Below are 72,089 nucleotides of genomic sequence, written 5' to 3'. Positions count from 1 at the left end.
TCTACTCAGCTCGTAATTTGAAAATCAGAATCATCCAGTAGCATAATATATTGCATTAGCTAAAATAGTAATAACTTTTCTAAGTCGGATTTGTTCTCTCATGACAAGGAAGCGGATGTACACGAGACGCTCGTATAAAACCGCAAAGTCTCGTGGTTATTAAAAATAAGTTTGCATTTAGAATCTTAATTAATCTGATGTTATCATGAGTATGGAATATATTCCGATTTGAATCATCTTTTGACTTATACATTTTTTTGTGTGTGCCAATCTCGGCTTCTTATAGTGTGTACAAATCTTTTATTTACCAAAGGTCATTCAACATTATGCACAATCCGGGCTTCTTTAATTTCTTATAAAAAATATATCCTTTGACATGTTTTTCCAGGATACAAACATGCACAAAGACGATGAACTGTTGTCAAAACTATGTTACTCTATGATATGAGTTGGTATTGTTTCGCTCAGTGCATTTTACAATATTGCAAGTGGTTTAGGTACTGACATTTGTTTTTACGTCCCAGCGAATCATTTACAAAACCGCTTACACTCTGCAAAGTAGATTTAAAACCACTGTGTAATAATTTGTTCGTAGATGATTATTGACGTTTGTGTTTCTGCAGTCCTGCTTTATCCTGGGTCTGGAAACTTCAACGAATTACGTTCCCTTTATTTTATAATAGAATGGAAGGCAATTGCGATCAACACTGACTGAATGATGTGGTTAAATTTCGAATTAACAAGACAATAGCCCGTATTTTATGTCTTCGCAAAATTAAAAAAAAAATTTTTTTAGTGATCTGTTCATCAGTTTATCTATTATTTTCTTTTTTCTTTCTACACGTTACACTGCTAACGTAATTTTGCTTCCTTTATTCATTAGCGCCATGACTTTCTTATTAGTATTATACTTATTAGCATAATGCCATTATTCCACTAGTAAGCTGTTATACATTTGTTAATATCTACTGGTGACATCATTTCACTAGCAACCCTTCATACTTTTGTTATTATCTAATTATACTTCTCTATACATATCAGTTTATCTATGGATTATTTTTGTTAGCATTATTTGCATCTGAAATGTTGTTGTTGTTGTTTTAACGCCATTTTTCAGCACACGATAGGCTATACATGGCGGCCAGTATTAATGGCGGAGGAAGAACCCGGGAAAACCCGGAAAGAACCACCGACCCATGAGAAGCTACTGGCAAGATTTCTCACATACCCACATTAGCCGAATCCGAGACTCGAACCCACGCAGACAGAGGTGAGATAGCAATGATCCGTAACGGAGAGCGCTTTAGACCACTCAGCCAATCAGGGCCCCGCATCTAAAATGTAGAGAGAAATTACTGAAATACAATCTTGGTTTTTTATGCATTGTCCTATATTATCTGTTTTGACTTTTTCTGTTCAGCAGTTGATTTGGCTGTTCCTAATTTGCACTTGATTAGCAATACTGATCTTAAGCAATATCTGTTGTAGAATAAAACAACTGCTATTACATTCTGTAGCGTCAGTCAGCGAGTGACTTTGGAACATGTGATAGCCAACAAGTATTTATCCGCCTATATGACGCATTACTGGCGGCGGAGACCAACGGTGTTTGGCACTATGGGCGCCGGGACCCTGCTAGCAACTAATACATTTACTTCGACTTAACGTTTTATGCGTATGGTAATTAAAAAGCCCTCTTCCCTTGACCAATGGCATTAAATTCTCCAGAACACTCACCATTTTAGTGTTAATTACAGTCAGAATAGATCACATGTGTATCCATCAATTATTGACCTTATATATTTTAAATTGCTGACGCATGCGTGCAAGCGAAACTCCAGATCAAATAGTGCAAAGCATGGTTGGTATCAGTCACTAGTAATGTCCAAAAATAAAAAGGCGGAGAGCTACTTGTTGGACAGTATATATGAATTATATTCATTTGATAAAGGAGACTGGTAATGGTTCTTCATTTTATTTGTTCAAGTGGAATATTTGCAGCTGATATAACATACGAAAGATAGATAAACCTTGATGACCCAGTGATCCATTTAAATCGAACCTTGATGACCCAGTGATCCATTTAAATCGAACCTTGATGACCCAGTGATCCATTTAAATCGAACATTAGAGTAGGTAACTGAAGCGTGTTATGTTATATCTTATCGTTTTTATGAAAACTGGACATTCTTTGTCTGAAATGGAGCCAAATATTTATTTCTTATATATATATATATATATATATATATATATATATATATATATATATATATATATATATATATGTTCATGATCTCGTGTCTTCATTATATTTAATGTTTAATGCATTGTGTTTACGGTTGTAGAATAAAATATTTCATTTTTTACATTTTGTTTTCATATATCACCAATTAGACCTAAATTATGTTTGTACGTTTCTCTCACAATGTTCATGAATTTAATATAATTTCGCTTGAGTACCCTCGCTAGACTAAAATTTCTTGCAGTTCACGTAATAATGTGCCTTTTGATATCAGCCTTAAACGAATATTGCATTCGTGTTATCTGAAAGAAATGGTAGAATATAGTTGGCTTTGGTTTCTATTGCAAAAGGAAACGCTAAACGAGCAAGTTTAAGAAAATTAAAAAATAATTTGTTTCCAATGAAAACAAAGTGATCATTTAAGAGGAACTTACAGTATTGTGAATTAAATGTCAAATAATCCTAAATGATCTATCACAAGTCTTAAAGTATAGATTGTGCCGAATGAATTACAGTTTTGCTGATGTACCAATAGTCTTGAATGTGCCGATATACAAAGTCTTGAATGTTTTGGAAAAAGCCTTGAATTATCCCAACATAGTGTTTTGCCCAAACGCTAATGAGCACTTTGTAAATCCGACAAATAAATTTTAATAAATGATTCCTCTCAAATTATATCTGAACAAAAATAATAAAATACTTGGACAGACAGAAATTAAAGGAGAAATGAATAATCTCATAGACATTCATATTTTGACTTATGTCTTTATACCTTTTTCTGAAACAAACTCAATTAATATAATGGAAAATTACTTCAAGCTGTAAACATGTTCCCTTCTAGAACCTTAGGTCGGTTCTAGAAGCGATCACGTTTACAGCTTGAATTAATTTTCCACTATATTAATTATTAGAAGGTCATAATCTTAAACTCCAACCCATGCAAACATTTATTTATAACTTATAAACAAGACTCACCAAAACGCTGTACTCAGTCATGGACAAAGGTCTAAAACATAAATAAATGATACATCATCTCATAAAGAGTCATAAAAAAATAAAGATTATTTTTTATGTTAGTCAAATATAAATATGATACTATAATAAAAAAAATATTACACCGTAAATTTCTTAATTATGTCACAGAATATGCATAAAGCAATATAGGAATAATATATACATGAAGGAGCATCTCCAATTAGATTATTATTTTCACTGATTTGCCTACTGTCAATGTTGTATTACTGCAACATCAAACACTATATCACCAATCTCGGATATTTTTTTCAGTATTTAATGAAAGTAAGGTAGTTGTGTCCACTTAATACAGTAATAGGAGAGGGAGCTGAACTAATAATATACACTTCGAAGCCAATATCAAAGCCAAACATTCTTTCTCGATGTTTTAAATTTTTGGAAAAATAACACACTGAATGTTCCACACAATTTTTGTCTTTTTGAATCCATCCTCCAACCATGACATCACTTGCATCAACATTGAGTTTAAATGCTCGTCTTAATACTGGGGCTGAAAGAACTGGTACATTTGTAAGCATGGATTTAAATTTTTCGAAATCCTCCATTCATTCGTCAGACCAATGAAACCTATGTTGCTTACTCAAATATTTATCAGGGATTGAGCTATTATATAAATATTTGAGCTAAATTTCCGATAATATCTAGCCATACCCAAAAATGGCATCAGTTGCTTTTTAACTGATATGCACGTGGATTGCAGAAATAGCCTTGATCATAACCTCTACAGGAGGATTGTCTTATCCGTGTCCTATAATATGTCCTAAAATGTAACACAAGCACGGCAAAACTTGCTTTTACTAAATTAACTGTCATATTTAGTCCAGATTTTCTTTCCAGGTGTTGTAGAGGCTGACGTAATCGATGTAAGCGTCACGATGATCTAGACCAGATGTTTTCATGTTCATTAAACTCTGGAAGGTTCGCAGAGATTTTTTCATACGGAAGGACATCACTTGATATTGATAAGTCCGTCTGGTGTTGCAAATGCCGAAATTTCCTTTGCTTGTTCCGTTAGTGGAATTTGCCAGAATCCTTTCAAAAGGTCGAATATGGGGTCTTATTTTTCATTTCGAATTTTGTCAATGCGGTCATCAATTTATGGCACTGGTAACATTGCTGGCTTTCCGGTAGTCAGTACACATACGGAATATATTATCAGGTTTCGGCACAAGATTGCATGGTGAACTCCACTTACTTTTAATTGGTTCTCGGAAATCATTCTCCAGGAAATAATGAATTTCTTTTCTCAAACATTCCTGCTTGAGATGGTTTTCGTCCTGTAATGATGCTGTTTCACGGTGTAGAATCTACAAGCTCAACGTCATGGTAGATTTTATTTGTTCGTTGTGGAACATCCGGAAACAAGTGTTCATATTTACATATTAGCTGTTTTAGTTCTCTCGTATCTTGTGGTTACAGGTGTGAATGTTTCTGGTCCAGATTGTGCAATACCTCTGAATTTCTTAAATCTAAAGATTGTTTACACCAAAACAACTACAATCAGATTGAATTCCATCGCTTAAATCCTTGTTTCGTGCGACAGGTACAACTAAATTGACTGAATAATTAACTGTCCTATCTCGACCAAATCACTCGTTTAACCTATTATTATGACAAAGTTGTTTATGTTTCCTTCTCCTAGGAGTATTAATAATGTAATTTATATCACGTACTTTCTTGCAATTGTATAAGGACCACAATGCTTAGCCGGAACAGCATTTTAAGGCATGAGCAAGAGAATCAGATCTCTGTGACCAGGCAGAAATTGTTTTTCCTTCGAAGTTCTGTCATCTCTTAATTTCATTTTTGACAGAGAAGATTGAAGATTAATTCTTTCTCCTTCATAAGACTGTGACAATTTATGTTTGAAATCAGGAACATAGTGAAGAAGATTAAAATTGGAATGATTATTTGAAAGTGGTTTCTCTATTAATAATTTCATCGGTCCACATAACGTATGTCCAAAAGCTTGTTTAAAAGGAATAAAATTTAATAATTATTGAACTGCTTCCCTAACACCAAGCAGCAGCAAATGAAAATCATCATCCCAATACTTTCCTGCAACAAAGCAATATGGCTAAATCATATTCTCAAAGTCTGATGAAATCTTTCCAAAGCCCATTGACTTTCAGAGTGATAAATAGAAGATTTAAATTGTGTGATACCTAATTCATGCATAACTAGTTGGAAATTTCCAAGCATAAAATTTTACCTTTGATTAGACTGAATAGATTTAGGAAAGCCAAACAAATGTAAGAAGCAAACTTGATGAAAACTTTTACTATGACTTTAGTTTTAATATTCTTCAGAGCAATTGCTCTGAAAACTTCAACAAATCCACATCCACCTCCATGAGTAAGAACATGTTCACTAGAAGACTTCTTGTCTAAAGGCAAAGTACCTGATATTAAAGGAATCTTACAAGTCGCTTAATATTTTAATTGAGATAGGTTTGGAAGAATCACCAATAAGTGACATGGAATCTTTGTACATTAAAGGTACATGTTTATCCATAATAGAATCAGGTCCGGTTAAATAAAATCATTTCCGTTTTCTCTTTACTCTGTTACTTTTATAAATCAGGAATAACGTGTCTTTTCTTATTAACATAAGTTTACGTAGAAAGAGATAGGATTTATGCCCAGTCTGATTCCTAAAAGTTGTGCTAGATTCAGATTTAGTGGGTTCGTATCAGACTGAGATGAATTTCCTTTACCAGAAAGGCTGCTGAGAGGAAGTCTTATTGACAAATTAAATTTTGTCAGTGAAGGAATAATCATCAGCTTTTAGATCAGAATTTTCCAAATTTTCTTCCTCTCGCTCATCAAGATAGGCCTTGATGTGACCATGAATGCAATTCTTGAAGTCTTCAACTAATATAAGCAGTTGGAGGTTATCATACTCTTCATCAACTTTCGTGGCTAAACACCACATATCAAACTCTTCAAGATACATACCTTAACCATATCATAATCATCACTTTGGTGTGCCGATAATTAAATGTTGACTACACTATATTTGCCAACAAGTACACTTTGTATGTCTAAGTCCAATGCTCTCTTGACCATTTCAAATTTCCAGCAATTTTCTCAAAATGAGGAAAGTATTAACATATTTCTTGTTCATTAAAAGGGGTTACTAACTTAATATTTCTGCTAACATAAAAAGGTGAACTCTAAAAAGGTGAACTTTGTGTAAATTTGGTACGATGTATCTGTTCCGCATACCAGTTTTAACTCTTTTTAATTTCAATTGCATTTCCTTTCTTCTTCTTGTTCTTCTTCTTCTTCTTCTTCTTCTTCTGCTGCTGCTTGTTTTTCCGCTTCTTCTTTTTTTTCTCTGCCGCAGCCTCTACTTTTCCTTTTCCTCTCTCTGAATTTATATTTCTTTCTCTTCTCACTGCATTTGCATTTCCCTTTCTTCTTTTTCTCTCTGCTTATCCTTTTCTTCTTCCTGCAAGTCATTTTTCTTCTCTCCGTCTAATTTTGGAGTTCCACCATTTTTTCTGAATTTTTCGTAACTCTGTTTTTTTCATTTCTTCTTTTTTAAAACTGCAATTCTTTTAAGTTTCTTTCTAGACTAGATAGAGACTTACTAATCTAACCCAAAGTACTCTTTTCAAAACCCTATTTGTTTCCATCAAATACTGACCTAAAACATTATTTATCTTTAGCTCGTTAAAGAATCTTTCCATTCAGAAAGATAATGTCTGGCAATGTCAAGAAACTCGTCCGTTTTCAAATATTCTAACCCTTGCTGAAAACGTTTGCACTTTAGATAATAGTGTGAACGCCTCTTGATTCACTAAAGATTTCTCAAATATCTGAAATTAAAAATCTTTACCAGGGACAGAGAAAATTCTGAAAACGGTAAAAAACTAAATTTAAAAGACAATTTTTGAATATATCTGATTTTGACTTTTGAAAATTCATTCCTCCAATTTATATTATGACTCTTATGTGTTAAGCCAAAAAATGGTAAGCCAGCAAGTTTAGTAATATTCAACAAATAGTTTATTTCCCTAGAATATGAAGTCAAAATTTGAAACGAACTTACAATAATGTGAACTAAATCCTAAATAATCCGAAAAGGTTTCTGACAAATCCAAAAGTATAGAGTATTCCAATTGAATTACAGGGGTGCTCCCGATGAATTCCAAGCTTGATTGCGCTGATGTGCCATTAGTCTTGAATGTTATGATATACCAGTAGCGTTGATGTATCTTTGAAAGAGTCCTCAATTAACCTAAAATCGTATTTTAAGTCAGCATTAATGAGCACTTTATAATTCCAAATGACTATGTTTTGAACAACTGTTTCCTTTTCAATTATATATGAGTACAGCAGTAAATACTTATGAATAATTGTGTTAATATCAACCTGATATACATCCCTTCGTTACTTTTGTCGTAATAGCATTTTCTGAACAATTCAAAACTCTTAATGGAACATTTCGACAATCTGTCAACAAGTTCGCTTCTAAAACCTTTTAAGGTCATAACCAAGTGTACGGCTTGAACTCAAACCCACGCAAAGACTAATTTAAAGCTTACAAGCAAGATAAAAATCAGAATCGTATTACTAGTCTTAATAACAAAATGTATATACAAATAGAGTTCTGCTCTGTACGAGTATGCATATACCACCAGAGTTATGCTCTGTACAAGTACGCATATACCACCAGAGTTTGCTCTCTACGAGTATGCATATGTCACCGGTTATGCTCTGTTCGAGTATGCATATATCTCCAGAGTTATGCTCTGTACGAGTATGCATATACCACCAGAGTTATGCTCTGTACAAGTATGCCTGTACCACCAGAGTAATGCTCTGTAAGATTATGCATATATCACCATAATTATACTCTATACGCAGCAATTCATAGCGAAACATATTTTGCGTAATACAAAAGTAACTATTGCTGTAAATATATGAACATTATGAATTTGTAAGTTGCCGACAATATCCATTACAAAACGACATCAGCATATTTCAAACTCAACAACTTTAAAGCAAAACCACCAATCCAGGTGTATATTCTGAGCCATTTCCTAAATGTAAGTATTACCCAAATCTCATAAAACCACTCTTTGACTTTGCAGCAAATATGGTCCAGAAAAGCCGTAGAATATTCAAAGCTCTCTTCAGACGTCAAATTTGAGGCCTGTACCTGTAAGTGTATTCAAGATATTTCAGTTTGTATTCATTGCCTCACAACTGTGTAGTGTCAAACAGACGTCTCTAACACTTCTGTACTACTAATAAACTCTCATGAAGATAAAAATGGATGAACAACAAAGCATACATATGTAGTCAACATGAATCCTCTTCAGCCAGCGAAGACGATTACCCATGAAATGTGTGCAACATAGTAAGCTAACGTTAAATTTCTTCATGTAAATGGGTCCTTTCCTCTAATTATAGTTGCTCAGTTCTTGCTCAGCAAATGTGTGCCAGATGCCAAGTAAGGTTTTAGAAAATTCAAACCTCTATGGTTATTTCAAAGTTTCTTAGATCTGTATCTGCATACGTATTCAAGCTGTTCGAGTTTGAATTCATCCCTTCAAAACGATGTAGTTTAGTAGAGATCTCCGACATTTTGGTACTATTATGACACTCTGTTGAAGAATTTAAAATTAAAATTTAAACCAAGCATACAAGTGCGGTGAATATGTGATCAGCATTAGTCAGAAACTACCCTTAACTTCAAAATGTGTGCAGAATAGTAAGGTGTTATACATTGATTATCTATTCTTGAATTTTACAGATTGTTCTGAATCTCGACTTAGGTAATGTTACCAGCTTAGATATAATCGGTAGCAAAGAGAATATTCTTCACATTTGTGCTGTCTGTTTATCGTTTTATATAAATTCTTAAATGGGCATTTGAAACTAATTTGGTTTACCAAATTTAGAGAAGACTTTAAATCACATGTCCATTAAAATAAACTTGGTTAAAAAACTTACAGCAGGAGGCATTATGATGTTTGACTTTGTCTATCGCCTAGTGTGCTCAACCAAATATAAGCACAAATACCAATTTTGTTATGATTATATTTCTAAGTGCAATTGTTAATATCAACGTTCTTCCTTCTGATGTCTTATTACTGCACCAGACTGCATATACATTGTCAAATAGATGGCTATGCATCACAGAGCTGATGTTAGTATTAGATCCAAGGGCAGTGCCATCTACCGACGATTCAAATGATATCAAATACTGAAATTTGTTAAGGAAGACAGAAGCGTCAAAAACATTATAGCACCAAGATCAACCAAATTTAATATTATTGTTATCGATCTATTAGCCAATCATTAGACCAGGTAGTTAAAATTCAAAAATAATGATAAATTTGCATAAACAGTTTTATACATTTCAAAGTGCTTGAACCAAGATATTTAGGAAAAACATCAATCAAAATCATCATAATGATAGATTTGTAAGGCCTAATGAAACTGAATTTTCTCCAATGAAAATTATCTCTGAAAATTTCTAGCAATCCATTTATATCTGTATAGAGACCTACATCGAATGTTTAAATTTTTAGAGTCAAATAGTCTAAAATGGCATTCATTTCACTTGAAACTTCCTGCAGAGGAATTACGACAATATACATTCAAGTATAGGTAAATCTTCCTATCCATTTTTGTTTCATGAATATTCATACATGAATATTAAAATCCATTTCTGTGTTTGGGGAGTTTGTGTAGTTAATTATATTCTAGTGATTCTTGCACTTAATGCTAAAGAATATTCATTAATACTAGTTCTGAATGCAAAATGTGACCGTCTCCTAGAGCAGTGGTTCCCAAAATGGGGGGGGGTACCGTCCCCTTGGGGGCGGTGGGATTACAGAGGGGGGAGGCGCTAATGCTGAATAATGCTTTATACGGGGTAAGGGGGGTTCTGAAGATAAACATAGGGGAGGTGGTCCTATAAAGTTTGGGAACCACTGTTCTTGAGGATCCGTTATTCTAAAACTATTTGCATCTTTTCTTAATCTCTCTACCATTTTATCTAATTTGTCAATACGTCATTGTATCAGACCGTGTCATATCTAACTCTCGATTAATGTATCCCTTGTATCTCTCCTTGATTCTTCGATTTAGCCGTAAATTATCTTTAAGAGTTACTAAGACTTAATCATTTAGCACTTTAAACTTGCCACCTAAGTTTGATGATAGATCAAAGGTGGGTCGTACTTACAGATAAAACATATTTTCATTTCTCCTTATTTTGGTTTCTTTTCATCTATGCATTAAGATGTTTCTGTGAAATAATTTATTTTAATGTCACATGTATTTGCATTAGCAGTCACTACATCTTCCAGATTCAAAAAAGCCACTTTAAAGTCATTAAATGACTTTGTAATCTCTGTCTCAGCCTGTTTCTTCTCATTGCTCTAATTTATATGCAGTTGTTAGGATTGTAGATTATTTTAAATTTTAGGATGTATCTCTTTTTAATTCTTCCATGTCTGTCAGTATGGCATATATCTCACCGTTGATTTTTTGTTCCATGAGCTGTACGTATCATTGATTTTTTTTGTATTTCTTGGTTACCAGCTCTTGTAAAGCATTTAATATAGTATTTGTCACGTGACCCCTACGGTATTATTACTAACACTGGAGAAGGAAGGACAATTAAAAGATTAAATCGCTCCGAGTCCCCAGTCAGCTAAGCCGACGGTCTAGGTGTCTAAAATATACAAATAATAAGGTGAAAGGTATAACAATTTAATAAACTATATCACGGTATTCAAAAATTACAGGACGATTTTTCAATGCAATTGCTTCCAATCAATACAAGACATATCAAATTGCCAGTTATTTCATCACGCATATTTAAAGTTGAGAGTGTTTCCCTTCCGTGTCCCTTTTATAGTACTAATCTGCAACTTCCATCTTGTCCCGTCCGTTACTTCCGGTACCCTTGTTTCCGTTCTCTGGCCTTGCGTCTTCGCACTTCAGCCTGTTCTAATGGCTCTACTCCTTCGCACAACTGCCTATCCTCCTGGCCCTGCTCCTTCGCACAACTGACTATTCTCCCATGCTCTCCACGTCTTCTCCTCTCTCTGATCTTCGGATGGCGTCCTATGCCACCCGGAAAGCTTCCTGTAGATTAGAAGGAACGTACAATTTTGTCTCCTTGCTTGATCACACGAAATTAACACACTCTCACAGACCTTTCATCAGCATAATGGAAATTAAATCATTAGGTCAACTCATGCATTCACATCTGAATATTCCATACACGCTTGTTCTATAATAAAGATTATAGCAACAACATTAATATCACGACTTGTGATACATACACACATATCCCTAATTCTCGATATAGTAAACTATGAACATCAACAATATTCCTGCGCATTTCAATCCGTCAGAATATAAACAATGCATACAAATATAAAAATGCCTAATTATAGTGCACAATGCCATCAAGGCCTAACGCTGCATAATCCACAACTATATTTTCAAATACAAACAAGTACAAGTTCTAAGAGTACTCACTATTAAAATCAATTATGCACCACGATGCAACATCAAAGCATATTACATCATCCACTTCGATTCTATCCTGACAACTATATACAATAATCTTGAATATATTATGCTCATTTGTTTTTCTCCGTTAACTTTACATTGGCAGAATCTTTCAGTATTTCATGATATTGCAGTCACGTGCACTTCTAATTGCACTAACGTGTGCCAAATAATGTATTAGGAACTACTTTGTAAACAAATCATATACACTCACTAAGTAGGCACTTTACATTTTGGTAGATTAAATTTGTTTCTGAATGACCTAAAGCAGATGTTTCGTGGACTGTCACATACCAGCTGCTTAGTCACATTCCACGTTAACTTTCTTGATACAATGTTGTGGATATAAGCTAGCAATAGACGCCAGATTTCGTAAAATTGCTGAGTCCCTACAAACATGCAAGTGACAAGGCATAAACTGTCTTCTTTAGCTGGCAATAAGAATGGAGAAAAAAAATATTATACATACAATTTTACATCCTGAATTTCCTCAAAATGTACTTTCTTAGTTCTGCAAATCCGAATTACATGAACCATGTCATGGGTTCACAAGCTTGATTACACATTTCGAAATTCTACTGTAGTTTCGACTATATTCCACGTGCAATTACATTCTTCTTACTGCGCTGAAAATGAAATGAACATATTCCATAGCGTCTTTTTGATAATTGCAATTTAAAGACTTCATATTTGTCCCACATTATGATTTCAAACATTCAATGACAGAACAGAAACACACTTGCAGATGTCAACACGCTGCTCCCTAGCTACTGAAGTTGGCACAGATAAATTCAGTCATAATCACGAAATTTCGTAGAATCGACAAAGATACCCAAATCTATTCATTCCGGATAAAATGGAAAAATTTATCCAATGCGCAATCATTCACAATATGAATCGAAATTTCAATTTTAAGTAGACTAAAACGCTATTTTCTTTCGAAAGTTATGTCTAGTGCTCGACTAAGTTTAAATTTATCTGGACAGAGTTATGTTTACATTAATAATGTTGTTGTTGTGTACTGATGAAAATGTGCATGTGTATTTAGTTTGGAGTACGGCATATATTCAGTTATTTTGTTTCTTGTAGTGCATTTTTGTTTACATAATTAAGCCTTAGGTAGAATAGGAAAATGAGCATATAAAAAGGTTACTGCATTTGGACGGGAAAATATGAGCTCATTTTGTCGGATGTATACATTGCACTCCCAAGTTCGTGCAGAATTTCCATCCGAAACACTCGTTCATATTTTCCCATACAAATGCAGCAGCCTATTAATATTAATAATTCGCTATACGCTACATTACGACATGTTGATAATTAAGCTATACACAGAAGATTAAATTTCCACTAAATAAAATTGCACATAATAATGTATAAATCATACAACACATAGGAAAGTAAGTAAGGCAGATTTGGGCGAATATATCTTACATAAGAAGCCTTTGTTCCAAATCTCGTCCGAATTTCCTAGAACCCCTTTCCCTGCTCTTTTTTTACGAGTGCCATATTTACTCTCGGATTACGTGATGTTTCTTTATTTACTTCCAAAATTGTACTGACTTTCCAAAATGAAAGTAACAGGATAATGTCTGGCTGCGTGAGAAATCCGCCCAAAATATGAATATGTTCTGATTGGATACCGGTGGTTTCTTTGAAAACTGTCTGGGGTAGTAGCACTGATATGTTATAATGTCTGGTTTTCCGGTCTCCAACCCTAAACTGACCTGCGACATTAATGTCTGATTGCAAAACGAACAGAGTTTCTTAGCACCGCGGCAAGGTTCTCTTTCAATTAACAGCGAACTTGACCGTGACGCAATGGCTAAGGCACGGACAGGTAGTTTCTTTGTTTCAGAATCGGTCTAAAGTCGTAATATTATATAACACGTATTGACATTACCCAAAGTACCTTGAATTACGAACTCTATCAGAAGACATTTGTAAACATCAAGCAGGGATTGTTATCAAATTTTCTCACACCGTGACAGTATTGAATCGTCTGGTATTATTTTTTCTGTAGTTCAAATTTTTTTTTATCCTTTTTCGCCTTCATTTGAGCAATGTTCTATAGCTGTCAATTTATTCCTTGTCATTTTTTTCCTGTTTTAATATCATTTTAACTGTTATCCTCCAAGGTCTAACCTTTTGAATGACAGTTCACTTATGAAAATAGCTTTCGGTTGTAGCATTAAATATATGTATAAAAGCTAATATATTGACAACACGATTAGTATTCCCATTTAGGTCAGCACTTCTTTTACACAGCATCGTCATTATTTCCCCTTTAACAGAAGTATTACCAGACCGCTAAGAGAAATTTCTTCATTCATGTTAGTAATTCTACTTACTTAAATTCTGTTTGATGAAATACAAAAGTCACATTGATACCTTGAAATTGATCTATTTTCTTTCATCATTTTTATTGCAGACATTAACCTATTGAATTTTGTTGTTGGTATTGTTTGGCAATTATTTGCATGCACCATTTAAACATATGAAATCAAACATTTTTAACAGGAAATCACGATTGTTAATACCAATGAATGCCGTTTAAATAATGTTCGGAGTTATAGGTATGGCTTTGAGGAAAACAATAACAAACTGTATTCGATTCGGAAGATGTCTGCATGGATCTGTGACGAATAAATCTATGTAAAACTAAAATATTTCTGTTACTTTTGGTAATGCGTAATTGTTACGTGGAGTTACTAAAATTGTGTGATTGTGTTCCAAGCATTGTTGTTAACAGCAGCAATTTCATTGAATTTATTCATGTACATTTCAAGACTATAAAATCATTCTAGAATTAAAACACTATTTGTTTCCTTCCTATCGTTGATGCAGTAGAATACATTTTCGCATTACACACACACACACACACACACATATATATATATATATATATATATATATATATATATATATATATATATATATATATATATATATATATATATATATATATATATATATATATATATATACGTGTTTAGTAACACAAGAAATAGTAAGAACAATAAGCTTTGAAAAATTTAAGAACTCATTTATTTCCCTGGAAAAACACTAAAAATACAAAAAAAGGAACTTACGGTTTTAAGACTCAAATCTTAAAATAATCCAAGAATAATTCATGAATTAAATTTTCGAAGACCTAGTAATGAAATTTTCTAATGAATTCAAGTTCGAGTCCCGACGAAGAATCCAAGATAGAAGGCGATGATGTATACTGTATCCTTTGTGGTGTTGTAATGTCTACAGTTATGTGTTATTTACAAACAATAATTCGGTGTTTGAATTTCCCGATAAAATTTAATGAAATGTCTTTGTCCAAGAATTCTGTATGAGCACTCATATATTTCTAGGAAAATGAATTAATCATTTAGAATCCAACCAATTCGAAAAAGCATTAAAATATAACTCCAACTGATACTACAGATACTTTCCAGTGTAAAGTAAAAGCCACGACTGACGAAATATCTCTAAACAATGATTATAAAGTAACTCGATACGCAAAATTAATTCCCGGATGAGGGTCAACTTTCCAGAACCTTCGAGTATTTACGTATAAAAGCACGTAGTTCCAGTATGACCTTGACAAAAACAAATCATTTTACTCTAAGAATAAGATAAAAATAAAAAGTTGTTTACTTGTCTAAGTGATTTCTGAAATCAAGGTCGCGAAATGGGTCAGCTTTAGGTGTTTACAACGGAAGAGTCAAGGTCAAACTATTTTCTGAAAATAAATATCAGTTCCTAGTAAACAAAACTACATTATTTTGACACGTAATGAAATTAAAAATAACAAGATTTTAAAACTTACAATAAATTTAAATCAACTATAAATTAAATCAAATATACTTAACAATACCTATATATATATTGCAAGCAAGTCGCCCTTCCAACGTGATAATGCATTCAATTTAAATAGCTTCAATTTAAATAATTTGCTGTCAAGCAAGCAACACTTAAAGCTACCGTCAGCACAAATCTCCTTAGCAACACAAAATGGAACAGCGAATTTTGTTATGTCGTTAGGCTTTACAAGAGGATCAAATATTCTGAATCAACCAAATATGAATGTTCCTGAGAATATGTAAATGCAGACATTTAAAAAGGCAACACTAACAAAGAATCAGCCGATATCAATATATGCTAATAGTGATTTGGTATAAGAAGCTTATATTAATATTGTAAGCGAAATACTATTTTGCCAACGGAACTATTGACGTAAAAAGTATTTTGATAAAATAACTTAGGAATAGGTTATTCACAGGAAGGAAATCTAAGGAAGATTATATAATCCACATGAAAGTAAGAATTGTGAAAATACGTGGAGTCTATTAATGTGGTAAATTTTAAAATAATGTAAGTGAAATCAGATATTGAAATGTATGACTATCACATAACCAGAGCAGTAGAGAGTGATCACGGGCTCTGGGGTAAGAAACACCCGAGCCTTTCCTAGTTTTAGTTCAAACAAAATGTTTCTTTATAAAATTAGAAAGTGTTTTTCTACCTGGGCCCTCTTATGGGCCCGGGCCTCTGGGATATATTCCTGGTTGCTCCCCCCCCCCCTTGTCTGCCCTGCAGATAACTATATCACAGTGCAAAAGATAGAAAGCATAGCTACATTACAAGAAACTGCACATTAATACAAGTCAAAAGACACGCACCGCTGGGTGTTTAACTGATATACAAAATGACTTTAACGTTGACTCAAAAGATTAAGAAACAACTAAGGGAAAGGTTCAAACAAACTGTTTAACGAAAATATGTATTTTGTTACAGCAGTGATACCAACAGATCTTGGCATGACAGTACAAACTTTAATAAAATGTTCTTTACGAGGAGGCGGAAGAACAAGTACTGATAGTGGTGATGGTAACTGTAATGCAGATACATTTTGTTGGAAATTTAAAAAATGAGCAGTTGCATTATCTGGTATAATTGGTAGTGTAATAAGGTGGCTGTTTGCATTGCCTTGATTTTTTTTATTTTCTTCGTAATACTTTTTCCTATCTTTTGCAATAATTAGCCCGTTCTTTGCATTTTTTGTAAATTCTTTGTATTGTGTGACTAAAGAATAAAAAGATAAGGCTTTGAGAAATCTATTTTTCACTGAATCATCTATTTAGAAACGCAAATTACGCCAGCTGCTTCGACCACTGTTATAATTATAAACGCCTGCTTGGTTTGGTTTGTGGTCGAGATTATTAAAGCTATGACCTTTAGGCCTTGACGTCCTTATACCCTTTTTCTTCTCTGTCTGTCTTTTGACGAATTGTTACAGGCTGTTTATCATCTGCTGGGATTCTCTTTTTCTTCACCTTCGGTACTGATAGCAGCAATTGTTATTGCAATGCATCTGATGACTGTTGTAAATAGTTGTTGTAACCTCCTATGGTACCCATTTTCATGGCCACATCACTTGGTAAAATAACTGTTAACCTCATTACAAAGATCATAGTTTAGTCTAACTTTTGAATCTGAATATATTATTGTTGTCTTATTGTAATGTTTTCATGCGAGTTATATCCTTGTTCAAGCAAAATTAAATCTTAAATAATTTTGTTTCTAGTATCACAGATTTGGTCGTCCATTTTAATCTTGACCGCATACAATACAAATCATATAAAACCTTTGATTCAGTCTAGATATTCCGATTCCTGTCAGTCGTTTGCTATCTGGTCTAGATATTCCGTTTCCTGTCAGTCGTTTGCTATCTGGTCTAGATATTCCGATTCCTGTCAGTCGTTTGCTATCTGGTCTAGATATTCCGTTTCCTGTCAGTCGTTTGCTATCTGGTCTTAAGCAGTCATTAACATTTTATTTATTTCCACGGAAGAAAATTCTTCCCATTTTTAAACTGTTCAGTATTTAATCACATTAACAGATGTGGGCCCTTCTAATCCACGATGTGCAGTATGATCTTCTTAAGAGTCATTATCAGTCAAATAAGATTTTTTTTCTCCATACATATACTCCAATATTTATATCTCCAGTCTTAATTTGGAGAAATAGTACACTATTTGTAGACTGTTAAATTGCTTTGAAATTTATTTCACTGTTGGGTGAATTAACAGATTTTTCTTCAGGAAGTGGTATTTAATATTATGACTAGTTTTCCTTTTTGAAAATAGACATGAAACCTATAGGTGCATTGTACTAGCTCATGTTTAATTTTATCTGATAAATGCCAATAAAATATTTCGCAAACCAGATGGTACTACTCACATTTCCGATTTAATTGATTTTGTCACAGTGTCATATGCACCTGTGGTACGCATGTGTTCATTTAAGAATTCATTTTGATCACGTGGTAACATTATGACCAATGGAAATGTTACTTTATTTTACCAGCTACTGGTATTGCAATTATTATCTCGTCATAGACAAATTTTATGAATCACAAATGTGTAATGGTCACTATGTAAAATAACTATTTCATTTGAAACGAATTTTCATCATTAAATTTGATATGTTACTTTGAATATCTTTTGTTAGCAAATTAAATGCGTGAAACTCAGTTATCGGAAAAGAGTAACGTTTGTTAGATTGCTAAATCATTTAGAACGTCATTTACTTTTACAACGTTTCAATTTGAATTTTATGTTGTAAATGTTATGAATTGAACAGTAGAAAATAATGACTGTCATACGTTCATAATTAAATACATGTTCTAATTAATAGATTAAACCTGGTGATTATCTTTATTAAAAAAGAGTTATCAACGAAACTCCACCTCACTCTGTCCTTTTGTGACGGAAAGTCTTAGGGATTTACATAGTAAGGATTGTAACCTGACAGCTAGTATTTTAAAGGATCACTTGTTTAAAACGTTTATGGTAATGTTCTGAGCTAAGAAGAAACAGATAGCACCCATTTGTGTAGTTGTTAGTTTTATAACGCTAAACAAAGACTGGGCAGTGGACATTGGATTCATTGGTGTTTTATAATCTAGTTTTATCTCGTGGGATGGGTGGCATGTGTTGATTTTTTAACAAAGAAAATGTGGCGTATTCTAGCTCAAGCTGGACGCTCACGCTCAAAATCAAAAAAATGTTTGGGTAGTATAGTGTTGGTTTAAAAAAAAAAACGTTTTACTAAAGGAGGTGGGTAGTACGGTGTAGTTTTCTGAAAACGAAAACAAAGCGTTTGTGAAAGTGTCATATGAACCTAGAAAAACAATAGCTCTCCCACTAGCCATCCACATACACACACGCACACGCACAATTACCCATACATGCATGCACACAAACATACATATATACATACGTACGTGCGTGTGTGCCTGCGTACATACATGCACGCATGCATGCATGCATGCATACATACATACATACATACATACATACATACATACATACATACATACATATATAGAATGGTTACAAAGAGAGACTCTCTTTTTCCATAGTTGTGTAAGGCAGCTTTAAATCGATTTAAGCACTGAGAATGACCTTCATAAGATCTGGAAGCGACTCATGACTCATAGCTTGTACCAGACCTTGCAGACGACCATATATCTTAGTTAGATGTTATTATTGTTGCAATGACAAATTCTCCGTATCGTCTCTAACTTTATTTTTAAAGATTAATCAAAAAGTTCAAATTTATTCCTAGAAACAGTCTTTCAAGGTAATACAATATTTCCATTGACCCCAGGTGCGATGAGTCATCAGCCTGTTTGCAGAAGCAGAATCGGGATTTCTGCTTTCTGGTGGCCAAATAATAGACTCTGTGATTGTGATTGATCGTCTGGAGCCGATGAGATCTTCCTGCATATTGCCACAGTTTCAAATTGATGTTATGGCTTTTTCTTTTCACTCTAAGAGTATCAAACTAAAACTAAAATCCTTTGAAGCACATTATCTTTGGTTAATATAAAAACAAAGACAAGCTCATTTACGTGCGTGTAATTTTTCATTGGCGAGTTTTCGTTTTTATTGTATGTTTTCAGGCCCAGATTTTGGACAGACACAAGCCACAATGTTTCTCTCTCCTGGCATAGTGAAGGCGAAGATTACAAACAACATTGCGAGAAGAAGAACGTATAATATATTATAACACTGATGAATTTTGTTTCCTGTTTATCACTGGTCAATATCAAAACAGATATAAATATTAACCAACACAGAGCAGTAGTGAGTCATATACTGACAAGTCCTTCAGACACAAGAGTTAACGGAATGTAAATTAAATGCAAGATTTTCCTTCAAATGATATATTATCGGCAAATAATAACCCAATGTTCGGCTGAGAAGAATATTTTTCCCGTCCAACTCCACGATTGAAACACTTAAGAAATACATAAAACCAGCCTGAAATTATCAGGTATGCTTCAAATTCATATCCTTGAAGACAATATATTATGGAACTATCTTCACTTTTGAAGAAACCTATGAATCCATGTGTGTTGCCTATCACTAAATAATAAAATATCCACCTTCTATAAAATTAAAATTACTAAATAAAAATTAAAATTGCTAAATAAAAATTAAAATTACTAAATAAATCGCAGTCAACAATTATATTCACATGCATATTTACATACAGCAAGATATCATGACGTCTTATATTGAAACACCGTCTGCAAACAACAAGGAAACGCATGAAAAAATTAATGGAAGAATTGGGGATAAATTCGCAAATGCAGTTAATCCATATGTTTTACTGTGGGTGTGGATTATATTAAAATTCGCCGACACTCAGCTATATTTATATGTTTCTTGAGCATTTATTCATCAGTTCATATTTTCTTTCATTCCATCATCGAGACAGGGAAGCTTATCATACCTGATTGTTTGTGTTACATTTGTTAAGCCTAAACACAATCAATCTCGGCACAGTTATTGACTATATAACTAAGTTTGTTTACAGGGCATAATTTTCCAATTCAATCTCAGTTCGTGAAGATTTAGATGCATAAGATTCATATAAACTGATTGCTTGTACAGGGAAAGGATATAAAAATATAGGAATGCAGATTTAAATTATATTTTAAGTTAAAACAATTAAGATAACTCGCTGGTGGGAACTTATAAAGTAGCTTTCTCTGGTATATGTTTTGAAATGAAATGCTACAATTAAATATCACGTAAGATTTTTTTTGCATCACACCAAATATTTAGTGTGTTTTTGGCACTCTGATAGAAAAGTGCATAGAACTATTTCGTGTGATAAAGAAAATAATGAGGATAACGTAGACATCAGTTTAAATGATGAATGGTTGTTTAACTTGTGTGATTTGGAAAATATTCATTTTACAGTTACAAAAATTCCAACTTGATTTTTCAGAAGTAAGTTTTGTTTTCATTTCAATCCGGAAGTGTAAAGTGCGAAAATGAACCAAAAATGTAATTAGATTCTCTTTTCAAATACAGTTGTGCTAATATTTGATGAATCCATGTAAGACAAGAACAGATTTAAGTTACTAATACAATATATGAGAACCAAATTTTGACAATCCATGGTTTTGGGTTCCATCCTTTTGTTGGTTTGTGTCTCTTTCTCCAATATCATTTGTAGAAAGATATGAGCACTGTTTTTGCATCAGATGTTTTAAAAAATATCATTTTCTTTTGAACTGTTAGTTACCAAGCTGATATTGGTGCATATTCACATAAATGTTCTAATTTAGATTACAGTTATCTTCGTGTGACAGACGCCGTTTTACTGTACTCGTATATAATTTTGATCGTAACAATGAAATGAACAAACGATACGCACTAATCGCAAGAAAAGTACTGCTAACGTTTATATCAACTGCCGTTATTAAAACGTATCCATTGCACATGTACAGTGTCAATTGACGTACACTCCATATGACGCATCGCTATTAGCAAAGAACATCCAATTGCATCTCTATCACTATTTAAATATATTTTAAATATTTATAGGGTACAATATCCATACAATTTACCTATTTCACAGTCAGTACCAACAAATATATTTTGTAAGTGACGGTAGTGTAAAATCTTTATGGATTAAAGTAAAAGTCAGTTGAAATATGTATCAAAATCTAAGTCATGGTCCTATATTTTTTAGTAAGAAAAAAGTGGCTTCATTCTTTATGTACCTTCAGCATGTGTTGCATTATGTTGTTTTGACAATTTAAGTGGAAAAGAAAGCTGATAATCGTCCTTCTGAATGTACGGGCACAAACTAAATTCTCTAAAGGCTTTGATATATGGTCACAAGCATCATAGACAATCTCAAATAGTCCTGACTCTTGTTCCAAATGAGCCTCTGCTACATGAGCCGAACGATTGGTTTATACACAGCAGAACATGTTATACGTTGCAACCGCTTTTAATCAGACCGCTATAGAAAGCAACAAATGTTGGCGTTTTAGGGAGATAGCTGTTGCAGCGAAAATGAATACTCGACTGGATAAGAAAAGTTATTGCTTAAGGGCGTTTGAACTGCCTATACTTATTGATAAATGCGGGTCATTGCTTACCACTATTCCTTGTCAAAAGAGGCCAAAATAATCATCCATTATCAGAAATGAGTCATAGAATCTTGTGCCCTTGAGACGCAATTGTTTTTGCAAGCAGCTCCATGGTCGAGACGTTTCGTTGTCAAATAAACATAAGCAATAAATCAAATTTTATTGATTGTCAGGGATACTTTTTTCTTCAAGGAGGCTATGAAAAGTAAACTTAACACAGTACAAGACATACACATACGATTAATTTACCAATGTAAAGCTGATTCCAAATACTTCTCTGCGTTGGGAAGAAAATAATGATACTTGTATCATAGCGTCAGGTCGCATCATACATTTAGAGTTAAGCCTTCTTGATTCATGGAGACTTTTTTGTAAACCTTTCCATGCTTGAAAAATGTTCCTATATTGATTATCACTTTAAGCGAATCAGTAACGTGCAAACATTCTTGATAAATTGGGGAAAAAAGGAAAAGTAATCTCACTCTAAAACATGAAATTTCATCAAATTAAATGATGAACATTATCATTGCTTTATTTTTCTTTTCCTTTATTTTGTGTTCTTCATTTATTCATCTTTATTATAGAAATTATGTTTGGTGAGTATGATAAAAGGAATGTTTGGAAGACATTAGCAGCATGTGCTAATTTTCAGAAAGCAATTAGCGCCTTCGAGCTAAACAAAACAAATTAAGAAGGTCAAGGCCAATATCCTCAGTGAAGAGGCATAACAGTTCATTAAACATGTTAAATGTGAATTTCAAAAATACATGCAATGTAAGATAAATTTACTTTATCAATCAATCACGTTTATCTTGTTATGACGACATATTTTATCATCCCTACGTCATTGTTTTGTACGCATTCGTGTAACATAAATATTAAACAATGTTTAGATTGAGACAGAGTTAATTGAAGAAAACAAAGTATTAAAAACGTGATCAGCTGTTATAGAATATCCAGCTGTTGTCTAATGTGATATCATATCGATGCCGTATGATGTCATGTGGAAAAGATTGATCAGACCTTGACAATTAATAAATACATAATACTTTTATAACATGGCAATTATCATTACGTACACTTTGAGCAAATGTCACACTGATAGATGTACTTATTTACTGATTTGTCATCATGCTTGTGTCAGATTTGTCATCATGTTTGTGTCAGATTTGTCATCATGATTATGTCAGATTTGTCATCATTTTTGTGTCAGATTTGTCATCATGCTTGTGTCAGATTTGTCATCATGGTTGTTTCAGATTTGTCATCATGCATGTGTCCGATTTCCCATCACGCTCGTGTCACATTTGTCATCATATTTGTTCAGATTTGTAATCATACCCATTGCAGATGTGTCATTATGCTTGTGTCACATTTGTCATCATACTTGTGTCACATTTTCATTATGCATGTGCCAAATTTATTTGTCATCAGTCTTGTGTCAGATTCGTCATCATGCTTGTTGCAGATTTGACATCATGCTGGCGTCACATTTGTAATCATGCGTATTGCAGATTTGTCATCATGCTTGTGTCAGATTTGTCATCATGCTTGTGTCAGATTTGTAATCATACCTATTGCAGAATTGTCATCATGCTTGTGTCCGATTTGTCATCATGCTTGTGTCAGATTTTTCATCATCCTTGCCTCAAATTTTTCATCATGCTTGTGTCAGTTTTGTAATCATGCCTATTTCAGATTTGTCATCATGCATGTGTCTGATTTGTAATCATGCCTATTGCAGATTTGTCATCATGCATGTGTCTGATTTGTAATCATGCCTATTGCAGATTTGTCATCATGATTGTGTCATATTTTTCATCATGCTTTTGTCAGATTTGTAATCATACCTATTGCAGATTTGTCATCATGCATGTGTCAGATTGTCATCATGATAGTGTCGGATTTACCATGATGCTTGCGTCAGATTTTCATCATGCTTTTGTCAGATTTGTCAACATTATTGCGTCAGATTTTCATCATGCTTTTGTCAGACCTGTCAACATGCTTGCGTCAGATTTGTCAACATGCTTGCGTCAGATTGTTATCATGCTTGTGTCAGATTTGTCATCATGCTTGCATCAGATTTGTCACCATGCTTTTGTCAGATTTGTCAACATGATTGCGTCAGATTTTCATCATGCTTTTGTCAGACCTGTCAACATGCTTGCGTCAGATTTGTCAACATGCTTGCGTCAGATTGTTATCATGCTTGTGTCAGATTTGTCATAATGCTTGCATCAGATTTGTCACCATGCTTGTGTCAGATGTATCATCATGCTTATGCCAGAGTTGTCATCATGCTTGTGTCAGATTTGTCATCATGCTTGCATCAGATTTATCACCATTCTTGTGTCAGATTTATCATCATGCTTATGCCAGATTTGTCATCATGCTTGTGTCAGATTTGTCATCAGGCTTCTATAAAGAATATCAGCTGTTTATTTATGCACTTGGCCGTTAAATAGAAACCAAATCCTTTTTATTAACTCAAGCGTCAGTCTCTTCGCATAAGGAACTTAAACGTAGAAATCATCCCACATATTTCATGGAGTTTAGTTTTCAACCGTTACCATTTCAATAAATATGCGATAATGTTCATCCAGAACACATTTGTCAAGAGTTGTAGTCATTCCCAAACAGGAACTTCGTATCTCTCAATATACGGTTGTTATTTGTAGAGGATTTTGGTTTGTTTGTTGGTGGTGATTACATGGTATGCACAAAAAGAAGGCAAGAAATTACCACATGTAAGTATATAATAAAATAGCCTTCCTAATGTCCACAAGATTTATCACACTTGCTGACCTTTAAGTCGATGATCTTAAACTGAAATTACGACGACTCAAGATATCACAAATTATTGCAGCATGGTTAATGAAAACTTTGTCGCAACAGAGAGCAGACACTTATTTAAAAGACTGTTGAATATGGCTTTATCATTTTAAAGCTAATAAAAAAAAAATCCCACAATGCAGAAAAGTTATCCTGGATGAGTCATAGGCTGAGACGACCTTGAGACGAGCAAGTTTACAAAACAAGCCAAAAATATATTAGCATTGCTGTAAACAAGCTTAGCCAATAAATCATTGTATGCAAACTGTGTCGATAAATACTCAGACTTTTCAAAACCCCGTTTGATATCCGCGTTTAATAAAGCATCCGAAGATATTAATATGCATCAAACATAGCATATACTATCAGGTTCATTCAATATTTCTTTCGCGATGCAATAATTAAATATCGTCTCTTAAAGTTTCAAATATTATTCCCAGGTTTAATATTCCGGACAGACGCGAATGCTATACAAGATCATATGAACACATACAGCAGCTCCGTTACTTGCAACGATCTTGTACTTATCGCTAATTGCATCATATCTGAAATGCTTTTTCAGATGGTTCAAATCTAAAAATTTACTAAACAATGGATGATACACGTTAGAAAACGTTGATGTCAGCGTGACATCACGACACTCCCTGTTACGTAGTGCCAAGGAAAATGACATCTTCAGCTATATTCTGACGCAATAATCCTAAATAAGCTGGACTTTGGATAACAGTCGTTAGTACGAGGATTTGTTATCGCAAATATCTTACATACTCGGGTATACGTTCGGTCCAACGGCAAGCAGCACTGACAATGATCTGCCATCGCATAAAATAAAGACGGATAACTGTACATGTCGCCTGTTCTACTGATCGTTCATTACTATATTACAAGTCACGTGGGTCATGTAGGCATTCAACACCGAATATTTCAGTAATGGGTGTCATTTTTTAGAATTTGATTCTACATACCTTTAAGTGGCAAGTATTCCCTTCATTTGGATTCGTACACATCAATATTCCTTTGGATGATAATTATTTAGACGCCCCGAGAGTTACATACGGTAAAATCAATGTTAAAGTACGTAGATATTTGTTGACGAAATGAACCTAAAGGTGTGATCCAGTACAATCCGGATTGAATGTCGCGCGATATAATGTCACAATGAAAGCTATACATATTGATAAACAAATTCGTACTACCTTATACTGTGGCGATTTCACTCGACGCGCTCTTATTTTGACCCAAGTTTAGTACATGGCCTCGGTTGCAAAAGTCTATAGCGATAAATATGTTTAGTCTGCAAGTTTCTTGTGACAGTTAAGGTGCAGAGCATTCAATAATCAGGATTGAATAGACGTTGTTAAAGACAATTAGTGTTAAATTTTGAAATAACGATTTACATTTAAATTAAAATGAGTAAATGAGCATACATGACCCATTTTGACTTGTACTATAAATGCAAACATTCGTGTCTGCAGAGACATTATGTGACCGCAGACCTAGACGGTATCCATTTTACGAGCTCCACTGATGAATTTCTGGTATAACACAGTTGAATATAGCAAAACCAAGATTCGTGTCCTTAAATTTTCAAATGTAAGACCTTTATACCATTATTCCATGCATATTTTGAACGTCCGATGAAGATCGATAAAGAGATACTCCCAAAACTACTTCTCTAGTGTTACGTGTTTAGGCTCGAGTAGCACAAGAAAGAGTGGAAACAACAAGCTTTGAAAAATATAATAATTTATTTCCCTGGAAAAATTCTGTAAAATTGAAAAACTATGAACTTACGGTTTTAAGAATCAAATCCAAAAATAAATCCAAGAATAATCCACGTATAAAATTTTAGAAGTCCTCATAATAAAATGTTCTTATGATTTCAAGCTCAAGTCCCGACGAAGAATCCAAGATGGAAGACGATGACGTATGCTGTAACCTGTAGAGTGTTGAAGTCTACAGTTTTTTGTAGGAACATGAAATATCACTACGGTTTTGGAAATCCAGATACATTTTTGTAAGAGCTGTCTTTGTTCAAGAATTTCGTATGAGCATATGTATATCTCCAGGAAAAAGAATTAATCCTTCTGAATCCAAATAATTTGAAATAACTCCAAACGACACAACACTTTCCAGTATAAAGGCCCAACTGAAAATATTTCTCCAAAACAAAGGTTATCTCGTATTCTAAAACGCAGTTTTGAAAATCCCCATGTTGCGAAATCGAAAGGGGGGTCACGTGATCGTGTTTATATCACGTACGCCTAAGATGACCCTGCCGAAAACCAATCATTTTACTCTAAGAAATAAAATAAAACAATTCTTTACAACCACGTAGTCCCATCATGACCTCAACAACAACCAATCATTTTAAAATAAAAATAGAACTTATTTGCGTGGCTGCTACTAATTTTGAATCAAGGTCAGGATCTCGATCAACATTTGGTGTTTATTAAAATGATAGGTCAAGGCAAATTATTTTCTGGAAAAAGTATGAGTTCCTAGCAAACATTATTTTGACATATAATGAAATTTAAATAATAAATTATTTTTTTTAAAACTTAAAAACAATTTAGTCAGATATAATTAAATCAAATATACATAAACCTATAAAATACCAAATTTACCGAAACCGGCTATTTCTGTGACACAAAATTATGTTTCCATATCTGTCAGCGCAATAGTTCCCCATAAATGTCTTCGCTAGAAAGAAAACTGCATTGACAGGAAAATTAGCCCAAAAGTTGCGAATGAAAAAGGTTCCATGAACTTTCAAGTTCTCGGTCAAAGAAAGTTTCTTGAATAACCGAAGTGGTCCGCATGTAGCAAATTGGTAGCTATTGGCATACATTCGACATATGATTCATGGGACGAAGATACGAATGCATAACATATTTGTAGATTAAAAGCCCCTTTTTATTAGATGAGCATCGAAATTTTCAAAATCAACATGGTTGCTAAATTCTGTCAGTTTTGTGACGTAATCACAATAGATGTCATATTGCACAATAAGGATTAAATTTGCTGTGCTATCAGAAAGTTACTTTTTATGAACGTGCTGGAAATGGATAAAGCTTAAATGCATGATTTTAGAATATTCGTGGTGACTTGTTGTCACTAGCATGTAATTAAATATAGATCGTATTATTTTAGCTTTTTTATCCTTATATTTTGAATCAAATGTATCATCTGTCGGGAGTTTTTAACGATATTTTGGAACAAACGTATCTTCTGTCAGGGGCTTTTAACGTTTCGATAGTTTCCTGTCACGTTATTTTTTCGGTAATATTCAAAGTCAGTCACAGGATTGATATGCGTCAAACGCTCATCATTTTGGCAGATTAAAAAAAAATTAGCATTAAAATATATGGGCAAATAAAACAACTCTCCTAGTTCTCTGAACGTACACTTTATGCACTGCGACTAGCCGACATAAAAGACTAGTAATAAATGTTATGCACAGCAAACATAATTCATTTGGTATTGAGTTTAGGCACAAATACCGTAATGCATATCATTTACACAAATGTAAAACGATATCGGGTTTTACAGAAATAAGAATCATAATTTAAAATCGTAACACAATGACTTTAGACAGTAGCAATTATTTGCTGTATTTATTTCTGTGTCAATCTTTCTCCATGCTAATATTTTTCTAAAAATATCAGAAAACTATTGAAAGTTTTATTTTAAAAAATTAATTCACGTACTCATTTGTCCCTTTAATATTGGTAAGGTACATGTTTTGTTTAGTTTGTTTAAGACAAATTTAACATGAGGGACCATATTACAGATTAAAGGTAGATATCTCTTGTTAAAAATGATGAGGCTCGAACTTTAAAAACGAATGTAACTTAATAATTGACAAGGAAAGAGTATATGAGTCATAACCAACGTAGCAACAAAAAAGCCTGATCAACCTAGGTTTTGAAAATAAAAATAATATCAGATTGTAGTTTTCTTTTCATTTTCTGACCGAGAATAAGATAATATGTCTGTTTTCTGTCCTTCCATGCACCATCGACACTCTTAACCACCACATTAGTCATAAACGAGACTCGAACCCACATGGACAGAGGTGAGATGGCTATAATCTGTACAGGCGAGAACTTTAAACCGCTCGTCCATCCGTGCCCCCATTTTCTTAGTTAAAGACTGATTGTACGGGCTAAATTCTTACACGTCTAACAGAGTAGTCTAAAACGCTCACCGTTACGGATCACTGCCATCTCACCTCTTTTAGCGTGGGTTCGAGTCTTATGCTCTGTTAATGTGGGTACGTGAGAAAGCTTCTCGTGGGTCGGTGGTTCTTTCCTGGATTTTCCTCGGGTTCTTCCTCCACCATTTATACTGGCCGCCATGCATCTAGTAGTGATAATGGCGTTAAACCCAGCAACAACAACAACAACCTTCAATATAACATTCTGTTCGGATAGCTTTCCTCACCTTCTTCAAAGACACATGAAGAGCATGTTTACTTCAGATTGAAATATTTAGCGGCATATGAATGGGTCTTTAGTATAAAAAAAAATGCTCAGGCACTAGTTCCTTAAAACCTGTCAAATCTGAAAATATAATTGCTGCTTTCGATTTTAGTCTTGGAGTTAATTTATTATCTTAGTGGAGACGTTGCTTTGTCTTCGGTAGCAAGCAGTTAATTTATAGCTGGGAAAGTGAAGGCCAGTGATGCAATGTTTGATTCATGGGTCACAAGTAATGAACATTGCAACAAACACACTCATAACTAAGTAACATTTATGAAAGGTCTTGTGGCCAGACAATAACGATTTATTACAAAAGACATTCTCATTCAAATGTGTCATGTAACATCATAGGCTTGGTTAAATCAATATTGTAGGTGCGGGTATAATTGGCTATTGGCGAGACTGTTTTTGGTGATAAGTCAGACGAGACTTCACTGTTTTGTTGTTTCGATACTTTTTGCAGTATAGCTTGATATTATGGCAATATTGATTGCAGATTTAACAATTTATGACAGAGATTGGTAACCTGCAGCCGTCTCAAGGTCACTAATATGACATGTTTATAAAACTGTTTACCTAAACTTGATACAGTACATAAGACGGGTCATAAATCTGAAAATTAACAAAAACAACAACTATTGTTTGATTTTGTCTTCTTTTAACGACCTTAAATGGAAGTGAAGTACCTCTCCCAAAAAATGCACCGAAGCATTCGATCCAAGCTGGCATGGGTGGGTATTGAACCCGCCACCCTTCAATGATGAGTGGGGCGCTGTACCAACTGAACTCCCTCAAAATCTTTAGCACAAAGACTGCAAGGCACAAAATGTCATTCTCGTAGATCGGTGTTTAAATTGCGATGTTTATGCCGAAATATAAGTGGTCGATGGTGTGTGATAACCATAATACAGACATATACATAATTAATCGATTCGTAAGTAAGGTCTATATATTGCTTTTAAATCCAGTTTAGTTTATTATATCAGTGTATACATAAAAAAAACACGAAAAAAAAAAAATCCTATGTGCAAAATATAAAATAATTACTTGGCTCTAATTTTCTCGCGTAAATGTCATACTACGTCATAGATTTCAGAAGACCATTCCTTTTGTCAGGTGTAATAGGTTAGAACGTCCGTGGAGTCATACGAAATACATAAAAATTGTACTAGCAGCTGCTTCGCTTGGCACTCTACATTAAGAGCTTAGTGTAAGGACAATTCGGCCTGGTGTCATGGCAATGTGACTGGGTGGGACATGATGTTATATGTCTGCGGCATGATGCCCAAGTGAAAGACATCATTATAAACTGCCATACTGAGGACATCGTAGAGATATTTTTTATCATCACTACCACCATATCAGAAGCAACAACTGCAAATACTACTGCTACTCTCTGATATTATCACAACGTCTAATGCTTCAAAGACGACAGTGTTAGCTACTATTAATAAAGTCAGCACATGAGCTACTACTACTACTGCTAATATTGTGCTATTGCTACTACTACTACTAGTACTAATACTACTGAACCTACTACTACTAATGTTATGTATATTCAGTTTGTTAGTTTTTTATACTTTATTTCATTACATGCTATTGTAATGCAACATTGTATGTTGGACTTGACCTTGTCCAAAATTAAGTTTATTTCTGCTTGACCCAAATCGATTTTGTTTATTTTATTCATTGCGAACAACTAATGCATAGCTAAATTAATCTCTATACGTATGGGTTTAAAAACAGTATTACTAATAATAGAAGTAAATATGTTTATATGGGTGTAGGTTTTGGAACTTCTAAGTGAATTATACATAATCCAGATTATTGTTTCGTGGAAATTAGAATCATTCTAGAAGGTAATTTTCCTTTAGGTAATTTTTTTAAAATAGAAAATGCTAATTGTGACCTGAGATCAAGTAGAGAATTATATACTCTTGATGCTGATAGGATTATTTCATTCGTTCTTTAAATCTTAGCACAATTAAGTTGTATTATTAGTTGGTACCAGTAATTTTGGGCTGAATTTTATTTTTTTCAAATTACTGAATTCAGTAGATTATTTTTTTGTTTGAAATGTAAGCTGGCTCTGATACAAATCTTGGATAGAGATATTTACTGGAATTCATAGTATATTCAAATCTGGAATTATATTTCTCTGATTCAGCAAAACACTGTTGGCACATCAACACGCTAGGTGCTATAACAGACACATCATCGCCGTCAATATTTGAATTTATTCTGGATTTATACTGAGTTTTATTCGGGACTTTAAATTATTAGGACATGTGTCCGTAGTTCTTGGATTATTTTGGGAATTAATTCGCAATATCATAAGTTCATTTTTCTCAGTTTCACTTTAAATTCTATGGAAATAAATTAATCGTTAAATTTTACAAAGTTTGTTGTCTTTCATTATTTTAGATTGCTTATTTTAAAAGCATTGTCTCGCAACACTACTGCTATAGGTATAAATACTGCTACTTCTAATATAACTAATTCCTATACCGTTATTACTACTACTGCTGCCATTTCCGCTTCTTGCACTTCGCAGCACATTAAAACAATAAAGAGTACTTTTGTGTGCGTTTTCATCGGGATATTATCTTCCGAGCATTTGCAATAGTATGAAATACGCCATAACGTTTCTTTCACATTTATTGTGTAATTGATTGATCGATATATTTCTTTATTGAACAGTTGATATATTGATTGAGTACATTTTACGAAGCATTTGTGTTTTATTTTGAAAGATTTAAATAATCTTAGCATCGTATTTCTTTCGTCTACGTTCCTATTAACAAAATTAAACAGAATGGAGTGAGGCAATAGAGGGTATGGAAGTACATTTTGCAAAAATAGCGTTGGTGTCTTCATTTAGAGCATTCTAAAAAAATAGCATGAAAATTGAAATCTTACCTTTGTCAGAGTGCACCACGCTTTGGCGGTATTGCTATAAAAGGCATAACTTTTTATCCAAGGGATTGGATCTGGAGTGCAAATAATGAGAACTTTGAATTACAGATGTCATCAAATCAAGTAAACATTCACTTACGGAAACACAGCTATTAATGAAAATAATGTTGTTAATTGTGCGGAATGAAACTACGTTTTATACATTTTGCACAAAATTCTATATAAAACGTTTTCTTACAAAAGAAGATAGTTCTTTTGCACTTGTGCAACCCCATTTTGACTACCTTATTTATATTTTGTCATCTTATATTCATAGCAGAATGTTTGAAGGCAAAGTGTATAGAAGCGAAAGCAGCCTTAAGGGATTGCTAATTCACTAATCATCGTGTCCGTTAAATAGTTCAGCTTTGTCCTTTGTAGAAATATCGATTACTATTGGCCGCGGTTCTGCTGTATTAGTCGTTTTACAATGACCTTTCCAAACAGACTTCTAGAGGCAAAATTAACTTTTCAACTCTATGACATTTTGTTGAGTGTAACATGGCATTACGTTCCAACCATTCAAGTCCATTCTTCGCTGACCCATTCACTGGGTCATATGGCATCTGAGAATATCGACCAATGAATGCGTTAGTTAGAAGATATATTTCAGGCACGTCATACAACATAGATATAAATAATTCTTTTTAGAACTGAATTGCCCTGCTTGATAAAAATATAGTACATCAACCGCAAAAACAAAAGAACGTTTTTTTTTTTTTTTAATTCGGTTCGTGCGATCTAAAGACATCCAATATTTTCCTGGCTACATCTGGTCAGTCTGCACATTGGATTTCTTCGTGGACTGGTTTACAGCACGTTTTATTTATTTTTGCACTTATTTTTCTCACCAAAGATGATTAGTGTTTGTGGATATTAAGTGTCGCCACAGGTAACATGTATTCGTTTGCCCAATTAAACCAAGTAATTAACAGATTGCTCGTCTATTTATCATTTCCTCGACGAGAAAATATGTACATTTGTTTTTGTCGTCCTTAACAATAATTGACTTTGCGTTGATTGAGAATCATGAGGAAAAAAGCAATAATTGTGCATTATCATTACATCATTTGTCATCTATTTTGATTTTTGTACACACAAATAACGAAACAGTATACAAGAATCGTACTTCAACTAGTAAAATTATAACAGCTTTATAATTTTTTGGAGTGTCTGAACTGTCCAGTTTACACCATTTACACCATAAAACAGTCCGTTTAATATGTTTTTTTTTTGTTTTTTTTAGGGTCTTATTCATCTGTTAAACGGATGGATATGCACCACATTTCATAGACAACATTATATAGGTTTTTATAAATGATACATTGGTAATCCTTCTAGACATAAAAGTATGATATTGTGTTATTAAGCTCTATTATTCCATAACTGGTTTATCAATTTGCAAATTCTGCTTGTATACAGTATGTCTATGGCGTTATCAATGCCTGACCGTCCTAATTATCTACTGCCGTCTCCCGTTATATCCTGACTATTGCTATTATTACAAAGTTACGGTCTTTGCTTCCAGCCTTTGCACAACGATCGTGTTATAAATACCACCGTAAGGAATGTGAAGATAAAAAGATAATTGACCGCTCCGGTGGCCTAGTAGTTAGAGTTTCCCCCTCGGATGCGAGATGTCGTGAGTTAGATCTCCGGCCGAGTCATACCAAAGACTTACAAAAATGGTACTAACAGCTGCCTCGCTTGGCGCTTAGCATTTAAAGGTTAGTGTTAGGACTGGTCGGCCTGGTGTCAGGGTAATGTGACTGGGTGGGACATCATGCTACACGTCTGCGTCATGATGCCCAAGTGCTAGACGTCATTATAAACTGTCACACTGCATACATCGTAGCAATATGACTGAAAATTTGTTAAAGCTACATTAAAGAAAAAAAACACACATTTTTTATTGTCGGATTCCCCTAAATCATTCTTCAAAGAAGGTGCTGAAAGAATGAATAATATAGTATACATACACACAATTCTAATACGGGTTTTGATATGAGTCGGCGGAAAGAACGAGTTTCATATGGCGTAGGAATACGTCAAGGCCATCAGGTCGAGACGTATTCATAAGCTGTATCAAACGAGTTCTTGCCCCTGACTCGGTACTAAATGAGGAATGCGATTTTGTATTTATTACATTTTATGTTTTCTACATATTTTTAGCTTACTTTATGAATGAAGTTCCAAGAGGACTAGAACAGTTCTATTCACTGCGTCAAAGAAGTTACATAAATAATTCTAATCTAGGTGTGTGATACGCAAATATGGATTAAATAGCTGTATCGAACGCCATATCAAGCATGTAAGATTAATTAAGATTAAATCGGTATGCAATAAATCGTACATTTCGTATATTTTCCACATTTATCCACGGGCGACAGACAAAGGGGGTGGGGGTGGGGGTGCTTTCGTGCCTGCTTTGTCATCAATCGTTAGAAGCCAACTGGTTGAACTTCATAAACATTTTATTTTCTGTTTAGGCTTTAATGCTGCTTTCTGTTCAGTGCAAATCACATTCTTCACTGGGTGACGAATCACCAGGAATTATCAGAGAAAAAAATATTAATGATGTTCTTAGTGACTATAATACAGTGAAATAATATCGTATTGGCAGTGTAGGGACTTCTAATCATTCAAAACGAGATGGACTGATCAGTAAGTGTAGGGACTTCTAATCATTCAAAACGAGATGGATTGATCAGCAACCTTCAAGTGTTTCATGAAGAACCCGGATGTGTAACTGCAGGAAATTAAATCATATTGACGAACCATAACTTCTGATTGGTTAAATGGGATCTAATGGCAATAAGGATAGTTTGCATCCTGAACATGTGGAAATATGTATTACTCCGCGCTAATTTTTTCTTGATTAATTGATCACATGTGTGACGATTCCACATTTCATCAGAGTTAAAAGGCTTAACCTGTGACTTTGGAAGTATAATACAAACCTGCCGCAAATATGAATTATTCATGATATAGATATCATATGAATTAAAATAGACAAATATATATCAAGGACATTTTTTTATCCATTGATTTTCATTTCCAGTTAAATTGATATATGTCAACTGCTTCCTGTCCACCGCACCCATTGTCGTAAAAGATACACCTATATAATTTTCCAATCAAATGTGTTGGCGGATTAAAATCGATTCTGACGTGCTGCTTCACATATCAACTGAATTAGACGTAATGAAATTTGAACAAGACAACATCGTCGAGGCTAGAGGGATCATGTGACCATAAAAGTTACTATCTTCGACAGTTAAGTCTAAGATAGGAAAGGAATCCTCTATAAACCCACCTAGTTATCAATTACTTGTGTTATTCTCTCATTTATATATGCACGTGGAAGAAGAAACGAAGAGAAAACAGCTCTATAATTGATTTTGACATTGGAGACACAAATGAACGGATCTTTCACTCTCAAAACTACTGTAGCAAGATGTATGGTAGTTACTACTAATTAGTGTGCTAAAAGTTTCCTTTAGGAATATTAATAAATGCACCTGAATATCCATTCAACTATTAAGTAAGAGGACAAAATAAAACGTCGGTATCATCTTATCTTAAATTAACAGAGGAAGATGAAACAAATGAAATCACTAACAAATGGACGGGTACGTGCGTTTTTGTATTGTTAAGGTAGCTTTAGCAATTCGAGTCATATATACAGTGTGGCAGTTTATTATAATGATACCTAGCACTGGGGCTTCATACCACAGACATGTAGCATCTTGTCACGTTATTTTGACACCGGGCCGACCAGTCCTAACACTAACCTCTTTATATCGAGCGCCAAGCGAGGCAGCTGCTAGGATAATTTTATAACTATTTGGTATGACTCAGTCGAGGTTCGAAATTCGCGATCTCCGTCATCGGAGGCGAACGCTCCAACCACTTACGCCACTGGAGCGGTCAAATGCAAGAGCAAGGAAATTCTTACTTCGAAATTGATAACGTTTAAAGGCAGTCACAGAAAAGTTCCTTGTTCGATTAGCACAAATAAAAGGTTTGTTTCTCGACGAATTACACGCACGATAAACATGAAAGGAAATTTAAAAGTGGTCAGGGAGAAACATTATCAAATCGAGTGACGTGTTAACCATACTGTAATGCTAAACACATTTGCGATTCTCAGCTTCTTTTTGGGGAGGTTATTATGTCGGGCAATTTATAAGAGAAATCAGCTCTCCGTGACATTCCCACAAGTCACAAATGTACGCGAAACAGGATAGAAACAGACAAATGCAATGCAAATTGCAATAAGTAAATATGCATAGAGCACGAAAAGCAAAAGATGAATTTATGGTAAGAAAACACAAATGAGAAGCAGTAATAACCCTGAACCGAAACGTAAAAATGTCACAACAGAGACAGGTCAATAATGATTGCGGCACATACAGTGATACAAAGCAACAGGTGTGCTCAGTGTGTCAGCAGCAACTGAAACTGTAATCATTTTTATGCGTGATTCTTGTGACAGTTTGTTTGCTGCTTAATTTGAGAGAAAAGATAAGATTTTTTTATTTATGCCACACAAAAAAAACAATGACTTTGGTTCTTGATAAATTATATTATCAATTAATTGTTTAATAATTTGTGCAAAATTGAAGTCATACATATTTCCATCACAGTTCGGTTGTCAAAAATGGCTGGCGTTAAGAAACAAGTCGCTGCAGTACAGTAGAAGAAATCGTTAGGAGCAGATTCATCTTGGTGTCCACCTACTGATTGATTTATATGCACCATGTCATACTCTGGTTGTAACTGAACTGGAATTTTAGTCCTTCATTTGTGGCTACCTCCTATTCCCTTGATATTGTAGGTTTGCTATAGAAAAGTTAACGTAATTTAATCCAGTACAAAATATGTAGATCGCAAGGAAGTTGGTGAGCACGCTACTGGGACATTTGTTTTCGTTACGTACGCATAGAATTTCAAAGTGGATTTGTAAAGTGTCCTCCCGGAAAGAAAAGGATCTCTTGAAACTATAAAATAAGTTGAACAATAAAGGATGTAATCTGCAATCAGCAGACAGATGTCTGTCGAAAATTCACATTGAGTCCAGACATGTAAATCAACGAACAACAGTTTTAAGTATTTAATGTGATTATATTAGATCTCCTATCTATGTGCAACCCATATAATACTCCTTAGTTTTCTTTTGAATGCACAAAACACATGAAAATTACAAGCGTTTCGATCACTTGTATATCCATATACACGGACTAACATTGTGAACTTGCCAGCAATTAAAAGTCAATTTACCAATCTAAAAACTTAAAACAACTAAAGATTGCGGAAAACAAAATTTATATTTAACTTAGAGTGTGTGTGTGTGCTTTGGAGTTTTAACGTAGCTTTAACAATTTGTCAGTCATATCGCTACGATGTCTGCAGTGTGGCATTTTATATTGATATCTAGCATTGGGACATCATGCCGCAGACATGTCGTATGATGTCCCACCTAGTCACATTATCCTGACACCAGGCCGACCAGTCCTAGCACTAATCTCTTAATGCTGAGCGCCAAGCGAGGCAGCTGTTAGTACCATTTTTATAAGTCTTTGGTATTACTCGGCTGGGGATCGAACCCACGACCTTCCGCATCCGAGACGGACGCTCTAACCACTACGCCACCGGATCGGTCATTTAACTTAGACATTGGAGATGTGAACGCATACTGTAGTAATTCAATAACATGTTACGTATGCACATTTCAAACTTCCATTAAAAATATATCCTGTTTCTCTGACTGACAGTTAGCAATACGATCATATTAGATAATAATTATCATAACGTGATAAACGTGTTGCATCCTTTAAACTTTTAATATTTGTCAATACTGAAGAAAACTTTTCTATGGAAGAAGAAAACTCATATATTTCTGTCAGATCGAAATTTATAATCTTGGAAGGAATTTCTGTTTGCATTTGATATAATTGCTTTATATATACCAAGGTTCTAAATCAATTCCTATTTTTACAAAACTTAAATCTGTAACTTCTTTCCTTTACAGTTCAGCAAACAGTAAGCATAACCGCAACAGGATTTGCTATTTTTTTAAAGACACAAATGTACATCACCTACTTTCGTTAATTATTTTAAGCTTAATTTGTTTTCGTTTTTTGTTGTTTTGGGGGGTGTTTTTGTTTGTATTTTTTGTTTTATTTTAATTTGAAAAGTTCTCTTCGTACTTCCTAACAACGGAGAACTAAATAACTAATATTGCATCTACTAAAGTTTATCTTAAGATCGATGATGAATGAGCGGGATAATCATCAGCGGTAACGAGCGGAGATAACATGAAACGTTTCAACAACAAAAAGAACAACGAACTGCAAGAGTACGAATATTGTTATTTAAGTAAACGAAAACCGTTGCAATATCTATAGTTTTAATCTCAGAAAACCCCGTATCTTACAAGTGAATAATGACGCCAGAGAACACACCGATTTAAAATAATGTTCAACAAAAGAATCAAAACATTCTTTGTTTGAAAAATGGCAACAATTTGCAGCATTTGCAAACATCTGTAGCACTCAGATGGCACGATTTATATCTCATAACCGGGGCAGACTAAATTACTCTCTTAAACGTAATTGTTGCTGACATTTGAGCTTGTTTATACGAGGTGATAGATGGTAAATTAAACGAGTTTTGTTTAAGTGCTAGAAATAGTTGACCCTTATCGTCATGGTAAGATAATGAAGGAAAACTTCGGCTAAAGATCAGGCGGTGCAAATCACGCACGTTGATCTAACCAGTACTTTCGACTATATTAATAAGAAGCACGTCATGTTGGAATGGAATGTGTGCTAACACCTTTCAGGTGTTCGTGTACCTGCGTCAAGGTCCTCCAGTTTAAGGGCGATAGGTATGTGGGATGCCGTTTCTAAGTTGTTTTTATTCTGACTAATGTTTTATATTAACCTGAGATGAAACATTTCCTAAAACAAGAGAAACGAAGTGCTAGATCGCCAAACATCTACTCGTTTTGAGGCGTAAATTGTTGTAAATAAATTAATTATTGTTCCTTTATTTGTTTGGATATGATTTTAAGATGTGCGATTGTTGCATTAATAATTTTTTTAAAAAGTCTTCTAATTATATAATTTTATATACGACAATCAAATCAATAACTGAATCATCTCTGTTCACTCTATTTTGCTTTTTTGGTCGAGAACTCTTTATACTTACTAATACAACACAAATGGTTAGATAGAAGTAATTCCTCAGAATTGTACAAAATATAAATATTTTAAGTCAGTTTGGACCATCACATAGTTGCCGCGTATTACTAATTGTTTTAAGTCAGAAGTTGACTGTTAGTTTAAATCACCGGATGAATGGTTGAGTTTAATGTTTTACAGCACAGCAAGACATTATGTTATTTAGAGGCGGGACAATTGCGGTGAAGTGCTTTCCCCGGGGACACGCCCCGACTGCAGACCACACTGTAAGGACCTGAAAACTCCCATCCAAGATCCATAAAGAAATGTTCTCAGGTGAGAAATAAATTACTTAGATGCATGTGGACATGAGGCATAACACACAATTATACAATTAGTTGTACAGTAGAACCTGTCTTGAAAGACCACCCCACATGCCAAAGCATAATGGTCTCTCATTACAGGTGGTCTCTCCTAGCAGGTCATAATACAATATAATCAATAAATCTGTTCATGGAGGACCTGGTCTCTCGAGACAGGTGGTGTCTCATAGCAGTGGTCTCTCAAGACAGATTTTACTGTACTCAGCTTGACCTTGACTTTTCGCAACGTCTACAGCTCATTCATCCATTTACATGCTTGTAAATGTCATGGCATATGGTTAGTTGATCATCGTGTCATGGCGTACTCTGACAGTCATCTGAACAAAAATTGCGCCGCAGGTTCAGCTAGTGCACATAACTAGTCCGTATTCGTATAAGCTTGAGACATTTGCGTTGCTTCTTGTTAATATGTGTAACAATAAAATAGATGAAAGCATTATTTCCAAAACATAGTCACAGAAAACATTTTGCTTCCTGCTTGACTAAGCCGTGACTCGTGAAGATTTAAATCTGATCTTATTAAGTAAAATGAAGTTTTCATTCATGGTTATCAGAACACTTTGCTAGTGTGAAATAACAAACTTTGCATCAGGTTTATGCATTAGGCTCATGCTTCGCGGAATGCGATGGAGAAGGAGAAAGGAAGATAAAATTCGAGTTGGCTTACTTGTGCAAATCGCTATGTATGTATTTTATGTTGAATTCTTACAAGACAACGGGAGATAAAATGTGGAATATAAGGATAGTAAAGAGACATTAATTTACACAAATGATAGCCTTTGCAAAACTAATTAAGTTTGAAATCCAGCATAGTGCCTTGCTGGCATAACAAACGTTTCAATCATGTAATGTCTTGGTGGTAGTCTTAGACATGGCATTTGAGCATGCGCAAGTTAGCTAGTTTTATCGAATGCGATTTCAATCATATGTATTTTTCACTGATTAAAACTTTTGTTTCCAATTGTTCCAGGTTACATACTTTTTGTGGTTTATTTGGGGGTTTTTTTTATGGCTATCATTGCATCTACAAATTCTCACGTCATCGCAGAGTTGTTAATAATAATAATATAATACAAACATGTAATGTGATAGTTTAGCATTATTAGACGGTAATGATCGCCGATCATGTAATGACATTTGATGATTAATGTTAAAAACAAATCCAAATAACTGTGTAATAGCAAATTAACTGATATTGCAATAATTCGTGAAGTAAATTGGTCTTAAATTTACTTTACTGACACTGAATAACAAAACGTTAGGTAGCAATATTTTGCTAGGGGAGCTTTGAAAATACGGCACTATATTTAAATTTGTTTATTAGATAATTTGTAATGATTCTATGAAGATATTTAAAAAGTTCTGAATATTAATGCCCAGTATAACAAAGTTCTTTATTAGTAAACAGGACATCATTGCATTCTCTAAAACTACATCCATGCATCTGTATACACTTTAACAGTCTTGTTTATCCAAGGTGTGAAATTCCATTATGTATTCTTTGTTTGGTATGTTGTTCATACTTTGGAAAATTACACTTTGAACCGCATGGTGGGTTCCAAATCGTCTGTCACTCAGCAGTAGTGAATGGGGATACCCTAGCCTCAATGGGAATTAGCATTACAGAACCCCCTGGGACACTCTAGCCTCAATGGAAATTTAACATGGGAAAAAATCATGGGACACTCTAGCCTCAAGGGGAATTTAACATGGGAATAGATTTTGGGACTGTATAGCCTCAAGGGGAAATGAACATGGGAATAGATAGTGGGACTGTATAGCCTCAAGGGGAAATTAACATGGGAAATGGAATAGGGTCGGGACCCTATTTTAATACGGTCTCGACCTGATGGGTCTATGGAAATGGAACAGGGGAGAGGGATATAAAACACAAAAACACACACACACACACGAATTTAACATGGTGGGCCTATCTAGGGACAATGATGGTAGAGGGCCAAACACAACAGAGACAGAGACAGACATACACTAGTAAAAGCCTGAGATTTATATATAAAGCATTACTAAGACCTGAAATTTTGCTGGGGTGTTCAAAAATTTGCATAATTGTAATGATGCTATAAATAGCTAAAATCAAGGAAAAGCTCAGCGACAAAATGGATTTGACTAAAAGTAACGCTAAAATGACGAAATAGTCCCATAATTTAAAACATATCCCCGAAAATTAAATTACAATGGTTTAGACTAAAATGGATAAAATTAGTAACTACTTACAATATCAACTTGTGTGACGATCGTGGATAAACACCCATGTATCTATAATCAGCTGAAATTCATATGAAATCCCACTATCTATTTATAGCTCCAACTTGTGGGTTATTCCTTTGGAAAACCTCACTATCTTTTCATAGCCTCAGCTTGAGTGACGTTCCTGTTTAAGAACTCTAGTACATATGTATAGCTACAACCTATGGAAATCCCCAAGTCCATATTTATAGTCTTAAAATTTCCAGTGTCAGTGACGCCACTGCACTGGAAACTAGGGATAAATGTCAACAGTGTTGCAAGTGGCTGACCTGAATACACGCTACTGTAGGTAGGTAGATAGAATCTATTTGATAGGGATAAAGGGAGTTTTATAGGGACAAACAGAGACCAATACACACACACACACACACACCACAGAGGGAAGAAGAAAAAACAAACCTAAAATATACTATTCACACAGGGAAGAGGAAAAAAAACAACAAATATACTATCCGACGTTCTTACACTAACACACAGACACACACACACACACACACACACACACACACACACACAGATCGAAGAATAAAACCAAAATTTAAATATACTATCCATACAAACGTACGCGAACGCATACAAACCCCAAATATACTATCCATACAAACGTACGCAAACGCATACAAACCCCAAATATATTATCCACACAACGTCGCTAACGCATACAAACCCAAAATATACTATCCACACGGAAGGGAGGGAAAATAAAACCAAATATACTATCCATACAAGCGTACGCGAACGCATACAAACCCCAAATATACTATCCACACAACGTCGCTAACGCATACAAACCCAAAATATACTATCCACACGGAAGGGAGGGAAAACAAAACCATAATATGCTATCCATACAAGCGTACGCGAACGCATGCAAACCCCAAATATACTATCCACACAACGTCGCTAACGCATACAAACCCCAAATATACTATCGACACAACGTCGCTAACGCATAGAAACCCCAAATATACTATCCACACAACGTCGCTAACGCGTACAAACCCCAAATATACTATCCACACAACGTCGCTAACGCATACAAACCCAAAATATACTATCCACACGGAAGGGAGGGAAAACAAAACCAAATATACTATCCATACAAGCGTACGCGAACGCATACAAACCCCAAATATACTATCCACACAACGTCGTTAACGCATACAAACCCAAAATATACTTTCCACACGGAAGGGAGGGAAAACAAAACCAAATATACTATCCATACAAGCGTACGCGAACGCATACAAACCCAAAATATACTATCCACACAACGTCGCTAACGCATAAAAACCCCAAATATACTATCCACACAACGTCGCTAATTCATACAAACCCCAAATATACTATCCACACAACGTCGCTAACGCATACAAACCCCAAATATACTATCCACACTCGGGAGAAAGAAGAAAAAAAACAACCAAATATACGATCTACACAACGTACGTGAACACAAACACACACATACACACACACACACGCACACCACAGAGGGAAGAAGAAGAAAACCATTATACACTATCCACACGGAGTAAAGAAATAACCCTTTATATATGCTATCAACAGAGAGTGAAGAAAATAACCCATTATATTCCATCAACACAGAGTGAAGAAGAAAAAGTTTTTTCAAGGCACCTAAGCCCTCACCTGCAATGACCAACTCTGCCAAACACCTACACCCCACCCCCAACACTACAAAACCCATTTAACCCGTTATTTTATGGCATCAATGTGTGATTTAGGAAACATCAAGACAAAATGATGGATGAATAGACTGACTATTGTTTACCGACTTGCATGCCTAAAGAGCGTGCGTGAAGGAAAACATCCTTCCATTTCAATTCTAACTAAAACATGATCCAGAGGGATAGAGAGAGGTGAAAGAGCACAATTTCATAAAGTGTGAGTAAAAACAAAACACGCCATCCTTATTATACAATGTCAAAACCAAGAGATACTTACGTTTTCTTTCTGGTCTATTCTTAGAGGTTTGTTCTAGCGATCTGCACGGTTAAATTAAATGTTGATGTATTTTGCAATAAGATGGACACAGTTTCCATGGGATCGCCCATGGTACCATTGTTCGTGCATTAGTTTAATTTTTTTAAATATTTTTTTTATATAAATCGCCTATAGGATAGACCCAGTAAAGCATGGCCATTCTCGTCACTGTGTGAATAGCTACTCAAGTCAATTCGAAGTGAACGCGGTAAGAAAATAAGTATAGCCAATGAACTGGCTTACAACGGGTGATGCATTGTTTTGTTCTAGGACTGTGTGGCATAATAATCCCTACGCTCTTGCGTTGTTACCATTACAGTGCAGACAGACTGGAATGTGAACTTACAAGCCCTCTTTGTGTATTGTACCATTTCTTCTTACCACATCAGAATACTGAGCGTCACAGCATTGGTTCACGTTTTCAAGCTGACCATTTTTTTATATCTTACTTAAACATTTTAACATAAACACTCACACTCACATCGGTAGAGTCAGAACAGACGTGTTACAGTATTGAGGAGCATGTTATCTTTTTGTTTCTTCAAACTAATAAATTTGGGGTTTGTATGAAGTAAAGAACCGAAAGTACAGTGAACCTCAAGGATGATGACCCAATCTGTCTGTCTATTGATGCGTGTATTTACTTAAGAAGAAATATGACCTCTAAAACACAAAGAGATACGGCAAGCATGATTAGAATGAACATAACGATGTTTTCCTTCACGCCCGTGTAATTTAGAGTTTCAATCCTCTTTCAAGACAAACTTGGTCTCCTTTTGTAGGGCTTGAAATAAAAAAAACTGAAAAATCTTAAGCACTTTGCTATAGATAATTTCATCAACAGACTAAACAACATAAATACCGTTACAACAATAGAAAGCCTTAAATCTTCTATTAAAAAGAAATGCATCAAAAAATTAAAAATTAACGATAACTAACACAAAATTTGTTCTCTGTGCTACGTTTCACTGTCGGACTCTAATCCAGCATACCTATCCGACCTCACTGATGTGTATACACCAGCAAGATACTTACGCTCCTCTTCTGACAATCGTATACTCATTATTCCCACTGTGAAAACAAAGTCATATGGACAGCGTTCTTTTGCATACCAGAGCCCAGCAACGTGGAATGAATTGCCCACTGAACTTAGACACAAAGACACAGTGATCACATTCAAGAGGGCTCTCAAAACTCACTTATTTCGACTGCAAGAACAGACTTAAAGACCTAATAATGTTTCCTACCTTAAATATTCTCAGCATGTTTCTTTTAATGTTTTCTCATTTCATGGTGTTTGTTTTTGTAATCATATCATTATATGTTTTTATATCTTATAGGTGTTGTCTAATGTTGTAAAACGCTTAGAGCTTCTAAAGATTAGGCGCTATACAAAGTCCTCATTATTATTATTATTATTATTATTATTATTATTATTATATAATACTGTCTTTACCCACTTACAGGTCGAATCAAACTGCAAACAACAATGATCCTCTTCTGCCGTAGTTTTATCTGCCTGTAGATCAGGGTCTATGGTGTTTGTTCTTTTAGTTGCTCCTAACAAGCTACACAGAACAAGATCTGCCGGCGCGTAATGCTGCTAAAGATCTGTGTCTGTGCAGTTTGCAGTTGGAATCGGCTTAAAAGCGAGTACTGACGGTACATACAAAGCACAAGCGCGACAGTATGTAAATATTTGTATAATAGATGTTTCATATTCATATAACAGCTATTGTCACAGTAATCATTATGTAACTTAACATTGAGAATGTACAACTATGTCAATATATTGTATTTCTGTTGTAAAATGTTGTATCTACATTAAAACTACTCCGCATCCCAAACGTTTAACATTAAAAATGTCATGTTATGTTCATATAGGCTCAGTTTCTACATTTCAACAGCATATATCATGTCTATACTTTTTATAAATAGTTATGAAATATTTAGAGGCGATACATTTGTTACAACATGAGCTAAATTGCTAGATTTTAAATTAAATCGACTGCTGTCTGCAAGGAACAGCTAAAGTTACCGCATCAAAGGTCAAAAATGATTTTTACTGTACGCTCATTGATGATAGTTACTGTGACCCAAGTGAATGGGAGTCAAATTGGAAAATGGTCACATAAAGAGCTGAAAAGCCTGTAGCCTATTTCTAGTGTAAAGCCTTCCCTATGCTAAAGAAGATCCTAATGAAAATGTATTATTAACAATGTAAGTCGATTTTTTTACCCCTGCGGCTGATCTTTTGTCATATATAAATTACGATGAGCGAACTTCACTTCATATGTGCGGAGTAAACATCATATGAAAATATGTCAACGCTTTTTTTGTTGCTGTTGTACTTAGTGACATGAGGAATTGTCAGTAAAAGAATAACTTGAATTTACTTATTATAAGTCCCCCAAAAACTTGGTCGCCCCAAAGGAAATTATGCAATATGAATAAAATTCATTTCTGTTCGATCTGACTTTACTAATGGCACCCATTCATTAGAATGAGATCATTTTAACCACACTGTGGCATAAATGAAGAGGGACTAACGAATAATTTGAGACGTGCAGCAGAATGTGAAAGCAAGATCTCCGCAATGCATTATGGTCGGTACATATATTGACTTTACCATAAAGTGCAGGTTTGTACGATTTACTACAACACGTTTTGACTGTAGGAAGAAACAAAGTGTGTGTGTGTGTGTCTTCTTTATCCAAAAGGTTCAATGTTTATATATTGTGATTAATATGCAGTATTAAGTGTGCAAATATGCAAGCAGGAACAAACAAGCTGAGAAATATCTGCAGTCAAGATTATATATTAAACTAGTTGACCTGCACAGGTATCGGTAGAGTTTGAATGTATGTTTCTGGACTTTGGCACCCACTACAATGATGAAAATATTTATCGTTGTAAAGCATTTTAGTTATAATTTTGGAAGACATAGTAAACTTTGAAGTGACGCTTCTGCGTAATAATAAAGAAATACAAGTGCTTTCAGAGCGGCAACAAGAATATGTACAGGCTAGAATTGTCTGCAACTACCTGAGGCAAAATCGGATACTTTAAATTTGGGAGATCAAGCAAATCATATTAATAAGAATATTTTCGTGCGAGTTAAGGAATCATTACATTTAAGCATACATCTTCTAGAGCAATTCATGTAATTTATCCAACACATATTTAAAACACAGTCTTGCCATACATAATGAGGTTAAGATACTATCAACGTCAGTACAAATTAATTATATCTGCACAATACAACAGATAAGACCGAAAATGAAACATCTGGAAGCTACATTTAATTTGGGTCGTCTCCTGAGTTCAGAGTGCAGTTGCTTTCTTCACATAACTGGTGATGCAATAACAAGACTGAATGAAAATTGACAATGGCATAAAAATGTATGTATAAAATATTAAGTCACAGTGCAACGGTAAAGCCCATTAAGCTGAGTTAAAATAACTAGTGAAAGAAAAATCAAAACTGAGACAAAAACTAAAACCAACTTTAGAAATATTGAAGAAAGTGAACATAATGTACACGCTATAAATTTGACACATGACAATTGGTGATAATATGCATATTTTAATTTGTATTATATTTTGGCTTTTCTTAATAATTATCTGTTACATATATTTGTAATATGTAATTGACCTTAGTCTAAAATCAAGTTTGCTGTGTGCCTTTCTAGGGACATTGATTTAGTAAACAACATAATACATCTCTAATGTTTATATGTGAGTATAGATTAAATATTAGGATCAGCATCAATTGAGGTAAACCTGTTTATCTTAATATGAGTCTGGAACATTGGAATTGCCCCATGGAAAAACCTGGCGTACCTGATGTTTGCTGTGATCTTTATTGTAATTTTAGTAACGGACCTTATCTTGTTGCTAACATAGGGTGTTCTAGAAATGAACTTTTGACCCTCATCATGGTTCTATTTTTATATAAGTTTTATATATTGTTGTTTACTTGAGAATTATTCAATATTGCCTTAACATATTCAAGCAGAATCAGTCTGATTGTTGTATTCAGTTTTTCATTTGACTGGAATTGTTTATTCATAAAATTCATTGAAAAAAGTTCTCATCAAAAATATTCTTGGACAAATACGTTAATTTTGGAATTATAGTGAATTCAGACAAGAATATCTTTGTATTCTACTATTGTGATATATCAAAAGACCGTCAGCACATCATCACACTTCAGGCCATTGGTTCATTACCACATTTGAGACTACAGGCACCTCAACACATTCAATATTTGAATTTATTTGGAATACCACCGGAATTCAGTTGGATATTTATGCATTTGGACTTGTGACAAAACTTTTAGGGCTGTTTGATATTTAATTCACAATAATGTTAGTTCTTTTAAAATTTTCACTTTGTAATCTTATGAAATAAACTATTTGCTGAATTTTACAAACTTTGCTAGATTTTGCTCATTACTCTTTTCTTGTTTAAGATCATAGACTCGTAACAATGATGATAACACATTTTTCAATGCCCTTAATTAATGCAAATCGTATTATTTCCTTTCACATCAATGCTAAAGTTGCCTTTAGTGCTTAGTGTTTTCTTTGAGAAAGAAAAGATTTATGCAAAAGATAGCAACATGTACCGCTACTACGTATAGTTCTTGGGTCTCAGGGTTATAATACACCTATTTCAGGTAAAGAAAACGTCATTTCCAGGTGATATATGTATTTAATAATCTCGTTGTATATGCAAAATATAGGTAAGATGGGTGAGTATTCAGAGCACGAGGAGTGAATGCTTTAAAGAAGTTACATCTGTTCTGACAGCAGCTGAACTGGAACGCATTAGGTAGTGTCTTTGGTAACCTGTAAATTGTACAGTATCAAATCATTTTATTTTGCAAAGAGATACGTAGCAAATTAGTACGGATAGCAATATTTTCTAAACACCAGCAACATTTTACGGTGGTATTTGGTTGGTTCCAGAATTTGTAAAGGGGGTTTTGTAAGAAATAATGTAAACACGACACATTAAGGATTCAAATGGGGCGTCAGGCGAACAAATTACTTTGTATTGATGTAGATAAGGGTTCAAATAGGGCGTCAAGCGGACACATAGTTTGGCACTGACGCAGTTAAACGGTCAAACAGGGCGTCATGTGGACAAGTTACTCGGCATTGACGCAGCGAACTAGTTTTTTTTAATCAAGTCATGTCGGTCTTATCCACATGATCTGAATTAGAAAAATTATTACTTCCGTCCTTTTTATTCCCTTGTGTACTAAATTGCTCATCATTAGCTAGCGAGAAAGAAAACAATTGGCAAGTGCAAATAAATAATTCCCAATCTGCATGTTTCGACTAGTAGGGTTCCATTAAAGGATATTTTATACGTTTTATGTTAGTTGAGTGGTTGGTGAAAGTGCCGTGTGTTTGAACTCATACTCAGGTGTATCAACTTTAGGGTTCTGATTCAGTTGTTGAGGGTGGTGGGGTTCTGGAAAATTAATGATTTTTATTCAAAATCACGAACTGATTTATCGGTGCTCTGCTTTTTGAAGAAATAAATGACGAATACGACGCAACGACGACACAGCGATGATGCTTATGCACTATCTGAATTGCGGTATATTTGCTAACGTCCTGTCATGGTTGGGTTACATCCCCTCATGGTTGGGTTACGTCCCCTCATGGTTGGGTTCACATGAACTCCTAGGCTGGTTATCTGCAGACTCCGACTATTGATACGTTCCGTTCCTTTTTATAGCATGAAAATATTACGTAAGATTGGGACAGATTGCAAAAACGCCTTCATTTTCCAAAATCTAAATCCCTTCTGAACCATTGTAAACCACAAATCTCGTAAACTCATAAGAGAAATTTCACTCATTATTTAACTTTTAAAAATGATTTTCTGAGTTACATGACACATCTTCAAAAGAAAAAATTGACATGTTCGTCCACAGGTGTGCGAAAATTTGGCCATGAAGTCTTTTGGACTTTAAAAAAAAAAAAAAAATTCGCGGTCATGACTGCAAACACATACATCGTTACCAATGCTATAAGATCTAATTTTGTTGAAATAAATAGTTGATATTGAACCTATCATCTTGGAGTGAAAAGAAACAACCGACAAGAGAGACTTAAACTTTCTCTCTCTCTCTCTCTCTCTCTCTCTCTCTCTCTCTCTCTCTCTCATCTCACTCTCTCTCTCTCTCTCTCTCTCTCTCTCTCTCTCTCTCTCTCTCTCTCTCTCTCTCTCTCTCTCTCTCTCTCTCTCTCTCTCTTTCATCTCACTCTCTCTCTCTCTCTCTCTCTCTCATCTCTCTCTCTCTCTCATCTCACTCTCTCATCTCACTCTCTCTCTCATCTCTCTCTCTCATCTCACTCTCTCTCTCTCTCTCTCTCTCTCTCATCTCACTCTCTCTCTCTCTCTCTCTCTCTCTCTCTCTCTCTCTCTCTCTCATCTCACTCTCTCTCTCTCTCTCTCTCTCTCATCTCTCTCTCTCTCTGATCTCACTCTCTCATCATCTCTCTCTCTCTCTCATCTCACTCTCTCATCTCACTCTCTCATCTCTCTCTCTCTCTCTCTCTCTCTCTCTCTCTCTCTCTCTCATCTCACTCTCTCTCTCTCTCTCTCTCTCATCTCACTCTCTCTCATCTCACTCTCTCATCTCACTCTCTCTCTCTCTCTCTCTCTCTCTCTCATCTCACTCTCTCTCTCTCTCTCATCTCTCTCTCTCTCTCTCTCATCTCACTCTCTCTCTCTCTCTCTCTCATCTCACTCTCTCTCTCATCTCTCTCTCTCATCTAATTTGTTATAACTTTTGATATTAATGAATGATTACAAATTTTGCCCTTTCCTACGTTGAATATGTTAGAAGCGTTTTATGTACAGAAGTCCACGTAGCAGTTTTAAATTCAGCATTACTTTTGAAGGAAATCTATTCCATATATGCCAAAAGTTTGACTATATTTAGGAGACGAGCAGGAAAGATGGACTTTTTTCCCAATTGTTTTCAAGAGATATCATTCTTCTCATCTAGGATATATTCATGGAATCCGCAAAGATGCTGATATCAACCATTTTTGGACCAGCCTTTTCTCACCTGCCCCACTACAAACAAACTTATTAAAAAGAGAATGTAGTTCTTGAGGTATACAATGAGAGGGATTTTAGTGAAGACATTAGGAGCAGGGCCGGATTGAGCCTCCCAGGGCCCTAGACACTGAAAATATTATGGTGCCCCTCCCCCTCCTTCCTAACTAAAAAAAAAAAATATTAAAAGCTAAAAAGGTGGGAAAATGTTAATGTTGTCATTTTTCCAAAAGGAATGTATATTTGATTTAATTTATATTTGATTTAATTTAATTGTCTGTTTGTAAGTTTTAAAACGTTTTTTTCGTTAAATGTCAATATTATGTAAAATTGTTTTGCTTGATTTGACATTTTTTTCAGAAAATTTAGTTTGACCTGACTCTTTTTATAAACATCTAATAATAGAAACATTGTTTAGATTTTTGACTTATTTCCCGACCTAGATTCAGAAATCACTGAGACAAGTAAACAACTTTCTATTTTTATTTTTATTTTCGGAGTAAAATGATTGAATTTTATCTAGGTTATACTGGGAGTACGTGACTTTAGATATGTAAACAGTCTCTATATTGCTATTCTGGGTTTTCCGAAATTGCGCAGTAGTTGGATTTAATAGTGATGGTTTAGAGAGATATTTCTCAGTTGGGCATTTACAATGGAAAGTGTTTGCTTGTGAACACTTCGGAGTTAACTTTTAATTTTTATTCAAATGTTTTGGATTCTAAAAGATTAATTCTTTCTTCTGTGAATATTTGAGTGCTCATATAGAATTCTTGGGCAAAGACATTTCTTGAAAATTTATTCGGAAATTCAAACACCGGAATATTGTTTGTGAAACAACAAAGAACTGTAGACAGAACAACATATTACTAGGTACAGTATACGTCATCGCCTTCCATTTTGGAATTTTCGTCGGGACTCGAAGTTGAATTCATTAGAATATTTCAATACTATGACTTCTAAAATTTAATTCGTGGATTGTTCTTTTATTATTTCTGGATTTGACTTCTTAAAACCATAAGTTCTTATTTTTTCATTTTTACGTTGTTTTTTTTTTCTAGGAAATAATATATCTGTTAAATTTTTCAAAGCTTGCTGTTTTCACTCTTTCTTTGTTACTGTTTGTTAGAGCCTAAAAAACACGAAAATCAATACACTCGTAAATACAGATCTAAATGATCATATATAATTCATTAAATTTTATCATCAATAATTAATCTGAATTTTTTCTGGTGCCCTAAGCACCTGCTGACTGTGCTTAATAGGTAATCCGGCCCCGTTTAGGAGACTAGCAAGTCTTTATAATGTTGCCACTTTGATTAAAGTAACGTTACCAACAAAGGTTAGAGATCTATTTGATCATAGCAGAAGTAAAGCTTTTATTTCCCCAAATTCGTTATATACAGGTTATTTTAACATTTTTATTTTGTTAAGTGGAGAACTGAATGCCTAAATAAATGAATTCAAATGAATATAAGCGGCATTTTATTCTACTTTCAATCCAGACTATTTTTGTTTGTTTGGTTTTTGGGGGGTTCTTTCTTTTTGTGGGGAGGGGATGTTTGGGGATTTGCTTTCCATGCTTATACTAAGGCTTCAAAATGTCGAGTAAATGATACTGATTTTAGGGACTTTCAGTAAAAAATAAGGTCCGATGCTGATTTCAGGGACTTTTTGGCTACATCAAAAGTGAATGTCATTTCATACCGTGAGATGAGATCTTGTATATGATTTTTTAAAGTATTTCTTTGTTTGGATATTTCACGACCATGTCGGATAACATCTCTCCTCACAGAGGGGAAAATATGGGGAGGGGAAATCACCTTGTATGCAGCCCTCCACACCCCAATATTATCAAACCACGATGGACATTGTCCATTTACAATAATGCAGTCTTATCCAATTTATGAACCATCCCAGCAGAGTTTCAAACTTCGGATACTTTAACGATGAAAGGCCAAGCGACACTGTCAACGTCAGCTAAGAGAATTCAATGAATGTTGAATATGGTTTATAGAAAACATACGATTACAAAGGGCACGGATATTTTCCCTTATGCACCCATATGTACCTTTCCTTAATGAAGCAGATTTATAATTAATAATAATACCTAGAAGAGCCCGTTTTAGTGTATTCGCAATAGATGTTGACTAATTTTTATACATGTAGTATGTGGGGTTTGGAGGTGTTGGTGGGGTTTGTTTGGCGGAATTTACCTTCTTACAAGGTGTCCGCTTTATTTGGTTATCGTTATTTAGTCAGGTCCGTTTTATCTGGTCAGGGACACCAACTCTCGACCAAACTCCTAACAAGGCCTCAGCCACCGTGATTGAGTCAAGGTTTTTCAAGGCCACGGGCTCCGGGCACCGGGTGGCTTAATCGACTATCGTTAGTATATAACGATTACCGCTTTCTGTCGCCGGCTTTCTCGGCCCTACTAAGTCCATCGCCACCCTCAAGAAAGGTTAGTCAATAAGTGGGGTGGTTCCCAGTGGCACTGGGCGATGGAAGGTCTTAGGTACCACCCCCTGAAACTTGTCACACGACAAACAAAACCTCTGAACATCCCCTTACACAACTGGCCAGTAGAATTCCCTCACTATCCTGTCTCTGGTCTTCGCCACGCCCATGTTGCTTCCATGTAGACTCTCATACGCCTGCCTAATCACTTCTACTCGCTCCGAATTGGGCACAACAACTTGTTTAAACGTATCGATCCCTTTTCCGGTGTACCGCTACAAAATACCGCGGACCCATCTTTTGCATACCTGCGTACCTTATTGAGTTTCCTTAACTCACTAGGTAGCTAATTGTTTACGGGCGAAGGCGTGGATCTTAGCGGCTTTGATCCTGAACTTCGCTTCATAGCCCTCGTGTCAACAGACCCCAAGTGTACAGGTGTACCCGTCATAGGGTTAGGTTGTTGCAACACATACCTACACCCTAATATTACGTTAGGGGACAGTCCTGACAAACACGCTAATTGAATTCCTCCCATTACATACGGCGAATCAAAGTCAATGTTAACAACCTGGAGCAAATCTTTCGTCCAGTTAGCAAACTGGACATCAACCGTCTCGCCTCTGTAACCTCCAGGCTTGAAATATCTACTATCTACCAAGGCTGGATAACTACAGCCGGTATCAAACAGCACGGTTGCCACCCCACCATTAAGCGTAACTACCGCTGTGTTAGTCAATTCCACTGTCTTCATTTCTTAACAGAGTTCGGAGTTACCGAATTAATCGTTATCGGACGATACTTCCTACAATCCTTAACGACATGGCCTGGTCTGTTGCAGTCGCAATACACAAGCTCACCTTTCCTCCCCATTGTATCATTATCTGCCCCCTGGGTCTTTCCCGACCCACGGAAATGCTCTCGGCTGCGAATTCCGGCTCCTGGCCTCTCACCATTCTGACCATTCCGTCTTTGGGGTGCCAACTCGGTGGTCTTTCTATGATCGCCGATGCCAGGTCGGTCCCTGCCACCCCAGGTGGTTGGACGCTTGTGCGCGCTCTCATAGCGCTTGGCCATTACACTTTTATCAATCAAGGTTGAGAATTCACACTCCACTAAGAACACTATTAAGTCCTTTCTGTATGTACTTAAGACGTGCTCTTTCACAATTTCGTCACGTATGTCTTTAATATGTGAGCGCGGTACCAGTCCTTTTTATATATTTATCAAACATTATGCGTAAGCGTCTATAGAATAGCGCGTGCGTTTCGGTAGCTCTCTTCGACTATTCTCACAAGAGTTTCCAAAAAAGATTCCGCCGACAGTTCATAGTGCCGTATTAGCGCTTTCTTCAGAGCGTCAAAGTCTTCTACCTCGTTCGGTGTCATATTATGGTAGTCATCTTTTGCAGCTTCCTGTAAGAATGCCGAAACATTAATGTCCCACTGGTCTTTGAGAAGCTGATGAACGAGTGCCAACTTTTCGAACTGCGTCAAAAAAGTTGTCAATTATTTCGTCTTTGTCTTTGAACATGGACATGGTGATAAGTATTGGTCATCTGTCTTCAGATCGCCTACGTGTGGATCCTGAACGTTCAATCAGGTCTTCATCATTTCTGGACTCTGCTTCAATCCTCAGCCTATCCATGGCTAACATATGTTTGGGTTCTCTGGATTTTATCTGCCTGCAACCTGGCTAGTTCGAGCTCTCGTTCGCACTCAGATACCTGTTTTTCTCTAGTTCCACTTCCTGTTTGTCTTTCTCTCATTCCGCTACGTGTCATTCTTTCTCTCGTACCGCAGCTAGTTGCTCATTGTGTTCTCTAACACTCCGCTCAACAAATTCAGCTAACTGGGCCCATTCGTAATATAATTCGTCCTTACCAATCGACTTAAATTCTCTTACTTATTGTCTCTCTGTCGCCATCCTGGTCTACGGTGACATAAGAAGTAAGTTCTTTCCCTACACTCAAGCTTTACTGCCCTACTCTAAAATAGACCCACACGTATTTATCCTACTTCTAGTATGGCCCTACTCAATATAACCAGACTATTCCTTGCACCAACAGTCAATAAACGGGCAGTACACAGCTGGAATGTCTCCCCAAATTCAGCGTAACGCTTACACACTAACCAAGGCGTAATTACTACTGCAGGGGTGGCCTAAATATATATTTTGCCAAGAGAATATTAAGGTAATTCTTCACTTTCAATTCACAAATTTAGGATACAATTCGAAAAGCAAGGAATGTACCGCAATCTCTTACAATATTTTCATCACAATATGAACCGAAATGGCTAGAAAATGGCATGCACAGAATTTTAAAAAAATATAAGCAGACAATGATTCGATTCATTCTGATCGCTATTTCGTGACAAGTACTGTTGAAATTTAGATACATATTCTATTCTATATTTTCTAAGACTCTTTACTCGAATAAAATGTTCTGATCCCTACACGAGCGCCCACTTTGTGGGGGCTAGTTGTGTTGGTGGGATTGATTGGCGGCTTGTACCTTCTTACAAGATGTCCTCTTTATTTGGTTATCATTATCTAGTGAGTGACCGCCCTCGGTGTTGTCGCCCAAATCTAGTAAGTATTAATACAAAGTGTGAAACTTATTGACGGAATAAATAGAGATCTGAGCAGATATATACAGCAGAATGACACGAGCCCCCGTACATGAAATACAACAATTTAATCAATGACATAAAGAACTGTAATAATAGCTTACATTAGGAAGATACACTTATCTTTTGAAATAAAGCAATTACCGAATTTCAAGCACAAATATACCTTTATAAATAGCCGATTTGTTTTAAAAGATACAATTGGTTCATCATAGAATCGAGTGACCAATCGAAGTCATTGTCTTGTATAACTTCATAACCTGATTATTTCCGGTTCACTTCAACTTCACTGTGGCTGTTCTTCTTGGTCCTTTCGCTTTTTTGTTCTCCAAACTCTCTATTGTCTCGCCTCTTTCGGCCCTCAAACTTTGTGTGGGTAGGTCGATACGTAAGTACGTAGATACATAGAATACGTCAGTGGAACTGTTTCCCCTTTCAAAATAAGCAGAGAAGCGACCTAAATCTTATGTCAGATATCCTACTGGGAATATATCGTTACACCCCTCTCGTTATGTCAGATATCGTCCTATCGGAATTCAAACAGATACCAAGGGTTATCTGGTCAAGCCAAACATGGCAGACCATAAACAGACCTAGTATTTTACGATTAATGTACTTCCTAACGGCTATTTCATCAATGACTCACATTAACATCACACGAGACATAACAGTTCCGTTCTCGTCTCAATTACGCAAATGAATGAATGAAATTCATTACAAGGCATAACTACGTTGTTTTCAGCGAATATGCACATTCAAGTCTTTAGCCTACATGACATCTCACTTCATGGCTTAACAACGTCCATTTCAGTCTTTATGCACTCAAGTCTTTATCATACGTGAAATCTTCTAAGATCGGAGAATTCATACGAACTAAAGTAATGCATGAAATTCTTCATAAAACAAACAAGACCACAAATTGAAACAATTCGTCAAACTTATGAAAAGAAGATCATTGTACGAATACAGATAGATGAACTCAAACACAGTTAGACTCATATCCAGAACAAATTATCTACGGATTCAAACAAATTAATTCAAGCAAATATAAACGAATACATTCAAGCAAATCATTATATTGGAAACAATGAATTACTTGCGATTGACGCAAATACCTTTTGCTTTCAAGCTTTGCTCGCTTCTATCAACCAGAATTGTGTCCGTCGAATTTCCAGACATCCGGTTCCTCGGATAAATATTCTTCGAGAGAATTTCTTCTAAATTTAATCTTGGAGTCTCCTGCATTTTTTTCTCTTGCAGAAAAACGTAGACTGACTCAATCTTGCGATGGAGCATATTAAAACCAGGAAATGTGGTGTGGGGAAACACTCCCGTTTTAAGCGTAACCAATCAGGATATACCTACCGCCTTTTATAACTGAACGAAGAAATTGCGGTCAGCCTGACTTCTAGATTTAACAATAACTGATTCTGGACAATTTCAACTCTGACATGTTCGATATAAAGATCGAAGTTAACCGTTTTCCTTCCAGTCTGTCTGGCGGTGAAATAAGCGACGGTTTAATTAAGAATCACTTCCTCTCACGACACATACATCATTGCAGTATAGCAATTTAACACGCACCTGTCCATATAAATCTAATTAATTGTTCTCCTGCCCAAATTACTGTGCTTTTTATAGACTGACATAAATTTGCACCCTTACATAGTAAAACTATGGGTCTTCAATGTTCTAATATTGTTTGGGTTTGTCCCATTTTTTAAGACAGGTTATTACATATTCCTTTTGAGTCGAATATGCTTCCACTAAATCAAGGGAATATTAATTGCCCTTCTATAATATGGACCAGATACTTTATATATATATATATATATATATATATATATATATATATATATATATATATATATATATATATATATATATATATATATATATATATATATATATATATATATATATATATGGAGCTTCTGATATTATAGTTTCTGTGTTCCAAATTGCCAGTTCTCCTTCAATCCATTTCGCTTGGGATGTTAGTCATTCACATTCCATTCTTTTTTCTTACGTACTTGCATCAAATGAATCATTTTGCTACATAGAATCTAAAGTTTTATTGTAAAAAAACTGGAGCATGCGCATTTGGTTAAAGAGACTCGTTTTAAGGAATTCTTGGATTTTTGTGATTGCTTGTCTGATTATTGGAATTCGGTGCAATATAAATATTCCCTTGCCCGAAATAATTAGCCAATTACTAGGAGCAAAAGTCAAAGAGTAAAGTGTTAGTGAGTTTCCATGATACCATGGTTCATTAGTAGTGAATTCAGGTAGTTAATTCAGGTCCGAACCAAATGAGTGTCCCTAGAATAACAAAGTCCCCACTAAAATCTAGTAGTATACATTGGTAGTGAGACTGCATTGGCAGTATTTACTACAAGAAACCGGTAAATTACACAATGGAATCAATATGAGGGGACTCGGCAGATACCGTTTATGTCGCCATGGTGGCAAAGGTGATGCAGTTGTACAGGGAAAAGTGCCTGGAGACCATAGTTTTACTGGTCTAAGGTGGCGTAGTTAAAATAGTTCCCTGTGTTAAGGGACAGTTGCATAGTTTCTACGGCGTGAACTTCTGGCGATACGGAAATCTAACGAAGAGAAACCATGCAGATGTGCGGTTGATAGATATTTGGCAGATTGTGAGATCTGTGGTCTTGCATTGATTATAGTAAAATTTATGTATATAACGGACACGCCGGGCTTTCTAATTTACAACTGAAGTTGTATGGAAGTCTTTGGAAATTTGGGTTAAAGTTATGACTTCTAGCGGGAATCGCGCCAGGGTATGACACCGCTCGGTCAAGTAAAGACCCCTGGATTGTAACATTATAATTTCATTATTTTATTCTAAAAAAAACTAATTTCAGTAATAAGTTGCTTCTCCAGTTGTTCCTGTTATCATTTTTTGAAGGAAAGGTATGAGAGGGTATACCCCATAACTTCTAACAAATATAAATTCAAACAAGAGTTGATCATTTATAAATTAATATTTCAGAATCTGGGATTTGCTCAAAATTAGATGTTTGATTAGAGCACGTATATTGATATTTACAATTACGAATTGTATTTTTTAAATTTAAATTAATTTAATAGAAATTTAATCTGTATCTCTTAATATAGAGCTATCGACCTTCCAAACAGTTTTACAGTTATCAGTTTTTCGAAAAGCCAATATCTATTTTGTCATGGAATGGGACATACTGTAGCCAGGTTCTGTCACAATTTATTCTACCGTTATAAACCCGACTTTCCTAATGTCTGGTTCCCTGCTTCGTTTTCTCCCTGCGTTGCCCTCCCCTGTACGTATATCGGAGTGCAACGCTGAGGACATACGAAGCAGGGAACCAGACTAATTGTCGGAAATAGGAAAAACAATGTCTAGCTTGGTTCGCTTAACTGGGCTGCCTTATCTCCAAATTAACTTATTGTACCAATATTTTTCTCTCGCCAAATGTCTGTCGAATTATGTTCTGTGCATATATCAAGAATCCCTTTTTTGCCTGGAATTGTCTAGCATGTTATAATTACACGTATCAAATTAGAGGTCCATTACTAAGTTAAAATAATCTCCAATAATCACGTAATCATTGCCGACGGCTGATATATCGTTCTTGATTTCTGAGTAGAAATTCTGATTATCACGGTTAGGACCGTATATATTAATCAGAGTCTATATAAAACCTATAAATGTATTTCCGGAATTATCTTTTTTTGGTTCTATTTATGGTGAACTGAAAATTATTAGTTAGTAGAATAGCCGCCTTTCTAAAGTTTGATGAATGGAATTTTTTTTTTTAAATCATAGCTCTACAATTATCGGATGTAATTTTCACATCTGAATAAAATGTGTATTCTAAATTAGATAAACAGAATATTTCTTCTGTTTTAAATGGTTCAAAATACCCCTTCTTGTAACTGAATATTTTAATCCCTAAATATTTAGCACCATATTGCCTATCCCAAACGAAAGCTGAATTCCAAAACAGCTTTTATTGGTCGAGATAAATAAGGCAAACAACACTTAAATTGGTAACTCGATATTGTCGACAATAGTTTTTGCCATCGATGGGACTGGTGGTATAAAACAAAGTAGCTAAAACGAAATGGAAGATTAATCCCTTTTTGTAGACTACAGCACTTGAAAATATTACATTGTCTTTCATTTAAGGTTTCATAACGCTTACAGATGACCGAATTTTTTGGATATATATATATATATATATATATATATATATATATATATATATATATATATATATATATATATATATATGGTCAAAATCTAGGACATTAAATCTGAGATAGATATTGCTTTACGACATTAAGTATGACTGCAATCGGCACTTAGTGACTGACTATACTAAGCAACAGAGACTCTGGGACGGAATTTACTAATATGTTGACAGTATAGCAATGTCTTAAGAGGAAGATATCTCCAATAAGATGATTTGCAACTTTACCTTTGAAATTATTCGCTTACAAAAAAGCGATATACTGAGTAAGAAGCTCAAAGTCAAAGGTGAATCGTACACTATGTGCATTATGGGAAACTGTTTTATCAACGACTCCTGCTACATAAGACTTTAGATCAATATCACAAATCTTGCTCAACACAAGTTTTCGGGTTACCCTTAAATCCGTTTGTTAGATTACTGTATCTCACCTATATCCGTAAAAAGCGATAATTATTACGTTCATGTATATTACGCATTATAAATATGATGTTCTTTCGTCGCTACGCACTATACCATCTTTTTGTACCGCATGATGTATGGATATGTATCTTGGGACAGTGTCCTATATTACAAATCAATACTATTATTATTATGGAAATTATGGCGAAAACAAAAGTAAATTAAGGGGAACGTTTGCATAAAAATTAATATTGTATACATTTAATGGTTTAATGTTGTTTAATTTGCGTACAATATGGTATCATCTGTCATTTGATGAATCACTTCGCAAATAAACACGGTCTACTTAATTTCGAGGTCCTCTTAAAAAGTGACAATTGTATATGCCTCCTACTTCCTTCAAAATAAACTTACATTTTAAGATCTGAAAATATTCGTAAGATATTTGTATGCAATATGTTTGAACTCCACGTCTCAGATGCACTGGAAATACAGGAATAAAGTACATTATTTACAAACACACAAAGTGTGCATTTCTTTTAATCTTAATGAAACAAACTATTAAATTTTGCTTAGTGCCTTTCTTCTTTTTTAATACGAAAAGAGAGGAAATATTTCAGTTCACTTTTCATCTATCTGCAAATAATCAAGCCGATAGGCATTCTCTTCTCACTTGCTCAGTGTTTACCGATGTATCAGCTAGGTCACTGAAAAGTCCAAGGAAATGAAGAAACAGAGGAAGTGAAGATATCTGGAACAAATTCAACATAGTAAAACCAAGTTACCGTGTTCAATTTTCGAGTGTAACAAAAGTTAAATCATATTGTTATACAGACTATTTTATTTGCATTCAAATAATTACTCCAATTAACAATTTTATTTCCATCTAGACATCGATATATATATATATATATATATATATATATATATATATATATATATATATATATATATATATATATATATATATATATATATATGTGTGTGTGTGTGTGTGTGTGCATGTGTGTGTTCTTGTTCTCTCTCTCTCTCTCTCTCTGTGAATTCATTCCTAATATACGGAGGATACAAGAGTTGATTCACTTTAACCGTAGTACTACATCCAGAGTAGACGACTGATGAAAGCTTTAAACTGCTAGTGAAATTAAGCATTGGACTGCTAGTGAAAGTAAACATTGGATTGCTACTGAAATTAAACATTGGACTGCTAGTGAAAGTAAACATTGGACTGCTAGTGAAATTAAACATTGGACTGCTAGTGAAATTAAACTTTAGACTGCTAGTGAAATTAAACTTTAGACTGCTAGTGAAATTAAACATTGGACTGCTAGTGAAATTAAACTTTAGACTGCTAGTGAAATTAAACATTGGACTGCTAGTGAAATTAAGCATTGAACTGCTGGTGAAATTAAACTTTAGACTGCTATTGAAATTAAACATAGCGACTAATATTGATACCACAAAAATAGTAACTGATTAATGCTAACTCCAACTTTCTCATTAGTTGTCTAATCTTTGCTGGACTACTTTAGATGACTGCAGCATGAAAATAAAACTATGGCCATATCCTAGACTTCACTACAAGACCACTGTTGTTACTACTGTAACTTCAGAGATATGTGCAAGCACTCTCCGATACGTTGCTACATTAAGTACCACCATACTATCAGGATGTTTGAAACACGAGTATTGAATTAAACAGAGATAATAAAACTGTCCAGATATAGTACCAGAACAATCACCAAGTGACATGAAACGTAGAGGTGCTTGATACCAATGTTGTCTAGACTGTTCAATTAAAACTGCAGCTTGACTGGGGGTGATGAAAGACGTATTTGGTTATTCGTCCTAGCAGCGTATGATGATTCTACGTTTCTGGGTATATGTGCTAAGATGTTTCCACCAGCATATGTGAAGAACAATATACACAGAATATGAACAACTCCCTCACAAACTGGAGAAGAAAATGAAATGTAAAATTGCAGTGCTTATATAAAGCAACCAGAACAAAGGCGTAACATGTGTATAGAGGAGAGGGTACGTGTGTCAATGCACCCCCGATGCAAGTGCGAGCCTTGCCGGAGAGCGGCAGTGTTATTGCAAACGATATGGGGCCCCGAGTGGCCGAGTGGTCTAAAGCGTTCTCCGTTACGGATCAATGCCATCTCACCTCCGTCTGCGTGGGTTCGAGTCTCGGATTCAGCCAATGTGGGTAAGTGAGAAAGCTAGCCAGTAGCTTCTCATGGGTCGGTGGTTCTTTCCGGGGTTTTCCCGGGTTCTTCCTCCAGCATTAATACTGGCCACCATGTACAGTCTATCGTGTGCTGAAAATAGCGTTAAACCCTACAACAACAACAACAACAACAACAACATCATACGATCTGACAGATTTCAGCAAATGATTCGCCGATGTATTCTGAGTCCAGCTATCCCAATTTACTCACATAGTATGTACACACATGTATATCTGTCTCTCTCCCTTCTGGTGGTGTAGTAGTTATAGGGTCCGCCTCGGATGCAATAGGTCGTGGATTCGATCCCCGGCCGAATCATACCAAAGACTTATAAAAAATGGTACTAACAGCTGCCTCGCTTGGCGCTCAGTATTAAGAGGTTAATGTTAGGACTGGTCGGCCTGGTGTCAGAATAATATGACTGGGTGGGACATGATGCTACATGTCTGAGGCATGATGCCCCAGTGCTAGACATCAGTATAAACTGCCACACTGCAGACATCGTAGCGACATGACTGAAAATTTGCTAAAGCTACGTTAAATATCCAAATCACACACACACACACACACACACACACACCCTCTTCGTGTATGAGAGCAATGGACCACTCAGCGATATAGGTACGGACGTGAGGTAACTCATCAAGACTCGGAATTTTTACATATCAGTGCTATTCATATGAAGATCTAATAGACAATGTCGGTATGCTATCACAAACAATTATATCGGATTGCATAAATTCAGGAACAGATATATACTGAACCATGAACAGACAAATTGACACTCAATGCATTGGTAAGAACAACTGACTGAATTAGCTCAGTAGTATAATGACTGCATTCCACCAAAATAATTTGCACGCTAATTTGTGTACCGTACTTTTTATCTAATGCTAACCGCAAAAACGCATAAAGAAACACCAGGCGTTCTGTTAAAAACAGAATTCCTACGTAAGAATTTCAGGCAAACTAGAAAGTCAGAATGAATCTGGAGAGGAGCTGATTTTGTAAGCATTATGGTACAATGGTAAAGAAACAAACGGCTCAACGAATGGTATACCCACATCAGTCAGGAAGGTGGTAGGATGGAGCTTGTCCAGTGCATCACATGCATGTGGAACCCCTTGAATCTGGCAACACAAACAGACCTAAATGAGAATATGAAGCATTATTTCGTTGCAAAAAAAAATATATTGACAAAGAAAAGATGGCCCTCTCCTAATTTTCTTTGTAATTCCACAGGGGCTGAATCTTTAAGCAGAGTAAGTTGGACATATATATATAGTTACGCGTTCATGCTCGACTAAACAAACCACATGAAAGAGTGAAAACAAGCTTTGAAAAAATTAACAAATTATTTATATCTCTGGAAAAATACTGTAAAAATGAAAAAATAGGAACTTACGCTTTTAAGAATCAAGTTCAAAAATAGTCCAAGAATAATCCACGAATAAAATTTTAGAAGTCCTAATAATGAAATGTTCTAATGAAATCAATTTCGAGTTCCGACGAAGAATCCAAGATGGAAGGCAATGACGTGTGCTGTATCCTGTACTGTATTGAAGTCTGTAGTTCCTTATAGACACACAAGAAATAACACTCCGGTTTTGGAAATCCAAATTATTTTTTTAAAATGTCTTTGTTGAAGAATTCTGTATGAGCACACATATATTTCCAGAGAAACGAATTAATCTTTTAAAATCCAAAATAATCTGAAGAAAAATTAACATATAACTGGCTACAACAGAGCAAAACGACGTGACATCAAGTGTTTAAATCCCAGATTGAGATTATTTCTCTAAATCAGTGGTCATACAGTAATATTGAGGCGCAGAAAGTTGTGCCCGTATGAGGGGGGAGAGAGGGAGGGAGAGGGGGAGGGAGAGGGGGAGGGAGAGGGGGAGGGAGGGAAAAGGGGAGGGAGGGATAGGGCGTTGGATAGAGATCTATATACAGACTTTAACAGAACGACTGTAAACAGCTATTCATTCCACATATTTCATGTGATGATATTTATTCAAACATATTTCTTGAAGGCCAAATGAAATTAATTAGCGCTGATTGTTTTTAATTTTTTATTTTCATCAACAAATACAATTGTCGTACATTTTGTTGGCATCTTTTCTATTTTGTTTTCAATCATGAATACCCTGCTGTACGTTGGCTATCCTATACTTTGCTTTCATGAGTACTTCTAAGATCAATATTCCAGATGCGATGAATGTATGTTTAATAATCGTCGACACTTGCGTTGTTCAAGAATGTGTGCCTTTGTTGTTGATTAAACAACTACTTAATGATTCCTTTCAACTACTACCTACAGTTGTAACGAAACTGTTTGACTGACCGTGTATAGTCTCAAAGATATTTTATTCTTTCACCATCTTTTCTCGTATAGTATCAAAACAACCATCAAACTTACCCTGGACTGTGATCTTTTGGCATCGGCAGGTCAGGTGCCAGCATTTTTGGTGCCTGTGTTTCTGAGTGATACAAAATACAGATCTCAACTTTCTTAATTTATTATTCGTGAAACCTTAGTAATTTGTTTCGTTCTAACATATACATGTAACCTCAGATCTTTTTATGTAACGAAAACGTTCCATTCATTTAAACTCAAACAAATAATTCCGTATGATATGGTCACGACGTTTAAGAACATTCTTCCCGAACTGTTTACCACATCACTGTCTGTATCCAATTTAACCCTCATGTTCAACATTCAGATCTTTAATGTTATTGATAGACTGATGTGTTGAATTAAGGTATTTGATATCCTGGGGTATCTTCTACTGCTTGCTAGGAGTTTTGTATTTAGAGTATCTATATATTGGCTATTTTAATGTGCTGAAAAAAAATGAACACAAATCCGTAAGCAACATGCACACTAACACCCATTACAACTACTTCTGTATTTTAGCTTAATTTATTCAATTTAGGTTGCATTTATTTTATTTAACTCTGGCTTATCACTTAAAACACATGAACCATCATCATGAGTTGAAGCGCACGGACTGAAAGTATCGTCACGGTTTTAGTGACCAAACCTTGTTTTCTTATCATTTCCTTCAAGTAGCCAAGCGTATTGGTTCTGTTTTCATTAAACTGTTTAGTTTAGTTTTGTTGTTTTATTTTTTTTTCATTACTTCTTCTTTGTTTTGTCTTCTTATCCTTGATCAGCTTCACTAGGATCTAATAGTTTGAATAAGTAGTTCGTCCATGTAAAAGTTAAATCTTTTGCTCCACCCAGTCATAAATGCTGTAATGGTCATTTATTGTTGGTTGTTGTTTATGAGTGTTAAGTTTTAAAACTACTAAAGGGCTTGATTATATTTCCTGACAGAACAGTATGATGACATTAAATGTTTTGCAGTCCAGTGATTAAAACATTTGGCTTTTCCTGGTAGTTTATACGTGTTTATATTAACCTGTAAAATTCAGGTGTTCTGATACGCATGTTGGTTTACCGTAGGTTTATAGAGCCATTTTTAGTAAGTAACAACTTGGTTGCTTGTAATCCAGTTAAAAATAAAACTCATTTCAACGACGGTACATATAATGCGCAAGAATGTGAACAACACCTTAGTGTACATTGTGTAAAATGTTGTTTTTTATAATACTATCAAGCAGTATAGTTTATAATGTGTTTATCTTGACTTCATCAAAAACATTAGGGGGCATAATTGAATTCATGTATTTCTGATAATTGTTGAAGCGATGGTCCAGCTATAAAGAATCTGAGAACCCTCTCCTGATGCCACTGATATGTGATTGATCAAAAACGTACATTTGGTCAAACTAGTTCTCACCTTTCTATCAAACTCAGTAACAATTAAAACTACACCAATTACGTCAATTCTTACGGAGATATCGTCTGAAAACGAATGACATGGCACGATTCGAAAAATTATACAGCATAATGCGTTATTAAATTTATTTCCAAAAGCTCCTTTTTGTGTTTATTGATTTTAGTTTTAAATTCATGCATTCCATATCCTTTTCTGTCCTCAGGTTATGTTAATTGTTATAGGTTGGCATTTATGTTAGTGTTAACTCTATCGGTGACATCATTTAATGCTTGAGTCGTGTTTTTTAATTTAGTACTCAATTCAGTTTTGATTTCCTCTTTTTGCACTTGCAACCAGTTCTCAACCAACGCATGAGATAGGTCCGCGTAGCAGTTAATATGAGGTCAGATCGTTAAGACACGTGACATATCAATTTCTATGGAAGTTATGCAAAAATTAAAACGACACATAAACGATGAGATATTACAATATGTTTTGCCGTTCACTAACTGCACTAGATATACGATCATTGGTGCTTTGTTTAAACAAGCGATTAAATAATCAGTTTCGACACGAACCAAATGAACTGGATTTCAACGTATATCAAAGATGTGTTTGGCGAAATAAATGAGACGTTTTGCAAGAAAACCTGTATTATGTAACTGTAATATCGTTGTAGTATTGATAACAGAATGATGATGACGAAAAAATATTTTCAAAAATCGGAAAGCACTAAAATGTTTTTTGGGGGTCGGGGGTTAAGCAAATATTTTGATTCATCTATATCCGACGAATCTGAAGATTATCATAAAAATTTGAACATTAATAAAAACAAGATAAATCACAAAATGCAATTGAAAGGCGCCCATGCCCGTAAATTACTTGCAAGATAAAATTTTATCTGAAAAAAAATATCTTAAAATATATCTTATCTTAAAACACACGAAACACACCATGGTTATGAAACAACATTTTTGACGACTATTTTATTGGAGAAATGTTCCACGGTATATTATTTGGAATGCTTTTCTATACGTCCATTTCTCATAGCCCAACCCTCAATTTGTCAACAACTACTGTGAAGTGGAATTATATCAAACTTATATTTTCAAATGCTGTTTGAGATAAGGTATGCAGCATTCACATGCCCTCTCAAAAAATGTGATTTTGCTTCCTGTCGTATTTTCATAACATGCTTGCAATATTTGAATTTCTTCTGACTTCTTGTAATATATGACTTTCTCCGGAATTCTTTATCATAAATTGCAGGAAATAATGTGAGGAAATATTCCATATTTCGATTTCCAAAAGATATTAACTTTGGAATGTTGGTCTAGTCTATGTCCTGCACAGACTGAAGATACATACACGTTACTATCATCGGCTTTGCTTGATTCAGCCCACCCATGTGATGTATGCATTGTGTGTCTGTTATATATATATATATATATATATATATATATATATATATATATATATATATATATATATATATATATATATATATATATATATATATATATATATATATAAGCAAGTATGTGTGTGTGTGTGTGCGCGTGTTATGTGTGTCTACTTGTGTGTGAAAATGTGTAGGCTCGTCTTAATAAAATTTAAGTTTAATAGGTTGACTTGGATAAAAGGAAATATAAAAGCCATTTTACCAGCCCAAATTACACTTGAATATGAATTTGTAGTGATTATCTATTTTTTTTTACAATTTGTTTGTGTTTGTGTGTTTGCATAACTTCTAGAAAACAGTAATGCATTTTATAAACAACTTGCAATGTATTGCCTTTAATTGTGCGCCATATGCTTTCCTTTACGTCCATGGAGCCTAACTGCTTTAATTTAATATACTCCTATTTGAACGTAGGTATAAAGTAATAAAAATTTAAATTCCATTCAAATCGTGGCGAAACTTTTTTCCTTCTGGAAAAAGAACGATTTTAATCCTTTGTTCAAAATTGTTTATTATCAATGAACAAAATACATAACTTATGCGTTACAGCCTGTGTGAAAGTGGCATATTATTGTACGTTTTACCAGAATATTTCACAAGAGTAAATTATGTTTCTTATCGGATAGAAACTCGAACTTATGAGTAAGAAACTTATGAATAATTTCAACTATAAACGAATATTTTATTCATGCGAAAGTATCACGTAAAAGAATGAATCACGTTATTATTTTCTAAAATGACAGCTAATTCTGACCTACTAACGCAATTGACTTAAATTACTGTGAATACCAAACCTGTTACAATTTACGGTACATTTAGTACACGAGCTGTAATAAAATGTCCGCTCAGAAGAAGAAAAAAAAACGATACTGTAGCATATCGATGTCAGAGGGGCGTTGGCAGAGAAGGGTGGAAAATCACGAAGTTAATTTACACGCTTGAAATACCAGTGTAAGTGTTGAAGTTTAGAACAGCGGGGTATATTTAGAGGGTGTGTGCACTTTTAGGCCGAAAGAATTTTTTTATTTGAAAATTTAGAAATTAACAGTGCCTAAAAACCTATGCAGCCAGTAGACCATGCAAGGGAAAAACTACATAAATTAACCAGAGGGTTCTCCTTTTAAGTTTATAGTTTGTAAGAAACATAATTCCACAAACAAGTAGCTGTTACATTCTGTAAAACATTTCTAAAATGCAGTCATGCAAAACCATGAAATAGTGAAGAAAAAAAAAATAACTGAATTTAAATATAACATTTCAGCAAGTCTAACTAGCTTAAAATGTTTTGTTTTGTCCATATCGAAGATATTCTATCGAACGAGTACATTCTCTCATACGCAAACGATGCCCATCAGAAAGTAAAGACGCGAGAAAGCCACCAACCAAACAAGGAAAAATAGTGAAATACAAACAATCGTTTAACATATTTTCTGGTCATTCGATTTAGTTTCTAGGCAGGATCTCGAAAAGCTTTAAAGTTCCATGTATTACCAGGTGTAAGATTTTGGCGGATTAATAATATTATTACATAATGCACCTATAGCTACCATGAATTATCGTTCGTTGCATCTTTACATATCTGGTTTTTAAACAATTAGGAAATCCAAAGGATTTTTAATTTTGTGGTTTGAAACAATCACGATATCTGCGAATATTGGTACCCGATGAAGAAATCGCAGTAGAACTGTTCCTGCAATTTTATTTGGTTCAGCAAAGAAATTTTTTTCTATTCCATAAATTAATGCAGTTGTTTGTTTTTTTTTTCTTTTCTTTTCTTCTTCAAATTGTACAATGAAGCTTAGGTTATCAACGAACACATTTGAAATAAATGCCCACGTTTGCCTTTTAATTCATTCTTAATTATCAATCTTAAACTCGTTTACCCGAGTTTATTTCCATTACCTTGGCTTGTGGTTAAAGAATATATGATGTTTATCCCACCTTTTGTTTGAATGACAACAAATTTTGAGCTTGCCACAAAATGAAAAACAGTGCCAGGTTAAAACGATGGTAAATGTAACTCCATGACAAGTTGTGAGTGTTAAAAAAATTCACACAGCATGAATGTTTTAGTACATTATATGTTTATTGTATTTAAATCAAGATATTGTTATCATATTTTTCATATAAAACTTCATATCTCATAACCTGTCTTTACATTTTCAGAGTATATCGTTGATAAGTTTTAAAAATTTTACACATGGAAGCCCTGCTTTAGCTATCATAGCTACACAATGTAAAGTCAAACCACGACCTGGGGACCAAAACGAAGTGAAATGAAAACGAGGCTCTCTAGATTTTAAGGAGCTACACGGCACTGTGAGCATTGACGAAGTTTGATGAAATTAATAATTGAAGCCGATGCACACCAAATCACAACATGTAAGGTAAATACCAATGGCATTAATATTATCAGACAAAATGTTATAACACTGACTCTTAAATAACATAAATATTAAAATTAAATAATTCATTCGCATGAGTTACTTTGAACCTGCAATATGATTTAATAATTAGTTTACCTTTTGGAACGGATGACAACGGACATCATTAGCCTTTATATCGTATTGTAAGTAGTTCTATTTAATTTATTATCTATATTTGTTTAATTTATATCTGATTTAATTGTTTGTAAGCTTTAAAATCTTTTTATTTTTTCAACTTCATTATATCTCAAAATAATGTAGTTTCTGTTTACTAGGAACTCGATACTTTTTCCAGAAAATTGTTTGACCTTGACTGTTCCTTTTTGTAAGCACATAAGGCTGACCTAGTTCCCGACCTTAATTCAAAACTAGTAACAGTCACGTGAACAAGTTTTGTTTTATTTATTTATTTTTACTGTGGGAATAGTAAGAGTGAGATCGATGCTGTGTTGGATACGTGACTCTCAACTTGCAAATAGATTTTAGTGAAGTAAACAACATTTTTCTTGGAGTTAAATGATTGGTTTTTATCAAGGCCATACTAGTGCTACGTGATTTTTTATATGTAAACATGGCCACGTGATTCTCTATTTCGCAACTCAGGCATTTTCGAAATTGCGCATTACTTAGTTTTAATAGTGATGCTTAGATAGAGATCTCACAGTTGGGCTTCTAAACACTTGGTCGTAAAGGTGTTTCTTTTGTTGTGTCGTTTTATGAATTACATTTTAATGTTTATTAAAATTATTTGGATTCAAAAGGATTTCTCTGGAAAAACAATTCAGTGCTCATACAGAAATCTTGAACAAAAACATTTCTAAAAAATAGTTTGGGATTTCCAAAACCGGAAGATTATTTCTTGTGTTTCTGAAAGGACCTGTAGACAACAACATTTAATAGGATACATCATACGTCATCGCCTTCCATCCTGGATTCTTCGTCGGGACTCAAAC

This window comes from Sinohyriopsis cumingii, chromosome 17, assembly GCF_028554795.1.
Source record: "Sinohyriopsis cumingii isolate HCF-2022 chromosome 17, ASM2855479v2, whole genome shotgun sequence".
Classification (NCBI taxonomy): Eukaryota; Metazoa; Mollusca; class Bivalvia; order Unionida; family Unionidae; genus Sinohyriopsis; species Sinohyriopsis cumingii.
Note: the sequence above shows the minus strand (reverse complement) of the source record.